General features: G+C 35.1%; 2 long non-coding RNA genes across 2 annotated transcripts; both read left to right on the forward strand.

Moving 5' to 3' along the window:
- Positions 1-1,555: 1,555 nt before the first annotated feature.
- Positions 1,556-12,573, forward strand: LOC136823423 (uncharacterized). Its single transcript, XR_010849028.1, has 5 exons — positions 1,556-5,084; positions 5,408-10,523; positions 10,847-10,969; positions 11,244-11,377; positions 12,335-12,573. It is a non-coding gene; the product is annotated as an uncharacterized lncRNA (long non-coding RNA).
- Positions 12,574-12,951: 378 nt separating this feature from the next.
- On the forward strand, positions 12,952-26,998 carry LOC136823424 (uncharacterized). The gene is made up of 4 exons (XR_010849029.1): positions 12,952-13,077; positions 13,668-13,732; positions 13,922-14,236; positions 25,683-26,998. It is a non-coding gene; the product is annotated as an uncharacterized lncRNA (long non-coding RNA).
- The last annotated feature ends 45,091 nt before the right edge of the window (positions 26,999-72,089 follow it).

The following is a 72,089-nucleotide window of genomic DNA, read 5'->3' on the forward strand; positions in this document are numbered from 1 at the left end:
ATCTACAGTAACTAATTTATGTTGAATTCTTTCTTTACATTTAATATATTAGTACCAGATTACCCCTTTGTCATGCTATGATTTATTTTTTTTGCTTTAGTTTTTAATAGGTGCCAGTGGATCCCACTGGGTTATTTTAACAATCGTTTGCAAAGATTTTGAAGCCTGAAGACTCAACTCAAGCACTACAATCATCAATAAACGAAAATGTAAAAGCTTATGTGGCAGTGATGTCATCCAATACATCAGATTAGCACAATTTCAATGTTGCTTCAACACCATAATGTGAATCAGCAGATTAAAGACATCAAATCGACATCAACATTGCAGCTGTCAAGTCATGAAGTAATACATCGCCTACTACTTACTAATTGGTTTACTCTTAAGACAATCAGATAGAATATGTTCATCTGGCCCACACAAGGACTTCTGTACCAAATAAATCCCTTTTTCGTATGATGTGAATAAAATTAGACATCCTTTTCATCTTATCAAAATAACAGTCAAATGAGGGACAAGTCAAGATTCCCTCGTTTTTAATAATACAAATCCTCTGTACGTTAAAAATGAGCTTGCTAGATTCAAACCCGTTAGTATAGAAATATTAGGCTTAGTCTGGCTTAGTGATTATGTTAGATTTGTTTAAAGCAAATACTTATTTATTTCAGGTTCACACTGGACCACACAGCAGAACGTATTTGCAGTACACTTGTATCAAGAAAACTTTTTTGCAGAATTCCACATTTGGAAGATATCGATGATACAACCATCTCATCCATATTTTTAGCTAAGACAAACGTAATATTTGGTAAGAGGTTTTTATACGCCAACCAGTACTCGTGAAATACATGTCTGTCAATGTTGAGTAGGCTTAAAAATATGTTTGAAATCATCTTAGACAAATTTGCATAGGGTGCAGTGCCTCATGCGAATCAATCTGATGTAATGAAATGGTACTAAAATGTAAATGATTAATTAATCACATCCCCAAACCTGTTCTTTTCTTTCTTCATAGCTTTTGATACCACGCTAAGGTTACCACATAGGGTAATTTTCAATTATTTCATGGTTTTTTGTTTCAAAATAAACTTCTGAAAGAGGTACGAATTAACACCTGAAAGTGCAATCATAGATCGCGTTTGCGGCGAAATTTTTATTTTTATGGTCTTTTCCAAAAATTGCGTAGGAAAGTAAAAAGATTTTATAGCATACATCTAAATAATGAAAACAACTAATAAGATTAAAAAATCGTCCTTGTGTTGAAAAATTATCCATACGTTTAAAACTTTTTTTTTGGAATGTCAAGGTAAGCTCAAGTAATTGAGTGATTTTTGATCAATTTTTTTGGCTTTGTCATGTCTTTAATATGGCCCCACAATAAGAAAGATGCCGATATACAAGTGTGGAGAAAGAATATGCAAAATTGATCAATGCTTGAAAGAAGTTGGTTCGTCAAAAAAAAAATGGTATCAAGATGCTTTAAATAGTTTATATTGTTCTAAGTTGTATATTTATAACCTAGTATTATTTGTTTTATATTAACTAGCAACATGTACACAAAATTGGTTGGATCACTCCCTACAAGCATGTTCGTCTTCACCCAAAATATTTTCAAGCAGTCTGGATTAACAGCACCATGAACACTCGCACAGAGTCAACCTAACGCTGCCCTCATAAACTGAATGAACTGACAGATCGCAGCCAAGTATTCAAACCTTCCATTTTCAACAACAACACCATGCCACCTTTCCACATCATACAACTTATCAATGATTTTCAAAATCCAGATGGCGCATATGTAAGGATAGACCAGAAAAATCGCAGCATGGACAAGTGAAAGGTTAAGCTGAACTTGACTACACAGAATTATAAAAAATGCATATATTTTAATAGTCCTTTCTTTGAAAGTGAAGGAAATGCCTTTGGAGGTTATTCTTTCAAAAAACAAGTGATGCTTTCCTTTCCTCTTATGAAAGTATTAGTCAACAAAAAGTGAACAAACAAATCAAGGGGCAAGATATTAGGATGTGGTTTTCGCCTAAAAAACCACATTAAAAAATCTGGGCCTTAATAAAAGTTACACAATAGACATCCAAAGAACACTTCGTATTATGACAAAAAGATATGTGTTTCACAAAAGTTTCAAAACTTTGATGATGTTAGAAAAATTGAGTAAATCTTTTTTTTCTGATGTCATCGAAAAAGTTTGAAAACTTTATTCAATAGATTTCTGTAATCTCTATTGTCTCTTTATCTTAACATAGATCCTTCTCATTATGCCATCAGCATGTAACTATTCAATTGACACCCAGTTTCCCCAGTTAATTACTGCCATCTTTGCTAAATTCTCGGTTTATCTCTCTCCTCTATAATTTCTGTTCCAAAATATTGCTGGATCTGTCAATTTAAATTGGCCATAGAATTCTCCATGAGTTTTCATCTCTTTTCTCAACTCCTGCATGATTTACCCCACCTCTCCTAAAAAATTCAACCACCAATAAATACCACTTGTTTTATCCAAATTACAAAGATTTAAAGCAAGTCTCTGTCAGTTTCTTAGTGTGCCACAGGCTCACACATGTCTTACATAAATTCATTGTCTAAATACCATTCTCAATGAATCATTACCACTTCTCTCTGCTTCTCTCCACAATCCCATGGCTAGCCAAACCTAGAAAATTTGGGCTTAAAATACCATAAAATTCCACCACTTTCCAATTAATTATTACCACACTCTCCAAAGTTCTCTGTTTGTTACACCTCTCCTCAAAGGTTTCGTTGCCAAAATACCACTTTTCTTCTAAATGAAATATTCCGACTTCTCTCCACTGTTATATGGCTTGCCGCACCTAGAAAATTCACTCTTCAAATACCACTGGATTTTCTCAACTACTTGACTCTCCAAAGTTTCAGTGTGTAAACACGCACCCTCTGGGAAAACTCACTTAAAATACCACCAACTCCAAAGTTTCACAGTTTGAAAATTCAATTCAAAAGAACCTCAGTTCGTTCAGTTATAATAACTACCATACTCGCCAAATTTTATTGGTTTGTTACATTTCGCCTAGAAAATTCAGTCTCAAATACCACTGGATTTTCTTATTAAGTTTCTACCATTATCCCCAAAGTTTCACGGTTTTCAAGGCCTTTCCGTAAAACCCACTTTAAAAATTCCAGCAGTTTCAAGTTAATTACTGCCATACTCTCCAAAATTCTATATTTCTTACACCTCTCCTCGAAGGTTTTGTTGCTAAATACCACTGTATTTCTAAATGAAATATTACCACTTCTCTCCACAGTTAGTTGTATGGCTTGCCAAACCTTGAAAATTCAGACTCAAATACCACTGAATTTGCTCAATGAATAATGACATGTTTCCAAAGTTTCACGGCTTACGAACCTCTCCTAGAATACCTTAATACTCACTACTAAAATACCACAACTTTCTCCAGTTAACAACTACCACGCTTTCCAAAGCTCACTATTTGTTACAAAATTACTGCATTTCTCAATGAATTTTTACCACTTATTAGTTTGCTAGACCTCTCCTCGAAAGATTTACTCGAAACTCATTATCAGTATAGTCAACTTCGCCACACCTCATTTCTGTCTCAAATACCACTATATCTCGCAATGAAATAATACCACATCTCTCAACTGCTGCAGGACCTGCAACACTTCTCCCAAAGTTCATTCTCCACCGGTACTAATACCACCATTTTTCTTTCTTTCTCTTTCTCATTTTCTCTTTCACAGTTTACCACATCTCTCCTCGAGAAATTTTAGTCTGTCGAATTGCTGATACACATAAGGGGTGCCACTCCACTTACGGTTGCAGTTCCTTTTCTCAAAAGGTTTGATCTCCTTGGTTGTGATTCATACGGTGAGTAGAAAGTTGTACAAATCCATGATAACGGCTTATCGATAGAAGCATTTGTTCAAGACACCCTCCCACATTCCAAAAGCAGTGAGTTACATTTCGTCAGGCTCCTAGAACCCTCGACATATCTCTCCAGATCAAGCAGGGCATGCAAGCTACCGCACCACATCAATGTATAACTTTTGATACCAAAGAAAGGTGATCTCAGCAAATGTGGGAACTACCGTGGGATATCGTTGAATACTATTCTTGCAAAACTGGTAAACTGTATGATTCTTAATCGTATCCAACCAGTTCTTGACCCTCATCTCATCAGAATTAAAACAGATTCAGACAAGGTAGATCCACAGCGTCCCAGATCTTTGCATTGAGCCAACCTACTGAAGATGTAAAGTCCAACAATCTACCAGAATTACTACTTTTCCTAGACTTTTGGAAGGCATTTGACAGCATACAACCAGTTAGAATATTCACTATACTGAAAGCATATGGGATACCAAACAAAATTGTGCAAGCAATCAAACTTCTTTACAAAAACACACGAGCAAAAGTTCAATCTCCTGATGGAGAAACAGAAGAATATTCCCCCTTGCCTTGGAATCTTGTGGAAAAACATTAAAGAAAATCACTTCCAAATAAAAAATAAGTTAGTTATCTCAAAGAAAATAATTTGGATTAATTTGTTTGACTCAATAAGTACATCTTTTTTCTAGTTATTTTTCAGAATAATGATGACTGTTCGAAAACAAAAATACCAAAGGAAAGTACAGACAACGCAAAAGACACAAAGATCACCATCTACATATTCTGGTCAAGATGACAATTTTTGTTGGCCTCCAAAAAGGATTAAAGGAAAAGTTGATCTACAGTAACTAATTTATGTTGAATTCTTTCTTTACATTTAATATATTAGTACCAGATCACCCCTTTATCATTGCTATAATTTTTGTATTGCTTTAGTTTTTAATAGGTGCCAGTGGATCCCACTGGGTTATTTTACCAATTGTTTGCAAAGATTTTGAAGCCTGAAGACTCAACTCAAGCACTACAATCATCAATAAACGAAAATGTAAAAGCTTATGTGGCAGTGATTTCATCCAATACACCCGATTAGCACAATTTCAATGTTGCTTCAACACCATAATGTGAATCATCAGAATTAAGAATCAAATCGACATCAACATCACAGCTGTCAAGTCATGAAGTAATACATCACCTACTGCTTACTAATTGGTTTACTCTCATGACAATGAGATAGAGTATGTTCATCTGACCCACACAAGGACTTCTGTACAGAATAAATCCCTTTTTCGTACGATGTGAATAAAATTAGACATCCTTTTCGTCTTATCAAAATAACAGTCAAATGAGAGACAAGTCAAGACTCTCTTGTTTTTAATAATACGAATCCTTTGTACGTTAAAAATGAGCTTGCTAGATTCAAACCCTTTATAATAGAAATATTAGGCTTAGTCTGGCTTAGTGATTATGTTAGATTTGTTTAAAGCAAATACTTATTTATTTCAGGTTCACACTGGATCACACAGCATAACGTATTTGCAGTACACTTGTATCAAGAAAACTTTTTTGCAGTGTTCCACAATTGGAAGATTCTGATGATACAGCCATCTCATCCATATTTTTAGCTAAGACAAACGTAATATTTGGTAAGAGATTTTTATACGTCAACCATTACTCATAAAATACATGTCACTGTTGAGTAGGCTTAAACATATGTCTGAAATCATCTTAGACAAATTTGCATAGGGTGCAGTGCCTCATGCAAATCATTATCTGATGTAATGAAATGGTACTAAAATGTAAATGATTAATTAATCACATCCCCAAACCTGTTCTTTTCTTTCTTCATAGCTTTTGATACCACGCTAAGGTTACCACATAGGGTAATTTTCAATTATTTCATGGTTTTGTTTCAAAGTAAACTTCTGAAAGAGGTATGAACTAACACCTGAAAGCGCAATCATAGATCGCGTTGGCGGCGAAATTTTTTATTTTTAGGGTCTTTTCCAAAAATTGCGTAGGAAAGTAAAAAGATTTTATAGCATACATCTAAATAATGAAAACAACTAATAAGATTAAAAAATCGTCCTTGTGTTGAAAAATTACCCTTACATTTAAAACTCTTTTTTTGGAATGTCAAGGTAAGCTCAAGTAATTGAGTGATTTTTGATCAATTTTTTTGGCTTTGTCATATGTCTTTTATATGACCCCACAATAAGAAAGAAGTTGATATACAAGTGTGGAGAAAGAATATGAAAAATTGACCATGCTTGAAAGAAGTTGGTTCGTCAAAAAAGAAAATGGTATCAAGATTCTTTAAATAGTTTATATTGTTCTAAATTGTATATTTATAACCTAGTATATTTGTTTTATATTAACTAGCAACATGTACACAACATAGTTGGTGTGAACCCTACAAGCATGTTCGTTTTCACCCAAAATACTATCAAACGGTCTGGATTAAAAGCACCATGAACATCCTCGCAGAGTCAACCCAACGCTGCCTTAAAAAACTGGATGAACTGACAGATCGCAGCCAAGTCTTCAAACCTTCCATTTTCAACAACACACCCTGCCACCTTTCCACATCATACCAGATGGAGCATGTAAGGATGGACCAGAAAAATCGCAGCATGGACATAAGGCGAAAGGTTATGCTGAACTTGACAACACAGGATTATAAAAAATGCATATCTAATAGTCCTTTTATTGAAAGTGAAAGAAATGCCTTGGGAGGTCATTCTTTCAAAAAACAAATAATGCTTTCCTTTCCTCTTATGAAAGTATCAGTCAACAACAAGTGAACAAACAAATCATGGGGAAAAGTATTAGGATGTGGTTTTTGCCTAAAAAAATCACATAAAAAATCATGGCTTTGATAAAAGTTACAAAATAGACATACATGTGTTCCACAAAAGTTTCAACATTTTGATGATGTCAGCAAAATTGAGTAAATCTTTTTTTCTGATGTCATCGAAAAATTTTGAAAACTTTATTCAATAGATCTCCATAATCTCTATCGTCTCTTTATCTCATTTGTCCTTCTCATATGCCATCGGCATGTAACTATTCAATTGACACCCGGTTTCTCCGGTTAATTACTGCCATCTCTGCCAAACTCTTGGTTTATCTCTCCTCTATAACTTCTGTTCCAAAATACTGCTGGATTTGTCAATTAAATTGACCATAGAATTCTCCATGAGTTTTCATCTCTTTTCTCAACTCCTGCATGATTTACCCCACCTCTCCTAAAAAATTCAACCACCAATAAATACCACTTATTTTATCCAAATTACAAAGAGTTAAAGCAATTCTCTCGACAGTTTCATAGTGTGCCACAGGCTCACACATGTCTTACATAAATTCATTGTATAAATACCATTCTCAATGAATCATTACCACTTCTCTCCACAGTCCCAGGGCTTACCAAACCTCTTAAAAAATTCAGGCTTAAGATACCATAAAATTCCACCTTTCCAATTAACTACTACCACGCTCTCCACAGTTCTCTGTTTGTTACACCTCTCCTCAAAGATTTCGTTGTAAAATGTTTCCACTTCCCCCCACATTTGCCACACCTAGAAAACTCAGTCTCAAAATACCACTAAAGTTGCTCAACTACCTCACTCTCCAAACGGTTAGCAACACCCCTCCGGGAAAACTAACTTCAAAGATACCACCAGTCATTATCACCATTTCTACAGTTTTATGTTTGCCACATTCAGTCCCAAAATACCAATATATTTCTCTTAACAGGTTCACAGTTTGTAAGACCTTGTAATAATTGTTGTAATTTCATCTCAATAGATAATTACCATGGTTTTCCTAACCTCCTTGAAAAGACTCATCCTCAAAATACGATTACATTTCTCAATGAATTATTACCAATAATCTTTAGTTCCACGGTTTGTCACCTCACCTATAAAATTCAGTCTTAAATAAACCACTGGATTTTCTCAATAAATTTCTACCATTATCTCCAAAGTTTCACGGTTTGCCAATCTCTCCTAGAGAATTCACTTCGGAAATTCCACCAGTTCTCACAGTGAATAATACCATGCTCACCAAAATTTATTGATTTGTTACACCTCTCCTAAAAAATTCAGTCCATGATAAACACTGGATTTCTCAATGAATTTTTACCATTTGATGGTTTGCTAGACCTCTCCTCGAAGAATTCCCTCCAAACTGACCATCAGTCTACAGTAATCAAATTTGTCACACATATCAGTCTCAAAATACCACTGCATCTCTCAATGAAATATTACCACATCTCTCAACAGCTGCAGGACCTGCAACAACTCTCCTCCAAATACCACTGGTACCGGTACCACCATTTTTCCCTCTTTCTAACTTTTTCACACCTCTCCTCAAGAGATTCATTCTTACCACTTATTATCTCAACAAGTTGTAACCATTTTGCCACTCACTTCCTCTCAAAATTTCAGTCTTACAGCTCACGGTCTGTCCACCTCTCCCCGAGAGGTTCATTCCAAATTTACACCAGTATCCTAGTATTTACCATTTCGCCACACCTTGCCTCCAAAAATTTCAGTCTCAATAAATGACTTCAAATCTCAGTGAGTTTCACATATTTAAACTGCTCATGGTCTGTTCACCTCTCCCCGAGAGGTTCATTCCAAATTTCCACCAGTATCCTAGTATTTACCATTTCGCCACACCTTGCCTCCAAAAAGTTCAGTCTCAATAAATCACTGCAAATCTCAGTGAATTTCACATATTTCAACTGCTCATGGTCTGTCCACCTCTCCCCAAATTTCCACCAGTTTTGTCACTGAGTTATTACCACTTCCACTTTTCCACAATCTCAATAAATTTCAATCCTCAATAAATCACTACAAATCTCAGTGAATTTCACATCTTTTAACAGCTCACGGTTTGTCACATCTTTCTTTGAAAAGCTTATCCCAAATTTGCCACTGATTTAGTCAAATAGTTATTATCACTTAACCACACCTCTCCGGTTTGCAACACCTCTCCTCAAAAGTTCATTTTAAAAATTAATACAAAATTTCTTACTGTAATATTCCCACACTCACTCTCAACATACCCCTGGATTTTCCAAAGTTTCACCAATTAAAAACCTGTCAATAAGTTCAGACATAATAACTATAAAAATTCTTCATTCTGTTACCCAAGATTTCAACAGCTTGATAAATTTTTTTTATTTTTTTATTTTCCTTTTTCTATTCAGAATGATTTACTATTATGTCAAAATACACACTAATAATTAGTTCTAACAAGCCCATTAAAACCATGATTAGTTAGATCTCACTCAAACAATCAAAGAGTGGAATAGACGATAGGCAAGAGTGACTGTTAGAATAGACAGGTATGACCTGTGATTTCTGCCTCAAAAAATTTACAGTAGGAAACTGTTCTCACTTACTAAAATAAAAACCAAATTTCGAAACTTGCGCTTTCTCTAAGAAAGTGTGACCAGTAAAAGAATAGCAATATTTGATTAGCTGTGTTTTCAACCGTTATTAGGATCTGGGAAATTCAAACACTCTCAGCCCATACCATGCTATATATTTCGCCATCAGTATATAGAATAAGAAATCATAGCATGGATCTCCAGGCTACTAGTTTGAGTGAAAAAGAAAAAAGAAGTTTATTATTTCGCTTTCTCTCTCTAAAGATATTTCACATAAATAGGTTGGGGGGATGCAATCTCTCTCTTGAGCCATGGTTGGTTGATTCGGTCAAATGCAATTTCCAAACAATATCAATAACGATACCAAAAAATCTGATATATTGTTATGTGTACTGCAGAAAAAGGAAAAAGCATAAAAGTTAGTGGTCATTGTCCCGCAAGGGAATATATAAGCATGGGGTGTACGAGAATTTAGGGTCGCAGAAATAAAAAAATCAGAGATTTTGGAAGATCTATTTCACTTATCTGCAATGAACAGTGTGCGCTATTAATGTACATTTTCTATTTGAAAAAGTCATTTTTCGGTATAATGAATGATATTAGTTATCAACTGAAATCATTCATTATCGAAACTTGGTTAAGAGTTTCGTACCGTACTTCCGCCTTTCTTACAAAGATTTGCTCAACTTTTACATCAGTTTGATTGTTCAAATCTAGAAAACTATGATGTAATTCAGCCGAATCAACCAGTCAGTGCTCAGGATAGCGATTGTTTAGTTGAGCAAACTTTTTGATAGGTGGATATAAAGTACGGTACGCTTGGAAACTTTTTTGCATGTTAAAAATAGATATCTCGTACACCCCTTCTTAGTGACATTCCCTTTTCTATCTTAAGTGAAAATTTAAAAGTTGATCATGATAAAAATGATTCAAGCCGCTAAACCAGTATAATTCATCATCCAACGTTCTTGGAATAGATTCCAACGGTTATCAAGCAAGAAATGGTGAAAAGCAGCCTTCCATTGCTCCACCTTCGATTCAGCAAAGAGTATAACGCCTGGCAAAAGACATGATCAACTGGCTAAGAAAGATGAGAAGTAGCTAAATAAAGACGGATAAAAAGAAACGCTGTTTTGTTGATTACACATCACATCTCTATGTTTGCAAGAAAGAATTGCCCGATGATGAACTATTCTGAAAAAACGTTTAAATAATCAAGCATGGGTAAGCCTCTTGAATTACCACCACTACCACTTGCTCGGCCCTAAGCCGAAAGTGTTTACTGAAAAGCCATCAGTGGTTACTGATGTTTGCTTTATTTATTTTCGTTTCTTGTATACAAGAGCATTATTGACCCAAGGAAACATTTTTCAAGAGTAGCCCTGCATTGCCAAAACAATATTTTAGCTATCTTGCAGGTTATCTTACAATATTTTATTTATACTTCGTTTAAGTTGCTGATATCCGGATAAGTACAAACAAGGGCTTGAAATTTAGACCTGTCATAAAAAAACACTTCTTAATTGATGGCTTCTTTTCTTTAATAGCTTTTTCAGGTGCATGTCTAAATTGACACACAACACCAAAAACTTCGGATTCGAACACACAAAGATAACAATTGAAGTTAACCCCATCAATCTGATGCGACTTTCACGTTCTAACAAAATCAGGTAAATGATGTGGCTAATTCTGTAAAATAATATATTCATCATTAAATCCTGGTTACCCCCTGAGAAGGCATGACAATAATACTTATTTTTAAATTCTGCCTCAGTGTTTTCGGAACACAATGCTTTGTTATTTTTACTTTTGAATTATATCATTTAAGGTTATGACTCTGCGTCTAGAATTTAACCATACACCAAATAAACTGTTCAACCTTGAGCTTTGAAAGGTTTTTTACGAAATCTCATGAATTTATATTTTCTTTCACTGTTCAATCAGGCTATCACAGCGTCATAACTATAATTGGCGCTTCATGTATGATCCCGTTTTGTCCCAGAAAAGTCAAATATCACAATCTGTAAGGCATGATGACCTGTCCGGAGCAATGTGTGACATTTGCATTTGGTACAGAGGTGAGATGAATATTTTACAGTATATATGATATAGAAATTGATCACTGCATTTTATTTTCATATTTTACTTACTTTACTTTGTTTGGGTCAGTCTTTTTCAAAGGTGCTCGTTTTTCGATCAAGCATCGCCTACATATATTGGGCTCTTCCAGAAAATGTCCATACATGGAGGCGGAGAATATAGTGTCAAGGGGTAGTGAAAAATCCACAAATTTTTCCCTGTCCTGGGGGTAAACTTGCTCTGTTTGAGGGAAATTTTGCTCGATTTGAGGGTTATATCCAGGGGGTCAACTGATGCTTGTTCGGGGGGTCAGACCTGCTGTCCAGGGTGCCAAAATTCACAATGTCCAGGGCGTAAATTTCTAAAAAATGATATATCCTCCACCCCTCATATTTAAATTTTTTTCTGGAAAAGCCCATTACATTTTCAAGGGGTGATGTGATAAGCTCTTGAGACCTTGATTTCACAAGAGTACTTAAGAAGATTTTTGGAATTTCTGTTGGGTTAAAAGCTATTCTTAAATCTCCAATGAGTTAAAGACTAACTTTGGTTTATTACTCCCCTCCTACTTTAAGGGTTTTCGTTGCAAATTTTGCCATTTCCCAGGGGATACCCGCATATTTTCATATCTTTCAAATCTTTTGGCTTGAAAAAGTCTGTCCACCGCTTGCATGAATATTGAATACAACACAAAGACGTGCCTTTGCAAATTATATTTGTAGTATGACTTGATTTTCCACCTTTAAAAAGGTTCCTTTAAGATCATGTTAGGTTTTTAAAAGGGACCATTATTATATCAACAGTCTTCCTAATCGGCAACTACGACAGATAGTTGATTTCTTATTCAAAGAATTCTTGAAGTTTAGAAGTTCAATCAAAAGGTCCAATCTTCAGAAAGGACCTCATTTTCAATTATCTACAGTGATTAAGAATTTCTATTTTTGTTTTGTTTTCAGGAAAGCACCTAACTTCAAAGATTGACATCAGTTCGCTTAGAATTTCCAATGGATTTTGTAGAACCTGATCCAATGTTGGTTTTTTTTATGCAAGAATGAAGTGACATTGAATATTTTTCATTAACTTCTACTAAGCAGGCAGGGTACAGATGGTTAAATTCACAAAAATATTTTGAATTATTTTTTGCTTATAAGAATCATTATTTTTCTTCATAAGAAATATAACTTGATCATCAGAACAAAAATTTTCTCTTGTTACTTTAAAGCTTGACCGTTCTTTGCTTCCTTTCATCTTGATGTTTAATTTTTTCTATTTCCGAATCCTTATTTGAAAATATTGCACTCAGAAATATCTTTTGAACGAGTACAAAGTATCAAGCCCTATGATAAGATACAGTCTTTTTCTGTTTTCATTCCTAATCAAACAGACTATCTTTTAACAGTTATCTTTTATCGTTTTTAGTCACTTCACTAAGTCTTCCTAAAGTAATACTGATATTTTGTGCTTAATTGTACTCTATCTTCATCGGTTTGGTGTATTGTTTTATCAAAAAAATTTATTGAATACGCAATATATAATTAGAAACTCAATTTCATGAATTTTACATTTCAGTGAAACAAAGTAAATAAAAGGAGACTGTGCAGAATTTATTGATGATTCTTTTTAAACAAAAATGAAAGAACCCAACAGGAAATGATGCCTTGGTTTTATGGAGGAATGGAGAATGTGATTAATCGTTAAAGTGACAGTTGATTAATGTAAGTCTATTGCTTTATCTCAATGTTCTTCGCCTATTCAACACATTTCATAGTACATTAAGAGAAATCATTAAGAGTTTATCATTTCAATGCTGAAAATTTACTAGGATTTCTTGTCAAGCTTAATTCCTGCATGAACTATGGTTGCTAAACTTTGGAAATAGGTCGATAGAGGGACATTATGTGTTATTTCTGAGCACATTCCTAGAACATTTAAGTCATGTTACATGTTATAAAAAACAAAAGGATTAATTCAAAATCAAGATTTGGGTCTCAGAATATTCAAAACTATGATTGATGGATAAATAAATTGGGATCTGATCAGAACTTTATATCAGATTCCGTTGATTAAAGTTTTAAGACAAATTTTCATTCCTACTTTATACTAATCTGACCCTGCTGCAATTAGAAAATTTGTTTAAACTTTTTGTCAAGTGTGAAATTCGCATTCCTAACTCGAAACTAGAATCTGTGATCTGAAGGGGGGCTGTTGTTGGTTAATCATAATCATTTGAGACATTTGGTTTGGATTTTGTATTTACCATTTTGTAATTGTGCTGCTTTTCAATTTCAGGTCTTGAAGAAGTTTAAAAAACATGCAATAACAACCATACCTTCTTCATAATTTGTTACTACCAGGTATGCAATTCATTGATGGAAAATTAGATGTTCATATTGGAATATTATAAACTCTAATGATTCAAGACTTTTACATCCTTCTTTTTCGTAACTCATGGAGATATTTACGTGAAAATGAAACTTTAATCTTCTCATACATTTTTTGTTTGGTTTCAAAAAATTACATTACGTCATACTTTTCATTCTTAGTTAAAGACGATAAAGCTCTCACCAAGATGACTGTTTGTCTCCATCAACTTTACATCAGATGAAACCAAGGAACCCTCCAGATGACTACCATTCAATCATAATGACGTAACCTCTGTAACTACTGTTGAGCGTTGTAAAAAACAAGACATTGTGCTTGCAGAAGATGAAATGTTTTATCCATATCAGGATGAAACTCTCCATGCCATGGTTAATAGATATGTGGCAATTTTTGAAAATGGACTTAACAATATTAGCGCAGCTGGCTTTTTGGATTGTTTAAAAAGCTTTGGAATGAAAAACAAACTCACTGATTTCGTAAGTCTATTATAGTGTTTGCTTAGTAAGGTTATTTGGTCTAGAGACCCCAGGGCTAAGTCAATTTTTGAAGTTCCTTATTGACAAAAACTGGTTGTATTATCTTATAGAGATTGAAGAGTGAATCTCCAAAATGGGTCATTTGTCACATTTAGTTGAATTCATGATATGCACCATTGCAATGTCTTCACGCGTCACATTGCGTAACATCACGTAATCTGTCCTTGGTGCCATGTTGGGTTGAATAAAAAATCAGCGGGAAAATAATCAGGTAGCAAATTCAATGTGCTTTGTCTCCCAAAATCTTAAAATACACCCAAACCCCTACCTCTCGTTTCTGGGAATTTTGGAATATCTTAAAATTCTGATTTTACAAGTCACGTTGAATAACTTCAACATAAATCATGCAAATTATTGTTTTGAAGGGGATTTGTACCCACAACGTGGATCTACATCTGTATTGACAATCAAACCAAGTGCCATTTAGCCACCAGTCATGCTCACAAAACGAAATTTTTTTTTATAATTATATCGATTTGTAGCCGACACTTAGAAGCGAAACCGAAACAAAAACAAACCAGGGAAATGGTATCAAGTTTAAAACATATTAAACACGAAATGAAAAGTGAAAGTTAGACATTAGTGAAAATAAATGCATAGTTGCCAACCGTCCCGCATTTCAGCTCTTTGTCCCGAGTTCAGCCCGCATACCTTAGATGTCCCGCATTTTTGAGAAAACTCAGAAATTCGTAAAACTCTTGGGGAAAATATAGAAATGCTACTAAAAATATGTTTCCACAAGCACAAATACTCCCTCGTTTTTTCACTTCGCTCCGTAACGGTCCATCCAATTGCGTGCGTGCGTCCGTATTCAAAACATCAGATACGCGTTGGACAGAGATGTAATAGTACTACATGAACCATGTCCAATACATATAATATTTATTGAGGCTAATGCGCGTGATTCGCTGCTAAAGACTGTATTGCTCCACAACAGTGTTTTTTTTTCTTCGATCATTCATTTCTAAAATGGTGACTGAAGCGAAGAAAGCTAAAAGATTGACCAGCTTTAGTATTGTTTTTAGCCATTCCTACCAGCTCAATTTTTCTCGCTCGCTCTTTGTCCCGCTTTTCCATTATCAGAAGTTGGCAACTATGTAAATGGATGAAGAAATTAAAGATTTGTGGGGGTAAATGTTTATCTTACTATCATAAATTGCCAACTGCAGCAAAAAGCAGGTATGATGCCAAGCTTGTTGCAATGCAGCTAGTGTATGGCCCATTTGTAATTGAAAAAATATACTACCAGTTGACTGACCATTTCGAGCAATGGCCAAATTTGAGTTATGCTGATATATACGCATATCTTATTGACCACCCCAGCACATAAAGCCATCAGCAGTTGAAGGCATACAAAGGACTTGATGGGTATAAATATGTAATTGCCAAACTTGTCTATAACGTCCTTGTTAAACCAATGAAACTTGTAGATGGAAACTACCATTTGGTCATGGCCAAGGTTTGTCATGGTCAAAGTATGTTTAGCAAGACACCTCTGGCATGGGTGTATTTGAATCTTGATGGCAAGGTTTGCTATGCTCTGGACTCGGTGAAGCAAAGAGAAAAAGCATAGAGAACGGATGTAACCTAACTCTTGTACGTCACTGAATGCCCATGACTGCCAGATTCTGCTGTCAAAGAAGTTAAGTGTTCACCCATTTCAGAAATTGATTCCAGCCACCCCTTTTTAAGCGTACCAAAGCCTGCAAAAGATGAACAAAATGACTTTAAATTGCTTGTTGGTAACAGTGCCGCACTTTTGTTGAGCTAGACATGACATTATTGCATTAAGTGAACGTTATTTTAACGAAATTTCAGAATAAAAGAGATTGGTTTCATCGAATTCAAAACCAGGCTAAATCAAATTTTTGGTTCAAAATGCAAGCTGGTATCATAACAGCCAGTAATTTTCGTCAAGCCTGTCACACATATTCAAAACCCTTTCTCAAACATTGATTTTAGACATTTGCTCTCCATTTACTATACAATTTACTTCAGCAGCAATTAATTTGAAAAGGATGCACGAAATACATTAAATGTATAATTAAGCTTGCAGCATCAGAATTGTACGTCCAAGCAAATGGTACTCAAAGAAATATACAGACATTCCAGAATTTACGATTGAAAACACTTCCTCCATTGCTGAAAATGATTCCGAAGATTTGTGTTGTAGATGTAATGGGGAAGGGAATGAAGTTTTAATTGTTTGTGGAGATAAATTGTGTGTTCTTAGAGCACTGTATTATTTAAAATGTGTTGGTTTGGATTCTGCGCTGAACTTTTATATTGTAACATATTCTTTATCATAACAATAATTGCATCAAATATTCTATCGCGGTTTCTATATAATGTATGTATATTATAAATAAAATATTTTGTATATTTATCCTAGGAAAATCATTTACATAATTTTTATTCAATTCGTTTAGGTAATTTTTAAGGAGAATCTTATGTGTTTCTAGATCTTTCTATGTATTTTCCAAGGAAAATTGATACATAATATTTTTTGAGTTAAATTTACGTATTGTCAAAGGATAATTAAAAGAATATATTTTTGTGATTGTTTTATGTATTTTCCAAGGAAAAGTATTACAGTATTTTATGTATTAGTAAATTAGATATGTTCACATGTAAGGAAATTAAAATCAACACAATATATTTCATCTCATAAGGAAAATTGAAGTTTAACTGTTGGAAATCGATTACGTATTTTTCAAGAAAAATTGAGTTCAGTCTTTTTCACGTATTTTCTAAGGAAAATCAGCACAATATATTTTAGAGATTAATTTATGTATTTTATAAAGAAAATCAAGGTCTAAGTGTTAGAGATCGATTTCGTATTTGTCAAGAAAAGTTAAGTTTAGTCTTTTATCGTGTATTTTTCAAGGAAAGTCGACACAATTGGCTTTAGAGATTTATTTGTAATTGATAAAGAAAATCGAGGTTTAATTGTTAGAAATCAATTACGTATTTTTCAAGGAAAATTGTGGTTTAACCTTTTTTGCGTATTCTCTAAGGAAAATCAACACAATATATTTTTGAGATTTATTATGTATTTTATAGGGAAAATCAAGGTTTAATTGTTAGAAATCAATTCTGTATTTTTCAAGGAAAATTGTGGTTTAACCTGTTTTGCGTATTCTCTAAGGAAAATCAGCACTATACTTTTGAGATTTATTATGTATTTTATAAGGAAAATCAAGGTTTAATTAATAGAAATCAAATACGTATTTTTCAAGGAAAATTGTGGTTTAACCATTTTTGCGTATTCTGTAAGGAAAATCAACACAATATATTTTTGAGATTTATTATGTATTTTATAGGGAAAATCAAGGTTTAATTGTTAGAAATCAATTCTGTATTTTTCAAGGAAAATTGTGGTTTAACCTGTTTTGCGTATTCTCTAAGGAAAATCAACACTATATTTTTGAGATTTATTATGTATTTTATAAGGAAAATCAAGGTTTAATTAATAGAAATCAAATACGTATTTTTCAAGGAAAATTGTGGTTTAACCATTTTTGCGTATTCTGTAAGGAAAATCAACACAATATATTTTTGAGATTTATTATGTATTTTATAAGGAAAATCAAGGTTTAATTGTTAGAAATAAATTCTGTATTTTTCAAGGAAAATTGTGGTTTAACCTTTTTTGCGTATTCTCTAAGGAAAATCAACACAATATATTTTTGAGATTTATTATGTATTTTATAAGGAAAATCAAGGTTTAATTGTTAGAAATCAATTCTGTATTTTTCAAGGAAAATCAAGGTTTAACCTTTTTTGCGTATTCTCTAAGGAAAATCAACACAATATATTTTTGGGATTTATTATGTATTTTCTAAGGAAAATTGAGGTTAAATTGTTAGAAATCAATTTGTATTGTATTGCTCCCAAAGAATTTTTTTCAAACAGCTCTGTTCAATTTGTGTGTTTTTCGAGGAACAATTATTTATTATTAGAATATATCATAGTTATTAATAGAGTTTGAATGTTTTTGAAAATCCACTTAAAGGTATCACTTGTTACAACTGAAATTAAGATTTATAAAATATATATTAATCGTTAAATTCGCGAAAGTAAATGTCGTGAATTTCGCGGCTTTTCGTCCTCGTGAAAGTTTCTGCTCGCGAAAGTTTGTACGCCTAAAGTATGTTGATGCCCGAGCAAAAAGCTCGGAAGCTTATATATAAATATTTCAAAGCAATCGATGATAACCAAGCACTTTCTAGATGGCTCACGAAAACACGTAGGCATAATTTTGTACAGCTCTTCTCGTTCAGGCCAACGAACCAAAAAGCTCATGCGCCTAGCCAATAGTCTCGATCAAGCGCTTAAAAATCCTACTAACTGTAGATTGGTGTTCTCTAAATATGTAGGCAAGGTCTTGCTCTAAATGACCAAGCCTCGGTCTCATCAGAGTCATGATCATTTGTTGAAACTTGGAGAGCTTCGCTGTTAGGGTCGGTTCGATGTGTGGGTATTGATAGTATCTAGCTCTAGGAGCTGCTGCATTTGGAAGGTCAGTGTAGAAGTTGATTTTGAAGTCACTGTCAAAGAAATTCCAACCCCATTTATAATATTCAACTTCTGCCTGAAGATTTTTAATTTCACTGGATGAAATGGACGAGTCAAGTCATACCCTTAGAGGGGGGTTTTCACTTTTACGGTATGACGGTATTGGGCCTTTTTACCCCCGGTAAATCGGTATTACGAGAAAAAAACGACGGGATTACGGTATTTCATTTTCTACCGGTATCGGTAAATTGCCTGTTTTTTTGTCGGTATTTCGATATTTTTATCAATAAAAAACGGTATTTCGGTATAAAACTATTTACCTTTTAGTTTCTTCATGAGTTTCATGCAGAAAATTTTTTAAGTCTATTCCGCTATTTTAACAAGTAAAATTTTTTTGCTCGCTTCGCTCGCACAATCTTGGATGTCCTATTGAGTTATTGTCATGGTGAGGTTATTCAAAATAAGCAAAACTTTACGATATCTAAACAAATATTTTAGTTATTTTTCTGTGGGCGCATTTTTTAATGACATTTTTTGTGATGCAAATACTGCATCCAACGAATGAGTCTAGATAAAATTTTCTCCATCAGCACTAAATGATATGGTCGTCTCTCCGTATTCACTGATACTGTTACTGCAGTAACTTAGAGACAGTAAAGGCGATATTTACTCCTTCAATAATTAGTAAAACATCTTGCGCAGCATCGAACGATTAAAAAATAATTCACATCATGATGCACATGATGCGTTTTCAGGCAATCTAGGCATTCTAAATTTTAAATTTTTTCTTGGGCGAAACTCTTGGAGCGCCGCACCGGGTACGGCAGGTACGTCGCTCGCCGTACCATATTTTTCTTTTTGCCAACAAATGGTAAGTGTTAAATAAAATCAAAAATTGTGTGACCAAACAAGGCATACTTGGCCAACAATAGCGTATTAAGGCCGTTTTTCAATAACAAAGGAGAGCGAAAATTGTCGAAAAATTTTCGCGCTCGCTTCGCTCGTGTTCTTATTCTCCATTTATTTTCTTTCCTCTGATAGGGGGGGTTAAACTTTGCGTCCTCTAGTTGCACCACAGCACCACCTCTATGAAGCCTGTGTTGAAGTCTTTCGGCTTCTCAGACCATGGTTGGACCAAACCTCGATTTTAAATTAATTCTCAATATAAAAGACATCTTACGGGTCTGCGAGGAAGAAATTATTTGGAGAAAGGCTTAATTTTGCATTTGCTTCCCGTAACAAGCAAGTAATTTTGGCGCGGCAGACCTAAAGTATTGCTTTATGAAAGCTCAAATAGCTGTAAAAGAGGCCTTAAAAAGTCGACGATATTGTGAATAAGGTCACAAAACTAGCAAAAAACTTTATATATTGGCGAAAATGGTTGGTATAAGAATAGGTCAATCTGTTTAAAAGATACCATAAAAAGGTTAAATTTAGCCCAATAAGGTCACAATCGTTTAACCAAAGATGTAAAAGCAAAATTGGTGTGTGAACGTGAAAATGGTTTTTTTTGCGCGTGAATACGTGAATTGGCAAAAATTTGTGCGTGAATACCTGAATTGAGGGTTGACTGGGGGGGGGGGGCTCATAAAGTACAAGACTTGTTTGTACAGTTTCTAATTTGTTACTGCACAATAGATTTGATAACTGAAAATTCATTATTTTCGAAAAAAAACATAAATATAATATCGGTATCGGTATAAGGCTTCCTTAACCGACGGTATTACGGTATTTGACCCAAAATTTTGTCGGTATGACGGTATTTAAGACCCCTGAAACCCCCCCCCCCCCTTAGAGAGACTTTATTACAATTTTTTCTCTGGGAATCAAAAAATTTCCTAAAGATCCTGATTTTCCGACCTTTAGAGAGACTAATTTAAAACTTTCTGATTTTTCCGACCCTTAGAGAGATTTTGAAAGGTGTCAAAAACGAACCTTTTAAGTAAGTGGAAAAATAGAAAAATTGTCATGTATGAAAACAGTCAAAGGTAAAAAGATAAACATAATCAGATCCCCTTGGGACTCGAACCTTTAAGTTCTAAAAGAGTTGTAACACAAGCACAACTTTAAATTCATAAGTTGTATATTTTTTAATACAGTAAAGATGGAAGGTTTACGTCAAATTTAACATCTGACAGAAATCAAAGAGAATAAACTTATATATAATATAATTTATAATATAACTTATATTAAAGGATTTTCATGGGTCATGGGACTCGAACATCTAAAACAGCACCCTCTAATCTTAACCACTCACAGTAGGCCAAAAATCTGAAGCGGAGTGGTTTCAAGTCTGGTTCTTGGAAAGACTATATTCCTTGCACCTCGCAATTATCATTATTCATTTCATCGCTATCCGAGTTATTTTATGCAAGATTCCGTTTTTGGTTAGACAGAGTTTGCATCGCACTCGTACTTTGTAAATTATGAGAAATAGTTGAGTTTATAGACCTTTATACCCGGGGGGGGTACTTAGGCAAATGGAGGGTACGGTATGTGCCGCCCTTAAGGGAACCTTTTTTGGATTTCCAAAGTCGCGCTAAGGGTCGGAAAAATCAGAAAATCAAATTTTAGTCCCACTGAGGGTCGGAAAAATGAAAAAATTTCAACTTTCGACCCCCTGAAAGATCGAAATTTGGTCAAATTTGTCCCGCTAAGGGTCGTAAAGGGTGGGGGGGCGTACGGGGTTTGCGATTTCCAAAATACCGAATAAATTTGCCGAAATTCCGAAATAAATACTTCCGATTCCGATACCGTTTTTTTGGGTATTTTTTCTCGTTTTAACAAATTTTTCATCAAATTTGATTTTTCATGTATGAATTCCGAAAAAAGGGATAAAAACTTTATAATACCGAAATTTCGAAGCAAAAATTCATGGATTTCCGATACCGAAGCAATTTCAGAATTTCGAAATACCGAAGGAATTTTGCCTGATTTCCGAAATTCCAAAGAAAAAAGATCGACCCCCCCCCCACCGTAAAATTCCCAATATTTTCCTTTGTTTTCTCTTTTTTAGTCCCGGTAAGGGTCCAAAGTTTGAAAGTCGTGTGGCTTGGTACCCTAGTACCCCCCCCCCCCCGGGCCTTTATATCCCTAAAATTATTTTTTATGTTTTAAATTGAATATGACGTAATTCTAAGATATTCATTTCCGCTCTCAACAACAACCAAAAAGCAGGTAAAAAGCTAAGTTTTAAAAGACTTTGAAAAATGCTTTATTTTTGCTAAAAAATAACCATTTAAAGTCTATTCACGATAAGTGTGCACTCTTTTTTCATTTACTTATAACTTTTGAAGGAATTCTTCAATCTTTATAAATTTGGTATCATTGGAAAGATATTAGTTAGTGGAACAATTTGAAATAAAAAAATCTTTAAAATAATTCTAAAAATGAAGATGAAAATGAAGAAGAAAAAAATGAAGATCTTGTAGAAAAGTGCTATAACTATCATTTTCACTGAAGTTAAACCTTGATTATCGAACGTCATCACTGTGAAAAAAATTCTCAAAAATAATCATTCAGTCAAAAGATATCAAACAAAGTTATAAGCTAATTGACGTCTAAAAACGCTGTTTTCTGCTGTTTTCTGCTGTTTTTTGGGGTCAATCACTTATTAACTTTGTATCATAACTTTGTATTGAATAAATATTTTAGTGAAATTTCTTCACAGTGATGACCTCCAAAGATCAAAGAATCTCTCCAGTGAAAATGAAAGTTATAGCACTTTTCTACAAGATCTTCATTTTTTTCTTTTTCATTTTCATCTTCATTTTTAGAATTTTTTTGAAGATTTTTTTTATTTCAAATTGTTCCACTCACAAATATCTCTCCAACGATACCAAATTTATAAAGATTGAAGAATTCCTTCAAAAGTTATAGGTAAAAGAAAAAAGAGTGCACACTTATCGTGAATAGACTTTAAGTCTATCCAGATATAATTGGCAGTGGAAACAAGAATGCCTGTAACTTTTGATAGTCAAATATAATTGCGATTATTTTTTTGCGTATTTTATAGAATCAAAAGCGCTATATTTGAATGTATTTATGGCTTCAACCTAAGTTTAAGAAGGTTGTCAAATTTCAAGGCAAACGGAAAAGTCCTTCGGAAGATATGTATGATGGCCCAGAAGGCTCAAAACACGCACTTCTAAGTTTTCACGCACTCCCAGTTCTTATAAAATTTGTGAACTAGAACTCGACTGTCTAGGGTCAATGGCCCAGAAGGCTCAAGTGACATTGTGTACTTCTGACTTTTTGTCACGGTGGGAAATTTCCAAGCAAGCGGCCCGCGCATAATGAAATTTTTTTTGGTCTTTAAAATGAATGTCGAGTTAGGCAAAATGAGTTAAAATTTCCGAGTTGTTCATATCAAGAGTTACAGGTTAAAATTTCAAGATCACTAAAAAAGGGAAAAGTTTAGGAGAGGCGTGATAAATTCGGGTGGAGTAAGCAGTGGTGGAGATGTTTACAGTGTTTTGTTCCAAAACTCTACCGCCACTTTTTTCCCGTAAACCGCCTTGACGCCCTAACTCTCCCCCGCGTTTACTGACTTTTAAACGGACGATAGCATCGTCTACAATAGTAGTACAGTTGACGCTCTCTAATTCGATTTTCAAGGGGAATCGGATTTTCATCGAATACGGGAGCGTATCGAATAGTAGAAAGTCTCCCTAATCCGATAAACACGAGGTAAATATCGAATTATAGAGCTGAGAAAGAAAAATATAAGCGAGACTCCGATTTGGTTTGAACGCGAATCAGGATAAATGTCTAAGTTCTTGCTGAAAACCTAAGTTCTTCGGAAGAAAACTTTCGATATATGCCTGTTTTGAAAAGTTTTGAGGAATCGAATTTCGAAATTATAATTCAAACGCAAAAAAATCGAAAATTTGAATTTCGAACTCCGTCCTAAAGGCCTTTTTACACGCTAGAAATCGAATAAGAGAGCGAAAAACCTTCAAGGGACTTCAAATTTTCATCGAAAACGGAAGCTTATCGAATAATAGAATGTCGAATAGTAGAGCGTAGTTTATGAGAGTTTGTTAAGGAAATTTGACGGTGACTTGACAGTTCTAGTTTAACAAATTTTATACGAACTAGAAGTGCGTGGCGAGTTTTAGGGGCCATTGTAGATATATGACCCGAAATACCCCTTGCTACAATCATAGTTGAAATCTATTGAGAACTAAGCTTATTTCTGCGTTTTTTGAAATTTGGAGTTCGGACGAGAAAGTCGATTTTGGGCCATCTCTCAAATTTAATCGGATATTTAAATTTGGCTCGGTTTTATAGGCCTTTCCAACCTACTTTAGAGCACTTACAAATCGATTGTGGTTTCAAAACTTCCCGGTGGATTTCCCTTTTTTTCTCAAATATTACGACCATGATTGTAGCGCTTTTCTGTGAAACATCAAATCTCCAAATTTTTACTGTGAAACTGTGAACTGTGAAAGAGATAAGCTAGGAAAAGTGAATTCAGTATTGTTTTTTTAATAAACTCGACAGAGAAACTGTACGTAGCCTCATAGCTATTACCCCGATTTTTTTTAGAATTTTTTCTCGGTCGTTTCAGCCATTTCTAGCTATATTATCTCTAAATGAAAGGCGGTCAGAAATATAAGCAGTCATTGAAGGTCATTACACGTGAATTTTTAGAGAAGTTGAGCTCGGTATTAATATGATCCCGATTTGCTAGGGTGGAAGAGGTCAAAAAGGGTGTTTCTAAGTCACTCAGGCGGGCGATATGGGTCGGGCGGTATTAGATAGGTTTTCGGATTATCAACAATAAAAACCTCTAAATAGCGAAAGGTTATCACTCGCAAAACATTAGGGAGGTAAAACTGCGGAGATAAATGTTAGTCTAAGTTTTAACTGCCGCACGCATAAAATTGATAAAGTTGATACAAGACATGGCATCCCAAGGAGACTTTCACATTTTTTCAATTTCTCGAAACTATGTCACTTGACCTACCCTAAATACGCCTCTGATCGACCATACTCCGCCGCTCAACCAGAACAAGTTTGTTTTGATCTAAAAAAAGTATTTCCCGCGGATTTTTTATTCAACACAACATGGCGGTAAGGACAGATTACGTAATGTTACGCAATGTGACGTGTAAAGACATTGCAAGGGTGAATAACGGAATAAGCTTCCAAAATGCAAACTTTATGCTGAAGTCAGCATTTTTAGATGAAAAAAAGTTTCAACAGGTTCTTTTCGCAGCTCAAAATATATGAAGATTTAGCTACGGTAATCCTAAAGTTTACCTCTAATCGACAGAACTCTTCTAAATGCTTCTGTTGAAAATAATTTTTCTTCAAAAATTATCTCGAAAATGCTTATGTCAGCAAAAGAATTTACACGTATCGTCCATTTCTGGTCGACCAAACGAGATTAATAACCCCGTTTTGGAAATGTACTCTTCAAGTTCTATCAGATGGTACGGTCAGTTTTTGTCAATTAAGAACTTCAAAAATTGACTTTCCAAGGCTCTCTAGGCCAAACTGACCTTACCTCCTTCAAGGCCTATATATACTACTTGTCAGGGTTACTCAAAACCGCCACCGGACTAAGTTCATTATATTTAAAAACTTAAAAGCTAAAATGAAATGATGCTATTAAAGCAGCATTCAAATCATGGATGAGTTCACTTTTGATTTTGAATGTTTTACCTTGACTAGCCAGGTACAGCAGCCTTCTTCCGCTTAGAAATGATGTAATCAAATTCTTAATTAAACAGGATATGTCATACCGACTAACTTCAGTTGGTTTGCGATAATGTTCACTTAGAATCGATCCCATCAGTCTGAAAACCACATCACTGGTCTATAGTTAACTGTCGAGTTATTGTTTTCTTTTGCCTTTTAGATTAGCAAGCTTCCAATCTTCATATACATCCCCATTAATCAGCTCCTTGATAGCAGCGTTAACGGTTGTGCTGCGAGAGAAGATTTTGGAAATTCGACTCAGTAACGAGTGATATTCACGCCGGATTTCAGAGGTTGGCTTCAAAGACATCGAAAAACTTGTTTGAAGAAACGCGAAGTGCCAACTGAAAATGTGATGACGCCAAAAAATATGACGCAAATTGTAATCGAAAGATTGAACGAGCTTCAAGTCTGGGGCGATCATTTACATCGAGCTAGCCCAAATCATCAATTCAGTGTATGAGGAATGCATAAAATGGAAAAGAAACTATTTTATGCTGTCTAGCGGAAAAATTTGAAATGAAATAATCGGTGAAATAACCCGCCTCATCGACGAATGGGTTGATGGTTCTCCACTCAAAAAGTCGATGATCATTCCCTGCCTACGGCTACAGAAGCCCAGCCGCAACTCCAAAACGAGAAATAACTCTGACGCCCTTAAACGGAGTTTCAACTATGGAAGAGTGGAGACTTCGACGCTCTTATTCGTGAAGCACGTTATCTTCAATCGCAGCTTTCATTTCGTCCAGGCACCCAATTGTTCGAAGAAAAAGTCAAAAGATTCAATGCTCTAAATCGATCTTCAGGGATACCAAATCAATATCACCAAAGAGGGAAAATGTCACTTAAATGTAGCAATCGGAATCGACGAGTTCAAAGTCGATTATGTATCAAACTATGTAAAAGATTGGATCAACTAACTCAAAGTACTATCTGAGATTGCTAAAGCCTTTCCCCAATCAGCATATTGTGCATTTACCGCTGGCTTTGTGCACATGTTCAGCTTCATTATTCGTACCATCCCAAACATCAAGCCACACCTTCAGCCCTTGTAATGTGTCATCCGTCATCCGTCATCATTTCCGCACTGTGCGAAGGTAGAACCTGTAGCGACCACGAACGCCAATTACTCTCAATACCTGTGAAGCTTGGTGCTTTGGGAATTGTCAATGTTTTGGAGACCTACGAGCTCGAATTTGAACAATCCGTCAAAGTCACGCGAAACCTCTTCGCATGGTGCTTCAGCGTGGTTTTCTTGACGTGAGGGTGTTTTCCCTCTTTGCTAGAAGTTATCGCAGCCAAAATCTTGCTAGTGCGATAAGGCTCATGGAAAAAGAGAAGAAGCGAAAATATATCAATTGCATTTTAAAACAGGAGAACGGTACATTCACCCCACTGCTTTTCTACTCAAATGGTGGCTTGAGCAAAGAGACCAAACTATTTTACGCTCGCCTAAGTGAACTGTTATGTGAAAAATAAATGTGCATTCTCAGATACCTATTTTTATGTATGGAGAAAAATTTCATTTAGTTTGATTCGGTCAGCTGTGGTGTGTTTGAGAGATTCGATGTCCTGGAAGCACCAGAGACACTCTACTTCCAATAACACGACAGCTGATGCTGAAATTACAAATTTGATTTGTAACATCTTACTTTTATTTGATTATTGTTTGCGTTTTTGGGGTATTTTTTTTGGTTTGTCTTTTTTGGCATTTTTCAGGTTTTCTTACTTTCTTTCCATTCACAGCTCTTGGTCTTACCATATTTTCTCATTTTTGAGGTAACTTATGTATTATACATACTAATGTATTCATTTTTATAAAAAAAATCAGTTTCTTCTTCATTAACCTTAAAATGTGTCACACGTACATGAGTACATGACTCTGGCTCTGGCTCTGGCTGGTTTCCTGTATTAGTATTTCGATTATTTCCATGTGGAGTTTTTCCTATAGGTATTGATTCCGTGGCTTTCCATCTTTGAAAATCTAGCTCCATGTCAACTAATTCAATCTCTTAGATCCGATACCCTTGATACTGGTTATAACCTCTTTGACCAATTGTTCACTGAAAGAGACTTACAATATTTGACACGAAGGTGCCATTATCTTTGGAATTTCCTTATTGTATACAGCCTAAAATACCTGAAAGCATCTCCTGAGGTGTAATAGCTTGGTGAGCCTTTCATCCATTAATACCTCTGGGTCTCAGGAAGCCGTGGTCGTTTAACCTTTTAGCTTCTGCCCGGCGAAAGTGAGTTCCAGCAAAAAGGTATAGCCGAGGGCTAGAGTGGAATCTCCTCTACTACTTATTTTCTACATTCTACTATTTTTCTATTTTCTATGAAGTTACATTTCCCGTTAGAATTCAGAAAAAAAATAAAATGCGAAAAGAAAGTGTTAATCTCGTACCCAGACCTTTTCAGGCTTTCTACTTTATCTAATCGGATATTTCGATTTGGGAGGGGTATAACCATTCACAAGCTTTTGAATCCTCAGATCCTGAGTCCTAATTCGCATGCTTAAACTCTGCTTTCCAAACCTAGGCATTTAAAATTACTTGCATTTTGTAGAAGTTCGGGCGAGAACACAGATGTCTGTAAGATTGCTAGATAGGCAACTATAAGCTTTCTACAGCAAAAAAAGTGAAGCAAAATTTTGACCTTTTAAATTTCGTGCCGATGGATAGGATCTAGCGCGAGATCAAAAAAAGTATGGAGGCAAACGCCAATTTCGCATCTCTCAAACCAGTGAAAATGCTTGTTGTCACGTTGTCCTTGATTGGAAATCCTATCAAAACTTGCTTCACTTTCGATAAAGGCCGCGGATCTAGCCCTTCGGGCTTAACAGATCTATGGGCGGGAATGGCATTTCCAGGTGTTCTAATTTATCTAATCAGATATTTCGATTTGAGGCTATAATGGCTTCCAGGCTATACTCTCAGCCTAATCGGACCATTTCTGGACCATTCACAACCATTTAAATCCTTCAGATCCTACCTAAGCTCGTAGGTCTTAACGTTATGTAGCTTGGGGAGGGGGCAAAACACCCCCTTGACAGATTTTGTTTCTATATGACTTTGAGCTATCGTCTTGAAATCACATCAGTGCTATATTCAAAGACTCGGCACTTTCAAAAAATGGCTTGATTTTCATAAAAATTACAAACTTCAATATATTTTTCAGCCAAAAAAAATGATATGACTTTGAAATTTTCACTGTACGTTGACGGCATGGTGATAAAAAAAATTCGAAAGAAAATTTTTTTGTAATGACGTCATTTTTTCATTATAGAGCGCCAATTTCGAAAAAATAGTTTTAATATCTGGTTGGATATTGTCGAAAGAGAATTCTATTGGCTTTCAGTACTTAAAAACAGAATTTAATATTCTTGTTTACACCAATAAGCTACATCCATTTAAAAATATGTCAAATTTTTACTATTTTTTCATAAACATAAATTGCTTATAAAAAACATCAAATTGTGCGGTGGCAAAATTTGCTTAGATTCTCTGCTTTTATCAGTCTTTTGCCTTTCATGCCATATTTTAAGGCTTCACATTTTCTTCCTTGCGAAAGGTATTCGCCACTAGCTTTCGTCTAGAAACTCAAGCAATGTGAACTTAATTAAATGGTGATATTCTTTGCATATTCTTAATTTTTTGACAAATTAAAAATTTGGCACAAAAGGGGAATTCCCTTAAAAACTTTAAAACTGCAAGCACGAGTGATGATTTTTAAGTGCTTTAAAAAGTACGGTTATAAAGTTGAGTTTTAACTCTTGTTTTTAACATTAGACTTAAGACTTAGTAGCTTCGGATCTCATTTTGAAAACTCGGATCTTAATTTTTCTAAAATTCAGTGTAAAGATTATGCAAAAGTCCTTCAATCGTGGTTTCAGTACATTTAAACGATCAAAACACTAGTTTTATGTACCAAAGACTCAAATTTTCTACTAAAAACATATACCTCAATCGTGAAAGTTTTATGCATGCGAAAAAAAATTTTTCGTTAAAATTTGCAAAGCAAATATCGTAAATTCGCAATTTTTCGACCTTGCAAAAAATTCTGCTCGCGAAAGTTAGTACGCCTAATAAAATCTTTTTGAAAACTCGGATATCCTGATTTTTCTTGAGCTATATTTCAAGACTGCACTTATTTTGAACAAAAGAAAAGTTGAAATGTAAATTTTAGAGATTTCTGATGAATTGATTTCCCGTACGGTGATTTGAAACTAAAAACTCTTAAAAACTCATACCCTGATTTATCTTGTGCTACTTCAAGACTGCACTTAATTTGAATGAAAAAAAAATTGAAATAAAAATTTTGAGATTTTAAAGCAATCCATTTCACGTACCGTGATACCCATAATCTAATTTTTTTGAGCTACTTCAAGAATGCACTTAATTTAAACAAGAGGAAAATTGAAGTATAAATTTTTGAGATTTTTGAGTAATTGATTTCCCGTCCGGTGATTTGAAACTGAAACTTTTGAAAATTCGGTTCCTGATTTTGCTTGAGCTACTTCAAGACTGCACTTAATTTGATCGACATTTTGAGATTTTAAAGCAATCCATTTCCCGTACGGTGATTTGAATTTAAATTTTTTTGAAAACCCATACCCTGATTTTGCTTGAGCTACTTCAAGACTGCACTTAATTTGATCGAAAGAAAATTTGAAATGATAATTTTGACATTTTTGAAGCAATCCATTTCCCGTACGGTGATTTGAATTTAATTTTTTTTGAAAACTCATACCCTGATTTTGCTTGAGCTACTTCAAGACTGCACTTAATTTGATCGAAAGAAAATTTGAAATGATAATTTTGACATTTTTGAAGCAATCCATTTCCCGTACGGTGGTTTGAATTTAAATTTTTTTGAAAACTCATACCCTGATTTTGCTTGAGCTACTTCAAGACTGCACTTAATTTGATCGAAAGAAAATTTGAAATGATAATTTTGACATTTTTGAAGCAATCCATTTCCCGTACGGTGATTTGAATTTAAATTTTTTGAAAACTCATACCCTGATTTTGCTTGAGCTACTTCAAGACTGCACTTAATTTGATCGAAAGAAAATTTGAAATGATAATTTTGACATTTTTGAAGCAATCCATTTCCCGTACGGTGCTTTGAATTTAATTTTTTTTGAAAACTCATACCCTGATTTTGCTTGAGCTACTTCAAGACTGCACTTAATTTGATCGAAAGAAAATTTGAAATGATGATTTTGACATTTTCGAAGCAATCCATTTCCCGTACGGTGATTTGAATTTAAATTTTTTTGAAAACTCATACCCTGATTTTGCTTGAGCTACTTCAAGACTGCACTTAATTTGATCGAAAGAAAATTTGAAATGATAATTTTGACATTTTTAAAGCAATCCATTTCCCGTACGGTGATTTGAATTTAATTTTTTTTGGAAAACTCATACCCTGATTTTGCTTGAGCTACTTCAAGACTGCACTTAATTTGATCGAAAGAAAATTTGAAATGATAATTTTGACATTTTTGAAGCAATCCATTTCCCGTACGGTGATTTGAATTTAAATTTTTTTGAAAACTCATACCCTGATTTTGCTTGAGCTACTTCAAGACTACACTTAATTTGATCGAAAGAAAATTTGAAATGATAATTTTGACATTTTCGAAGCAATCCATTTCCCGTACGGTGATTTGAAATTAAAAATCTTTGAAATCCAATACCCTGGTTTTTCTTGAGCTACTTCAAGACTGCACTTAATTTGATCGAAAGAAAATTTGAAATGATAATTTTGACATTTTTGAAGCAATCCATTTCCCGTACGGTGCTTTGAATTTAATTTTTTTTTGAAAACTCATACCCTGATTTTGCTTGAGCTACTTCAAGACTGCACTTAATTTGATCGAAAGAAAATTTGAAATGATAATTTTGACATTTTCGAAGCAATCCATTTCCCGTACGGTGATTTGAAATTAAAAATCTTTGAAATCCAATACCCTGGTTTTTCTTGAGCTACTTCAAGACTGCACTTAATTTGATCGAAAGAAAATTTGAAATGATAATTTTGACATTTTTGAAGCAATCCATTTCCCGTACGGTGGTTTGAATTTAAATTTTTTTGAAAACTCATACCCTGATTTTGCTTGAGCTACTTCAAGACTGCACTTAATTTGATCGAAAGAAATTTGAAATGATAATTTTGACATTTTTGAAGCAATCCATTTCCCGTACGGTGATTTGAATTTAAATTTTTTTGAAAACTCATACCCTGATTTTGCTTGAGCTACTTAAAGATCGCACTTAGTTTGATCGAAAGAAAATTTGAAATGATAATTTTGACATTTTCGAAGCAATCCATTTCCTGTACGGTGATTTGAATTTAAATTTTTTTGAAAACTCATACCCTGATTTTCCTTGAGCTACTTCAAGACTGCACTTAATTTGATCGAAAGAAAATTTGAAATGATAATTTTGACATTTTTGAAGCAATCCATTTCCCGTACGGTGATTTGAATTTTAATTTTTTTGAAAACTCATACCCTGATTTTGCTTGAGCTACTTCAAGACTGCACTTAATTTGATCGAAAGAAAATTTGAAATGATAATTTTGACATTTTTGAAGCAATCCATTTCCCGTACGGTGATTGAAATTAAAAATCTTTGAAATCCAATACCCTGGTTTTTCTTGAGCTACTTCAAGACTGCACTTAATTTGATCGAAAGAAAATTTGAAATGATAATTTTGATATTTTTGAAGCAATCCATTTCCCGTACGGTGATTTGAATTTAAATTTTTTTGAAAACTCATACCCTGATTTTGCTTGAGCTACTTCAAGATTGCACTTAGTTTGATCGAAAGAAAATTTGAAATGATAATTTTGACATTTTTGAAGCAATCCATTTCCCGTACGCTGATTTGAATTTAAATTTTTTTGAAAACTCATACTCTGATTTTGCTTGAGCTACTTCAAGACTGCACTTAATTTGATCGAAAGAAAATTTGAAATGATAATTTTGACATTTTTGAAGCAATCCATTTCCCGTACGGTGGTTTGAATTTAAATTTTTTTGAAAACTCATACCCTGATTTTGCTTGAGCTACTTCAAGACTGCACTTAATTTGATCGAAAGAAAATTTGAAATGATAATTTTGACATTTTTGAAGCAATCCATTTCCCGTACGGTGATTTGAATTTAAATTTTTTTGAAAACTCATACCCTGATTTTGCTTGAGCTACTTAAAGATCGCACTTAGTTTGATCGAAAGAAAATTTGAAATGATAATTTTGACATTTTCGAAGCAATCCATTTCCTGTACGGTGATTTGAATTTAAATTTTTTAGAAAACTCATACCCTGATTTTGCTTGAGCTACTTCAAGACTGCACTTAATTTGATCGAAAGAAAATTTGAAATGATAATTTTGACATTTTTGAAGCAATCCATTTCCCGTACGGTGATTTCAATTTAAATTTTTTTGAAAACTCATACCCTGATTTTGCTTGAGCTACTTCAAGACTGCACTTGATTTGAACTAAAAAAATTTGAAATGATAATTTTGACATTTTTGAAGCAATCCATTTCCCGTACGGTGATTTGAATTTTAATTTTTTTGAAAACTCATACCCTGATTTTGCTTGAGCTACTTCAAGACTGCACTTAATTTGATCGAAAGAAAATTTGAAATGATAATTTTGACATTTTTGAAGCAATCCATTTCCCGTACGGTGATTGAAATTAAAAATCTTTGAAATCCAATACCCTGGTTTTTCTTGAGCTACTTCAAGACTGCACTTAATTTGATCGAAAGAAAATTTGAAATGATAATTTTGATATTTTTGAAGCAATCCATTTCCCGTACGGTGATTTGAATTTAAATTTTTTTGAAAACTCATACCCTGATTTTGCTTGAGCTACTTCAAGATTGCACTTAGTTTGATCGAAAGAAAATTTGAAATGATAATTTTGACATTTTCGAAGCAATCCATTTCCTGTACGGTGATTTGAATTTAAATGTTTTTGAAAACTCATACCCTGATTTTGCTTGAGCTACTTCAAGACTGCACTTAATTTGATCGAAAGAATATTTGAAATGATAATTTTGACATTTTTGAAGCAATCCATTTCCCGTACGGTAATTTGAATTTAAATTTTTTTGAAAACTCATACCCTGATTTTGCTTGAGCTACTTCAAGACTGCACTTAATTTGATCGAAAGAATATTTGAAATGATAATTTTGACATTTTTGAAGCAATCCATTTCCCGTACGGTAATTTGAATTTAAATTTTTTTGAAAACTCATACCCTGATTTTGCTTGAGCTACTTCAAGACTGCACTTAATTTGATCGAAAGAAAATTTGAAATGATAATTTTGACATTTTTGAAGCAATCCATTTCCCGTACGGTAATTTGAATTTTAATTTTTTTGAAAACTCTACTTCAAGACTGCACTTAATTTGATCGAAAGAAAATTTGAAATGATAATTTTGACATTTTTGAAGCAATCCATTTCCCGTACGGTGATTGAAATTAAAAATCTTTGAAATCCAATACCCTGGTTTTTCTTGAGCTACTTCAAGACTGCACTTAATTTGATCGAAAGAAAATTTGAAATTATAATTTTGACATTTTTAAAGCAATCCATTTCCCGTACGGTGATTTGAATTTAAATTTTTTTGAAAACTCATACCCTGATTTTGCTTGAGCTACTTCAAGACTGCACTTAATTTGATCGAAAGAATATTTGAAATGATAATTTTGACATTTTTGAAGCAATCCATTTCCCGTACGGGGATTTGAAATTAAAAATCTTTGAAATCCAATACCATGGTTTTTCTTGAGCTACTTCAAGACTGCACTTAATTTGATCGAAAGAAAATTTGAAATGATAATTTTGACATTTTTGAAGCAATCCATTTCCCGTACGGTGATTGAAATTAAAAATCTTTGAAATCCAATACCCTGGTTTTTCTTGAGCTACTTCAAGACTGCACTTAATTTGATCGAAAGAAAATTTGAAATTATAATTTTGACATTTTTAAAGCAATCCATTTCCCGTACGGTGATTTGAATTTAAATTTTTTTGAAAACTCATACCCTGATTTTGCTTGAGCTACTTCAAGACTGCACTTAATTTGATCGAAAGAATATTTGAAATGATAATTTTGACATTTTTGAAGCAATCCATTTCCCGTACGGTGATTTGAAATTAAAAATCTTTGAAATCCAATACCATGGTTTTTCTTGAGCTACTTCAAGACTGCACTTAATTTGATCGAAAGAAAATTTGAAATGATAATTTTGACATTTTTGAAGCAATCCATTTCCCGTACGGTAATTTGAATTTAAATTTTTTTGAAAACTCATACCCTGATTTTGCTTGAGCTACTTCAAGACTGCACTTGATTTGAACTAAAAAAATTTGAAATGATAATTTTGACATTTTTGAAGCAATCCATTTCCCGTACGCTGATTTGAATTTAAATTTTTTTGAAAACTCATACTCTGATTTTGCTTCAGCTACTTCAAGACTGCACTTAATTTGAACTAAAAAAATTTGAAATGATAATTTTGACATTTTTGAAGCAATCCATTTCCCGTACGCTGATTTGAATTTAAATTTTTTTGAAAACTCATACCCTGATTTTGCTTGAGCTACTTCAAGACTGCACTTGATTTGAACTAAAAAAATTTGAAATGATAATTTTGACATTTTTGAAGCAATCCATTTCCCGTACGGTAATTTGAATTTAAATTTTTTTGAAAACTCATACCCTGATTTTGCTTGAGCTACTTCAAGACTGCACTTGATTTGAACTAAAAAAATTTGAAATGATAATTTTGACATTTTTGAAGCAATCCATTTCCCGTACGGTGATTTGAATTTAAATTTTTTTGAAAACTCTACTTCTACATTTTTGAAGCAATCCATTTCCCGTACGGTGATTGAAATTAAAAATCTTTGAAATCCAATACCCTGGTTTTTCTTGAGCTACTTCAAGACTGCACTTAATTTGATCGAAAGAAAATTTGAAATGATAATTTTGACATTTTTAAAGCAATCCATTTCCCGTACGGTGATTTGAATTTAAATTTTTTTGAAAACTCATACCCTGATTTTGCTTGAGCTACTTCAAGAATGCACTTAATTTGATCGAAAGAAAATTTGAAATGATAATTTTGACATTTTTGAAGCAATCCATTTCCCGTACGGTAATTTGAATTTTAATTTTTTTGAAAACTCATACCCTGATTTTGCTTGAGCTACTTCAAGACTGCACTTGATTTGAACTAAAAAAATTTGAAATGATAATTTTGACATTTTTGAAGCAATCCATTTCCCGTACGCTGATTTGAATTTAAATTTTTTTGAAAACTCATACTCTGATTTTGCTTCAGCTACTTCAAGACTGCACTTAATTTGATCGAAAGAAAATTTGAAATGATAATTTTGACATTTTTGAAGCAATCCATTTCCCGTACGGTAATTTGAATTTAAATTTTTTTGAAAACTCATACCCTGATTTTGCTTGAGCTACTTCAAGACTGCACTTAATTTGATCGAAAGAAAATTTGAAATGATAATTTTGACATTTTTGAAGCAATCCATTTCCCGTACGGTAATTTGAATTTAAATTTTTTTGAAAACTCATACCCTGATTTTGCTTGAGCTACTTCAAGACTGCACTTGATTTGAACTAAAAAAATTTGAAATGACAATTTTGACATTTTTGAAGCAATCCATTTCCCGTACGCTGATTTGAATTTAAATTTTTTTGAAAACTCATACTCTGATTTTGCTTCAGCTACTTCAAGACTGCACTTAATTTGAACTAAAAAAATTTGAAATGATAATTTTGACATTTTTGAAGCAATCCATTTCCCGTACGGTGATTTGAATTTAAATTTTTTTGAAAACTCATACCCTGATTTTGCTTGAGCTACTTAAAGACTGCACTTAATTTGATAGAAAGAAAATTTGAAATGATAATTTTGACATTTTTGAAGCAATCCATTTCCCGTACGGTGATTTGAATTTAAATTTTTTGGAAAACTCATACCCTGATTTTGCTTGAGCTACTTCAAGACTGCACTTAATTTGATCGAAAGAAAATTTGAAATGATAATTTTGACATTTTTGAAGCAATCGATTTCCCGTACGGTGATTTTAATTTAAATTTTTTTGAAAACTCATACCCTGATTTTGCTTGAGCTACTTCAAGACTGCACTTAATTTGATCGAAAGAAAATTTGAAATGATAATTTTGACATTTTTGAAGCAATCCATTTCCCGTACGGTGCTTTGAATTTAATTTTTTTTGAAAACTCATACCCTGATTTTGCTTGAGCTACTTCAAGACTGCACTTAATTTGATCGAAAGAAAATTTGAAATGATAATTTTGACATTTTCGAAGCAATCCATTTCCCGTACGGTGATTTGAATTTAAATTTTTTTGAAAACTCATACCCTGATTTTGCTTGAGCTACTTAAAGATCGCACTTAGTTTGATCGAAAGAAAATTTGAAATGATAATTTTGACATTTTCGAAGCAATCCATTTCCTGTACGGTGATTTGAATTTAAATTTTTTTGAAAACTCATACCCTGATTTTGCTTGAGCTACTTCAAGACTGCACTTAATTTGATCGAAAGAAAATTTGAAATGATAATTTTGACATTTTTGAAGCAATCCATTTCCCGTACGGTGCTTTGAATTTAATTTTTTTTGAAAACTCATACCCTGATTTTGCTTGAGCTACTTCAAGACTGCACTTAATTTGATCGAAAGAAAATTTGAAATGATAATTTTGACATTTTCGAAGCAATCCATTTCCCGTACGGTGATTTGAATTTAAATTTTTTTGAAAACTCATACCCTGATTTTGCTTGAGCTACTTAAAGATCGCACTTAGTTTGATCGAAAGAAAATTTGAAATGATAATTTTGACATTTTCGAAGCAATCCATTTCCTGTACGGTGATTTGAATTTAAATGTTTTTGAAAACTCATACCCTGATTTTGCTTGAGCTACTTCAAGACTGCACTTGATTTGAACTAAAAAAATTTGAAATGATAATTTTGACATTTTTGAAGCAATCCATTTCCCGTACGGTGATTTGAATTTAAATTTTTTTGAAAACTCTACTTCAAGACTGCACTTAATTTGATCGAAAGAAAATTTGAAATGATAATTTTGACATTTTTGAAGCAATCCATTTCCCGTACGGTGATTGAAATTAAAAATCTTTGAAATCCAATACCCTGGTTTTTCTTGAGCTACTTCAAGACTGCACTTAATTTGATCGAAAGAAAATTTGAAATGATAATTTTGACATTTTCGAAGCAATCCATTTCCCGTACGGTGATTTGAATTTAAATTTTTTTGAAAACTCATACCCTGATTTTGCTTGAGCTACTTCAAGACTGCACTTGATTTGAACTAAAAAAATTTGAAATGATAATTTTGACATTTTTGAAGCAATCCATTTCCCGTACGGTGATTTGAATTTTAATTTTTTTGAAAACTCATACCCTGATTTTGCTTGAGCTACTTCAAGACTGCACTTAATTTGATCGAAAGAAAATTTGAAATGATAATTTTGACATTTTTGAAGCAATCCATTTCCCGTACGGTGATTTGAATTTAAATTTTTTTGAAAACTCATACCCTGATTTTGCTTGAGCTACTTCAAGACTGCACTTGATTTGAACTAAAAAAATTTGAAATGATAATTTTGACATTTTTGAAGCAATTAATTTCCCGTACGGTGATTTGAATTTAAATTTTTTTGAAAACTCTACTTCAAGACTGCACTTAATTTGATCGAAAGAAAATTTGAAATGATAATTTTGACATTTTTGAAGCAATCCATTTCCCGTACGGTGATTGAAATTAAAAATCTTTGAAATCCAATACCCTGGTTTTTCTTGAGCTACTTCAAGACTGCACTTAATTTGATCGAAAGAAAATTTGAAATGATAATTTTGACATTTTTAAAGCAATCCATTTCCCGTACGGTGATTTGAATTTAAATTTTTTTGAAAACTCATACCCTGATTTTGCTTGAGCTACTTCAAGACTGCACTTAATTTGATCGAAAGAAAATTTGAAATGATAATTTTGACATTTTTGAAGCAATCCATTTCCCGTACGGTGATTTGAAATTAAAAATCTTTGAAATCCAATACCCAGGTTTTTCTTGAGCTACTTCAAGACTGCACTTAATTTGATCGAAAGAAAATTTGAAATGATAATTTTGACATTTTTGAAGCAATCCATTTCCCGTACGGTGATTGAAATTAAAAATCTTTGAAATCCAATACCCTGGTTTTTCTTGAGCTACTTCAAGACTGCACTTAATTTGATCGAAAGAAAATTTGAAATGATAATTTTGACATTTTTGAAGCAATCCATTTCCCGTACGGTGATTTGAATTTAAATTTTTTTGAAAACTCATACCCTGATTTTGCTTGAGCTACTTCAAGATTGCACTTAGTTTGATCGAAAGAAAATTTGAAATGATAATTTTGACATTTTTGAAGCAATCCATTTCCCGTACGGTAATTTGAATTTAAATTTTTTTGAAAACTCATACCCTGATTTTGCTTGAGCTACTTCAAGACTGCACTTAATTTGATCGAAAGAAAATTTGAAATGATAATTTTGACATTTTTGAAGCAATCCATTTCCCGTACGGTAATTTGAATTTAAATTTTTTTGAAAACTCATACCCTGATTTTGCTTGAGCTACTTCAAGACTGCACTTGATTTGAACTAAAAAAATTTGAAATGATAATTTTGACATTTTTGAAGCAATCCATTTCCCGTACGCTGATTTGAATTTAAATTTTTTTGAAAACTCATACTCTGATTTTGCTTCAGCTACTTCAAGACTGCACTTAATTTGATCGAAAGAAAATTTGAAATGATAATTTTGACATTTTTGAAGCAATCCATTTCCCGTACGGTAATTTGAATTTAAATTTTTTTGAAAACTCATACCCTGATTTTGCTTGAGCTACTTCAAGACTGCACTTAATTTGATCGAAAGAAAATTTGAAATGATAATTTTGACATTTTTGAAGCAATCCATTTCCCGTACGGTAATTTGAATTTAATTTTTTTTGAAAACTCATACCCTGATTTTGCTTGAGCTACTTCAAGACTGCACTTGATTTGAATTAAAAAAATTTGAAATGATAATTTTGACATTTTTGAAGCAATCCATTTCCCGTACGGTGATTTGAATTTAAATTTTTTTGAAAACTCTACTTCAAGACTGCACTTAATTTGATCGAAAGAAAATTTGAAATGATAATTTTGACATTTTTGAAGCAACCGTTTCCCGTGTAACGCGTAAGGTGGTTTGAAACTAAAACTTTTGACAGACGGACAACTATTTCGCCGGCCGAGGAACTATTTCGACAGCCGAATTTCCGGCGAATTCTGACCCAAGTGACCCTGACCACTCAGAAAGATCTGAAAGGGGCGCCAAAAGAGTTTTTCGAGGGGGCGCCAAAATTTTGTTCATGTTTAATTGGGCAATTTGGCGCCCTTCGACAGTTTTATAGCGCCTTTTATAAGTGCAATGTTGATTTTTTTCGCCTGCGGCGCTTCATTTATTTTACACTCTTGCATCCTTTCTCTTGAATCTTTTCAAAACTATCAACATTGAATCGTGAAAAGTCAAAGCAAGAGAAGTGTTGTGTATACACCAGGGGTTAAAGAGGATGCTGACAAAATGAGAGATTCCCAAAAAGATCAAAACTTGTTGATGCTCACTGTGGTTTTTGTGGTCTTATGTTGACTAACTTTTTCCTTTTTAGAAGATCTTTTGACGTTTCTTACACCCTTATTCCTGTTAACTTCCGAATTTTGGGGGCCTCTTTCAGCCATTGATCTTTAATGGGGAGTAAAGTAAGACCAGCAGCGCAAAAGTTTAAAGATTATCAGGTAACTTTTCTGATAAAGTTTTAGAAAACAAAAATATAAACGCAAATCGACTTGGTATGGCATTTCCATTTCAAGTATCAACAGCTCATGTTTTTTATTTGAGGAGCTTTATTTTTGGTGCTGAATCGGGATAAATTGGGGCATTTTTAGACATTTTAAAAGTTTAAAATTGAAAAATTTCCCTTGTTCAGAAAAATGAAATTTCAAATTATAACAAGGAGGAAGGAAATAGATATCAAGTTATCATTACCACCACATTCGTATAAATAAAAGTTTTTTAACTCAAAGATTCCGGGCGTTACTTTCAACCAGTCACCTGTTCTTACAGTTTAATATTTTCACTTAATGATGGAGGGCGCAAGTAAGGACAAAAATACCAGGGGCGCCAATTTCATAGTTTGTACCACCAAGAAAATTAAGCCAGGCCGCTACTGCCTGACCCCCCTGATATGGATGGAATGTTGGAATCGTTTACCGGCCTTAATGTTAATGGGCTTCCGCTGTACGGCATGAAGGTAATAAAGATAGATGGAGAGTCAATGCTTTTTTTTCTATTCTGATTTATCATCGGAAGCAAACAGCTGTTTGGTTGCTTTGGGAATAAGATGATTAATTTTTAGTATACTCGTGGGAATATTTATGATGAATGAAAAGACATTACATTTTTAACAATTATATTGAAATATAAGGTGATAATAACCTTGTCATGAAATATTGAAAAAAACTTAATAAGCACAATACTCCAAAATTCTAGGGTAAGCTGCCCATAAACCTATCGATAGATTTAAAAAAGAATTACGTGTTACGATTAGGAACCTCGTATCGATCATTTTGTCAGAGTATGGAAACTGCTGCCCACTTAGACGTGAAGATTTTAAGAAGAGAAACTTTCAATGATAATATGATGCGACTCTCAATGTTCACAAAATGCTAGCCCAAAAATATATCCTTATGAAATTAATATATTCTTTTATCCTTAAATCAGTTGAAACTATTTCGAATCGCATTTTAACTAAGATTTCTTCGCAAAATTAAGTTTTTCAAAATCAACGGACCAGCCTCTCTTCTTTCTGTTCTTATGAAGTGATAAATTGATGTTTTTTTGCTTCCAATGATGGTACGTCAAAGAAAAGCCGCTTTGAAAAGATTTATAAAAGATTTCAACGACCATTTACAATCAAGGTCATAATATTTGAGAAAAAAGGAAAATACACCGGGAAGTTTTTGAACCACAATCGATTTGTAAGTGCTCTAAAGTAGGTTGGAAGGGTAGAGTTTTAACTCTGAGTTTTAACATGAGACTTAAGACTTCTGAGGATCTGAGGATCGAAAGGCTCAAAAATAGTCCAATAAGGCCCAGAATATAGCCTGTAAGTCTGTCAACCCCTTCCAAATTGAAATATTCGATTAAATTTAAAGAGATAGCCCAAAATCGACTTTCTCGCCGGAACTTTAAATCTTAAAAAAACGTTAAAATAACCAAAATTATCAAAATATTATGACCTTTATTGTAGGTCATTACTAAGACGTTTTCTCTCCATCTGTAACTTTACCTTCATGCGCGTACGGTACATTAGCTGGGAGACCCGACTTCTCTGTCTATGTGGTTTCAAAAAAATATCAAAGTATAGACAGTAGTAGCCGGGAATTATACAAGATGCAAGAATTAATCGCAGAATTTGATTGGCTAATATCTTATTGTTATGATTTGATAAACAAAAGTATGACGTCAAACAGCTCTATTGTTTCAATCAAGAAGAAGTGGCGCGAGCTTTTGAATTGTTTTGAAAAAATAACGGTTTTTTCTTTTGTGATTTGAAGTGATTTGAATCGAGTTAATAATTCCATACTCTGTATTTCAGTGAAGTTGTTGGGATTTTAACAGGATAGAAATATTTTTGTAACAGAGTATGGTCTCCAGACTAACGGTACATTGGCATTATATTTTACGCGTGTGTGTGCGGTGGCTTTTTTCAGCCCGGGAAAAAAACTGAAAAAAGCTGATGCAGCAAAATAAAAATAAGCTTCTTCATAATGGTAGACAAAATGCGGAAGCTGGCCCACGTGTGTGTGTCTGTGTTGATCTGTTGGTCTGGTTTGTTCAGCCGTTTTTGCAGTCACAGACGCTATCAATTTAGGGAACATTGAAGGTATTCTTTTATCTTTTACTTCCATAAGGTTAATAAAATACTTCTAGAATAGACCTTTTCACCATTTTTTCACTTAATGCTCAGAGCTCGATGAGCGAATTTTTTTCCTCAATAATTTTTCCCAGGGCCAGCGCCACGATTTTGAAAGTGAGGGGGCCAACAAAAATATAGTGAATAAGGAGGCGCAACCATGGTTTGCGCCGACGGGCTGGAAAATTTTCGATTTTGACCTGTCTTATTTGGCTTAAACAGCTTCCTTTTTGTTCTGATTTTCTGAAAGAAAACTGTTAAGTTTGTTTGTTTAAAACAAAATAGTATAACTGATCATGTTAAAAAATAGTGTGACATTTAGTGAACTCAAAAATATAGTATTTCTTGAATAACTTGAAAAATATTTCAAATATAACGTTGAAATTTTATATGATGATCGGTATTTACACAAAGAACATATTTTGATGAAAAAAATGGTAAAATGAGTAAAATGTGTGGTGCCAGGTCCAAATATGTCCAAATATGTATTTTGTCAGCCACCTCAAAGGAGGAAATGGTTTGTTTGAAAATGACACTTGAATCGGTAACTAGAGGTATCATATTATCTCAAAACAGATAAAAGTGCAACATTTTGAAACTGGTTGGTTTCAAAAAGCCACCAGTGTTGTCAGCCACATAAACGACTCATAGCTTATCTTGAAATATCTTGTAACCTAGTAAGCCACTTAATTTCGCTCCAAAACAATTGGAAAGGTTAATCATTCTACTTATCCTTGGTGAAAAAATAAACGGTTAGCCACCAAAAATACTCATTTTATTAACATAATTGTCAGCCAACTTTGAAAATGTCACAAAACAGGCCTTTATTTTTGAACACGATCAACTAGACTTATTTAAGTGTCCATCTGTCCCCTTTTAGAAAGGTTCTAATGTTTTTATTGGCACGCGCACAGAAAAGAAAAAAATAATTAGGTTAGGAGAATTTTTTTATTTTGCTTTGCAAAAAAGTGGGGGGGGGGGCCATGGCCCCCCGGCCCCCCTGGTGGCGCGGGCCCTGTTTCCTATCTGTCATTCAGTGATTCAGGGGGGGATATTAGATAATTAACAGTTAGGGGGGGTTTCAGGGGGTACCCGATTCCGCAATTCTGCCAATTTTTTCTCCAATTTCCGTCAAACCGTCTTTATAAATTGAACCAAAATTCCGTCACCGAAAATTCCTTTGAAATTCAATATTTTTGTCGAAAATACCGCAAATCTTGAATATCTTTTACCAATTCCGAAATACCGCAAATTTTTTTGCTAAATTCCGTTTTTCCACACTAAAATTGTCTAATTTTCCGTCTCCGTCAGAGAACCCAATTTCCGTAATTCCGTCTAAATTTTCGCCAAATTCCGCCACTCCGTCCAAAAAAAGGGCCGATTCTGCTCCTCCGCCAACCATGAAACCCCCCCCAGTTAGGGTCAGGGTTAGGGTTGGAGCACAAGGCAGTTAGTTGAAGTACGAAGTAAGTGTCTTTAAGTCACATACCATGAGATCGGGTATCTTGCATCAGTGGAGTGGAGGCAAACATGCATAGCCTTCAAATGAATGACCTGTCTGGGCCGTTCGTAAAAAATTGTTTGGTTCCCGTCACCCGACCGACCGTGATTTCTACTGAAAAATTGGAGTCGGAGAGTCGGAAACCATAGACCTTTTCGCCTTTCCATCCGCCATATTGAATTGTATGCAAAAATTATGGTGGCCGAATTGCCGTGGTGAAATTTCCTTAGAAAGTATGCAAAACATATGCAAAAAGAAAGTATTAATATAAAACTTACATGCATAATTGGCATTATATTAAAGTGTAATCTTGTAGAAGAAAGATTAGATTTGCTTCTTTTGAAAACTAGAAATAATCAAATTCGCCCATCCCTTAGAACAAGCACTTCAAAAAACCATAACATTAGACATAAACTCAAACTCCAAAATCACCTGCGATGGTAAAAAATAATCCTTATTCGGCTGACGGTAAATTATTCTCCTGGGAATAGAACCACCAAACGATCAAATCAAAACATCGATCTGAACCCGCTGAATGTGTGACGTCATAATTACTGCTTTCAGTTTGCGTGTTTTGAAAGTTGGTGTGTGTACTCCGTCTTCGTGGCATTTTTTAATGGCATGAAAACAGAATACGCAATGTCTTTAAGAACAAATTCCTAAAAGGCTTTTGTTGTTCGGTAAATATTTCTTTTTGGATTAAAAAATTCCATTTTTTATTGTTCTAATGATTATAAAATTTATTTATAAGGTGCTTTGTTGTCTTTTTAATCTTTGTGTAAACTTGCATATGTTTTGCATATTTTCCAACTAGATCCAACCACGGCTTTTTCGTTCCTATATTTTTGCATACAATTCAAGATGGCGGATGGAAAGGCGAAAAGGTCTATTTTTCCGGACAGCTAAAACTCCACCATCACCCTCCATGTTTTCTTTTTTGAGAGAAAGAGCAAACGCTAATCTCGCCCAAAAAACAATTTTAAACCCGTTAATTCCGTTTTTTCCCGATTTTCAAGTCTGATTTTTCATTGCAGACCATTATGGAAGCATCAAAACAAACCAGTAGCGGAGCTTTTGTGAAGTGAAAAAGAGGCTTAGGGCAATCAAACGTTTGTTTACCACCCTTTTCTACGGCGATGGGAATTTGATGTTCTGTTTACCGTCGACCGCCCGCATAAAAGTTCATTATCTCTTAAAAACTCATTATTTTCTTCTTTTCCTGTGCCAAGCTATCCAAAACACTCAAAGCGGTTAGTGTAAAACACAGGTCACAGGACGCAGGTCACAGGTCACAGGTCGCAGGTCACAGGTCAACAAAGTGCAGACCGGAAACAAAATAAGATCATAACATATACATAACATAACATCAATACATAGCGCATTAAATTACAAAAAAGTAATACATGCTATTTAGATATTATAAAATGACAATTGAATAGAAAAACAACCTATTTTGACATGGTGACACTTACTTACAAAAATAATGACAAAATCATAAAATATGATGCCTAGCAAGACAAATGCACGAAAAATATTTATTATACAAAATGTGATATGGATGGTGTGAATGGATATAAAATGGCACCAAACAGAAGCTTGCAAGGACCCTAAAAGAGAGTGGTTTTAGAAGGATGGAACTAATTAATTATTCAGTTATTATTTTAATGTCTTAATGACAATTTTTGACAAAAATATTAACAGAATCATAAAATATGATGCAAGAACAGACAAAAAAACGAAAAATATTTATAATACAGAATGTGATGTAGATAGTGTGAATGGATATAAAACGGCACCAATCAGAAGCTTGTGGAGGTCCCTAAGAGAGTGGTTTTAGAAGGATGAAACTAATTAATTATTTTAATTGTCATTTTAATGACTTAATGACAATTTTTGACAAAAATATTGACAGAATTACAAAATATCATGTCTTACAAGAGAAAAACACCAAAAATATTCAGCATGCCGAATGTGATGATAACAATATGGCTGGATATAAAATTACACCAATTCCAATCAGAAGCCTGTGAGTTCTCTGAGAAGGTAGTTTTAGAGCGATTTGTTTTATTATATGTAACCATCATATAACATTACAATATGTAATATACCTGTTATACGTATAATATGGTTTCAAATATTTTCTGGTCTGCGTTATACACGGCGCAAACCGCGAAAGATCGATAAAAGTACATGGTTAAATTTTGATGTTTGAAACGGTTTTATATGGATGAAATTGCTTGAGAACTATGTGTTTGATAATTCTTTGTGTTTTCCAAACATTTTCCTCTGCAATGACATTGATTAGAGTTAACCCGTCATCACTGACCTGTGACCTGTGACCTGCGTTTTACACTAACCGCACTCAAAGTGAATAAAAAATAACATCTCCGCTAACAAAATGTGCGCCTCAAGTAAAAAACATGGTTCCAATCACGTCCGCAAATGGGGCGGGCATTTTTTTAAGCAGTGGGCGGCATCAAGGGCGTTTTAAAAATTCGCGTTTTAGACGCGTCTCGAAGGCGTTTGAATTTTCGCGCATGTCATTTTGATTCCGAAAGTGAAAGCATGCCTCAGGTGAGTTAAGGAAAGTCCAAAACCTATTTCCTGATTTTTCCACCGCTTCGTATTGTTCCTTAACTCTCGTATATAGCTCAAAAGAAGCGTATTAATGGGAGGATTTCGGAAAGTACTGGGCCGAAAATTTAAATTAAGCCAATCTCAAGATATCGACCAAAAACTCATTTCAACGTTATGAAATACATCGAAAAAACACGTCATAAGTAAGATTTAAATGGCGTCATTATTGAAAAAAGCGATAACTTCAAGTCTATTAATGCAATCAACACCAAATTTTGACTGGGCCGACCGACCCACTTTTCGATGGTTGGAATGACGAGAACCAAGGGATTTTTTACGAACGGCCCTGGTCATTGTACATTAAAATAAAAAGTTAAATCAAAACAGAAATAGTAGTTAAGATCTGCAAGTGGAGCTATGTAGTTCATTTCTTTTGAAATTTTGCTGCTTTGATTGGTCAGTCATTTGGTGGCTATGCAAGTTTCCCTCCACTGGTGTTACAGAGCACGATTTTCTGCGATTGGTCTACACCAGATTGGTCTGCAGAATTCGCAATTTGTAACAAATTAAACAAGACTGACAAATCTCTATATATATGTGAAGCTTCCAAACACTGTGCCAGAAGTTTACTGCGGAATCTTTCGGTGTTCCGGAGCACCAAAAAAACAGCACTTTTTTTTTTAAATCAGACACACAGAGTGACTTCACCCATAGAGTACCGTCAACTGCCCCAACTTGGGACAAGTGTACGCAACATGGGACTCATATCTGGCCTGTATTTTCACTTACTGTTAAAGGGACATTACAGTAGTAAAATGTAAACATTGTGCAAACCATGTGTCATTAAAGAGAACAATGAAAATCACGTGTCCAAAACAAACTTGTAAAACAATTGAACAATAAAAACTAGCCATATTTGGTTTGATTTTTTATTTTGACATGTGACATTTGTTTTGATTTTGTATCCGCTGCATACAGTTTGTTTACAAATTTCGCAAGTACTGTTATGTCCCTTTAAATCTCTTTGACAACAAATTTGTTTTGATAACTCCACCAAGTTTATCAATCCTAATATCTGTCATAGTATGTCACGATAACTTTCACTGATAGTGAGCCCTTTTTAACTTTTGTTTTCATTTAAAATGACTGGAGGCCGAATGGAGAATTAGAGAACGTGCCCGCCGCCTAACCGCCTACGGCCCGATGAGATTAGCAAATAGCAAGTGTGTAACTTGCAGGGCGAGTGACGTCAAACGCTCACATTCGCGTGTGTTCCACTACGGATTTTTCAAATTTATTTCGATTTAAAAGCCTACTCAGTGCGAAAGAGAAATCGTGTATTTTTTAATACGCAGTTCATTAAACTCAAATCAAATGACTTGGTTCGGAGGAGGTTCGGTGAAATGGTGGTGGAATGGCCGTCCCATGTTGTGTAAGATAGTCCCAAGTTGGAGCAGTTGACAATACTATTTTCATAATAAAAAGCCTATAAGGAAAAATTACATACTTCATTACAGTAAAATAATTAGTGACAATTAAAAGGACAGCCAATGTAAAACCCCCAGTAGGGCAATATTGCCAATCAATTACTTTCTTTGTGACAGCATCGCGCATGTGATGAAACTTTATGTCAATGTCTTTGGTTCGAGATTGGTGAGTTGGGTAGCACCTTGATTTTCTTCAAACATTTTTGTTGGATCAGTTTGTACGAAATCCATACCTTTGAATAAAGTTTGTTGCCAAATAGCCTCTTGTGTTGCTTGAGATAAGGCTATATATTCAGCTTCTGTTGTCGAGAGTGCTTAATGATCGATTGGCGCTTGGATTTCCACGATACTGTTGAATTTCCGACTTTAATACGTAACCAGAGGTGTATTTACGTTTATAAATTTCTCCAGCCCAATCAGCATCTGCAAAACTGTGAAGCAGAATATCTCCTGACTCAGATCCTTTGTGGATCAAGCCATAATCAAGTGTTTCTTTCAAATAACGCAGCACTCTCTTTACGCCAATCCAATGTTGTTTGGCAGGCTTTCACATATGTTGGCTCAAAACTCCCACTGCTGCCGATATGTCTGGGCGGGTACCGATTATGCGTAGGTCAATCATCCAATCGCTGATTGGTAATCCTTTAACTTTACAATCTCCTCATCGACTTTTCAAACTTCATACTTGGTTCCAGAGCTGTGGCGACTGATTTGTATTCATTCATATCAAAACGATTAAGCACGATTCGCAAGATGGCAGCAGTGCGATCAGACATATGCTTGCTGTTGGATTTTATTCCGTTATTTCTTGTTTTGGTTTGCAATTCCTGTACAAAGACTATCAGGAAGAATCAAGCTTCAGACGTTTGTGTTACTTGTTTAAATGTTTTTCATCTGAAATGAATAAATGACAGATTTGTTGAAAACAAAGAGAGATATTTTTGTTTGGATTGCTCTCCAGCTGAGCCAAAGTTTGTCATGCTCTGGATCCTACAGTATCAGGATTTTTGAACAAGAGAAGTTTCAAAATTCTACATCAAAAAATGTCAATGGTATTTTTTAAAAACTTCAATCCATCAAAGATTTTCTCTCTGACTTGAAAAATAGAAACACATACAAACAGCAATATCAAAAACATTAAGTTAAAACTCTGGGGGTATACACTTCGCAGGAAAGATCCTGTTGGTGAGACTCATGGAGGTGTTTCTATCTATATTGAAAAAGAAACTCTCTAAATCTATGAAGACAGTAGGTCAATCTGAAGCATGTCAGAAAACACGCTGCTTGATATGTCCTTCTATTACTAAAACAAAATCTTTTAGGAGCTCAATAACATCGAAGGAGTACAAAATCAGGTGTCATTTGAACAATGATGGAAATGCAGTTCAGGTGAAACAGCGCCTCAAATGTCATTTCACTCTCATTTTTGTCAGAAGGGTCATAATGGTATGGAGGACTGGGATTTAATTGATAAATCCCAGAATGAACTCTTCGGGTACGCGAAGATTTCTGATTAACAAACTCCAGACCTTTGAGCCTCAGGGCTTGAATGAGAGGGAAGTGATGATTGATTATGGCTAGGTTTTTACCCTTTCTTTGTTCAATTCTTTTTGTTTTCTTATCAGGCGAAAATTTAACTTTTGAGAAAAAACTGCTCTACTTTATCATATTACCCTATTTATTCTCCCGAGCTTAATTTATTTTCGTTAATTACAATTGTACATTACACTGTCATTTTAACGCCTTTTTAACTTTTATTCTTAGATGAACTTTTTAATTGCCAATAGACCTATAATTTTTTCCCTTGTGTATATAGAATTAGTATATTATAAACCTTGTCAAATAAATCCTGATAAATCCATTTTTATGTTGAAAAAGGCCAGTTGGCCGAAATATTCATAGAAAGATGGTGTGTTTTTCTTGACTATGTTATATTCTATACACTCTCGCATAGACGGAGAAAATTGGTTTTACTGTGACAAGATATTCGAAAAGATGTGGAGTTTATCAGACTTCAAGAACTCGAAATCGAGGACGTGAATTTATTTGGATTGAAATTCTTGTACCAAAATCGAAATCATTTCTTGTATGTTCAGCTTATCGACCCCCTGACAACTCAAAGTATATCAATAAAAACTTCTGTCAAAAGTTTGATAACATGATGAACAAACAGTATTTCTAGAGGGAAAAAAGAAACAATTATGTTAGGTGACTTTAATTGCAGCTATAAAGTCCCTGGAGATAATGTTGACTTGAAGGCTCTCACCAAAACATACGGCTACAGTCAATTAATAAAAGGATATACACCCAAATAACAAAAGACAGTCGAACATACATTGATCTTTGTTTCACCACAAATAAAATGAATGTTGCTGACACATTGAACTACAAAAATTCGCTCAGTGATCACAATTTAATTGGTATAATCCGAAAAATGAGCTTTAAACGGTATCTTTCACAAACCATCAATGCTTGCGATTACTCAAAGTACAATAAGGAGCACCTGAAAAACGAACTTCGTAATTTATCTTGGGAGAAATTCTTAATAACGACCGATTTTCACCAAGGTTGGAATCTATACTGTATCTCATCAACTCTTAACAAAAACTGCCCAATTAAAGAGAAACGTATTCGTGGAAAACCTAACCCATGGCTTACCCAAGAAATCCGTCAACTTCAGGATGCTCGTGATTACCATAAAAACAACACAAATAATAAAATCCACTCTGTAAAAGCTAATCATATCAGATCTGTCTTTAGAGAAACTTGCAACCAACTTAAAGACCGTTGGACCCAAATCAAAAAATGCCACCCTACCAAGGATAATGGAAGTATACAAAAATCTTTTAAGATCGATGGTAAGCTTATGTCTGACACAACATCGATAGCGATACATTTTGTTCTTTCTTTGTTAAAGTTGGATCCAGTCTCATGACATCTCCAATAATAAACTTTACTTGGAAAGTGTTTAACCAACGTAAATACCTGGATAATGTGAACAATGCAAACTCAGCTTTTACATTCAGCCCAGTTTACACGCACGATACGTTAAAAATTCTCCTTGCAACCAAGGCATCAAAGGCAACTGGTCCTGACCAGATACCTGCAAGGATAATTAGAGACACTGCACATGAAATAGTGACACCACTTCCATTCCTGGTTAACCAAAGCCTCCAAACGGGAATTTTTCCAACCGCCAAGAAAATTGCAAAAATCAATCCTGTGTAATGTTAATGTATATATTCTTTAAAGTCGAAAAAAAGTGTACAAATCTGTACTAGCTTTAAAGCTAATAATAGAGTTTGACTGCCTATTTACAAAATGAATCATTCATCATCATCTGTAGACTATTTATAGTCTACATCCTCTGTTGATGCCCAACCGCTGACGATTTCTTCTGTAAAATATTTTGGTTTATAATTTGAAGATATTTTTGTTTTGTTTTGTAATTTTTAACAATGCATAGTTTTGTTCTTGGGCTTCCTCTTACGCGCCAGTTGAAATCTTTATTTTTTTTGTCTTTGTTAAGTTTTTTGCTTGTTCGTGCATCTCCTTTATCTTTTTCTGTTCGTTGATTGTGAAATCTTCTGTGATACTTACCTGAAAGAAACAAGTTTCTTTCAGCATGTGTAAATTCTTCATGATAAGATCTTTGTCATGCTGACTTTGGAGGTTGACTTTAAGAGGACGGCCATTCTTTGTTTTTCTGTTTCCTAATCTGTGGTGAATAACATTTATTTCTGGAACATTGATTGGACTCCAGGAGTTCTCGGAACCGAATTTTGTCATATTTTACTCCATTTTCTTCTTCTTCCTTATCTGGGCCTGAATATTCGGGAAACCCGTGAACGATGATATTCAGTTTTCTTGAGTCTACGCCTCTCTTTTCACTTTCTTCCTTCCATTTTTGTTCTTCAGCATATCATAAGTCTCGCTGTGCTTTTTAGTAATTTCGGCGTATGTTTTCTTCAATGTCTCCGTCATTATTTCTGTTGTGTGCTTTATTTCCTCCTTTATCATGCTTCTTGTCTTTTCCTCCATTTCTTGTAGTTTTCCTGCCAGAAAAGTTTTGAAGTCATTTTTGATGGAATCACTGGTTTCAGTGTTGGTGTTGACCTCGTTGTTCAGTTTTTGTATGGCGTCGTCTTTCTTTTCAAGTTTATTATGCATCATATGTTGAGTGTTTTTTCCCACTTTATTTCTTAGGTTCTTCGTTATTTGGACGCAGTTTGAACATAAGTAATGATCGTTAATAGGATGTCAGGAATATTTGTAGTTGATACAAAGGTAGCTGTGTGCACTCAATGAACTGATCTTTTACATTTTTTGTATGTTAAGCGATCCAGGTCTTCGTCATTGGTACATCTTAATGGCGTGCAAGCTTGAAGTGGCGAGGCTGCTTCGAAAGGCTGATCTTTATTTATTTTGATGTTATTTTCATGAGTTTTGATGTTTTGATTTGTTTCCAGCCATTTTTTCAAAGAGCGTTGCAAAAGCGTTTTATCTAATTGACGTCAAATAAACAACTGACAAAAGTGGGGAACACTCTGACGTAGATAACTATAGACTGATTTCAGTGTTGAACATTCTTTCAAAAGTTGTCGAGCGTATTGCGTATAACCAACTAACAAACTACCTTGAAACGAACAACTTCTTAGATGAGAATCAATTTGGATTTCGCTGTAAACGATCTACACGTCATGCCACGTCATGTCCTACATTCTCGGGTCAGGTGCTGTATATCAACAAGGGTATGTTAAAGCGGAGCTGGATGAAGGACGAGAATTCCTTAGCGGATTGCTTCTTTGTCTTTTCTATTGTAAACTGTTGATAATAGAAATCCATCTCTGCCCCTTGAGTGTTCTGTTTTTATAAGAAAAATGAAGCAAACAAAGTATTTATGCAATACGTTTGCACATATTTTGCTATGATGTCCCCGCTTTTCATCAAAATAATATTTGTAGAAGATACCCCAAAAGCTTCCTTGTAAATGAAATCTATTTTTATCAGCGTGTGTTAGGAATTTGAGAAGCTTTCATGATTTCTCTTTAAAAATTTCGGATGTAAATATTTTGACAAAATATTGTTTCAATTGACTTGAATTTTTGGACCTACCCCGGTGGGGTGGAGGTCCTATAAATTAACCTTTGTCCGTTCGTCCGTTCGTTCGTTATTAGCTTTCCTCGTGATTGGCTCATTAGTTTTTTCTGATTTTTTGCACAAAGATGTGTAACTATAAACCCTCGAATGTGACGGAGCCCGATTTTCGAAAAAAAAGTTTTTTGGGCAAATTTGGGCCAAAAAACGGCTAAAAAACGGGTTTTTTGGACTTTGTGAAAAATTGGATCATTAACTTTTTCTGATTTTTTGCATGAAAGTAGGCTACCATCATAGGTAAAAGATGGCTCAAGCAGATTTTTTCAAAAAAATTTTGTTGGCTCAAAAAACGCATGTTTATCTATAAGAATCACTATTAATAAGCATACATCAATGTTCTTAGTTAAATTACTCAATTTTTTTATGAGATAGATGTGTTTTTTTGCTCACGAGTGTTTAGACAGGAAATTTTGGCCAAATTCGATATTTTTTTGGGGTATATTTCAGCTAAAAAAACGGTCATAAAAGGGTTTTTCGGACTTAGTGAAATATTGGACCATTGTTTTTTTCTGATTTTTTGTATGAAAGTAGATAAAAGATGGCTCAAGCAGACTTTTGTAAAAAATGAATTTTTCAGCTCAAGAAAAGCATCTTTATCAGTAAGAATCACTATTAATAAACATACATCAATGTTCTTAGCCAAATTACTCAATTTTTTGGAGATGTTTTTTTGCTCACGAAGTCTTGAATATGAAAGAACATTTCAAGAGCATGAAATTTTTATAAGAAACAAACGACTAATTTTAATAGATCGTCACTATTTGTGTTTTGAATGATTGTTTAATGGTCACGTCACGTAGATATCAATTATAAACGTGTTAAATGCATAATCCAGGTAGGTCCATCAAAGTATCACTTGTTTGACTTGCTTTGCAATGTGTTCTTCAAATGCAAGTTCTGAGTCAATGAGGATTCCAAGATCTTTTTCTTCAAAGACTTGTTCCAATTGGCGTCCATCTAGGGAATATGGATAAGCATGTTTGACGTTTCCAAACTTTCCTAGCGTCAGAACGTGACACTTTTCAGGATGGAATGGTAATAGCCAGTCTTTCGACCATTCTACAAGTGTGTCTATATCATTCTGAAGGGAAACAGAGTCTTCGATGCAGTTGACTTCTTTGAAGATTTTGGTATCATCAGCAAATAGTAGGATCAATGAGATGACCTTTTCAGGAAGATCATTTGATGTATAGCACGAACAGTATTGGTCCCAGTACACTACCCTGTGGAATACCACTCACTACAGGGTCTGTAGTCGAGAAGGACTGGTTCACTTTTACTGATTGAAGCGTTGATGCCATATGCTGATAGTTTCTTGCATAGTCGACGGTGGGGTACAGTGTCGAAAGCCTTAGCAAAATTGAAGTAGATACTATCAACAACGTTTCCTTTCGAGATGCTCTCATAACATTTATCCAGATAGTACAAAGGCTGTGTCACGGTTGAACGGTTGTTAATGAAGCCATATTGTTTGTTCGATAAAAGATTATGATCAGAAAGGTGCTTCATGATGTGTTTCCTCAGTATTGATTCCATTAATTTGCACACTACCGATGTCAAACTAACAGGTCGATAATCGACTGCCAAATTCTGAGGTCCCTTGTTTTTGTAGATAGGTGTGACATGTGCCATCTTCCAAGCTTATGGTAATGAGCTTTCAACTAAAGATTTGTTCATGATTACAGCCAAGGGTAGAAACAGATAGTCAGATGATTCTGCTAGCATCCTAGGGTGTATTTCGTCTGGACCGAATGACTTATTATGGTTGAGCTCTTTCAATTGATTCTGTACCATCTCCTCAGAGATATGAATATCTCCGATGGATGAATCAGTTCTCTTTTCAAATGCAGGAAGCTCACCTACTACTTCTTTTATGAATACACTGCAGAACTGTCGTTGAAGTATATTGGCTTTTTCGTGATCTTCATGCTTTAACGATGTTTTGATATTTTGTGATTCAAGTAGTGATGAAACTGTACTAGAAGATTTTATCTTGTTACGCACATGTGACCAGAAGATCTTCGGTTTGGTCTTTGCGTTATCACAAATTCTTTGTTCGTAGTTCCTGCGAGCTTGTCTCATCAATTTGTTCACTCTGTTTCTTACAGGGGTGTATTTTGCTCGATTGTATTCTTTTTCTTCGGGCGATGATTTCATCCATTTCCGGTGGAGGTGTCTCTTCTCTGCTATTTCTTTCCGAAGTTGAACTCCAATAGGTATTTTACCTTTCTTCTTTCAGTTTTGACCACCGATGATCTTTATGGGTACAAAACGGTTTCGTATATCCAAAATCTTCTTTTGGAAAAGCTGCCAAAGCTCCTCGGTTGACTTAGAATTAGTCATCTTGGGGAATTGCTTGTACCAATCATCAGAGTTGAGATCTTGTTTCATTGCTTCAAAGTCTGCATCCTCGTACTTGTATCTTTCTGATTTAGGTTTCAATACAGCATCACATTTGATACTGAAGGTCAAGCAACTATGATCGCTTAAACACAAAGGACTGAGACACTCTAGACATAAAGCTTGGTTAGCTTCACCTGTTAGAATGAGATCGACTAAAGATGGGTCGTCAGTCCCACGGCATCTGGTTGGTTCGTCTACACTTTGGTGGAGAAAGGAGTCGCGAAGGGCTTCAAGAAATTTTTCTTCTTTACTTTCCTCGAGATGTGGCGTCGTCCAATTTTTCCAACAAAGCATTTATGAGAGTATTTGTTGTTTGATGCGATATCTTTGATTAGTTAGATGATTCAACTTGTTGTTATTTTCAGCTGACGTGTCATTGTTTGTAGGGGAGCGATAGATACAGGAGAAGACCAGGAGATCGTTTCCGAATGGACGAATTTTGATTGTGGATACTCCATTGAAATTGATTGGTTGACATCGGTGACCAAATGTTTGATCGATGAATGAGCAAGAATAATTATCCCGCGACCGATGCCAGTAGTCATGTTCGTATGACTGACACATTTATAATGTTTAAGCTCGTGTTCGTGTATAGCTCTAGCAGTCCACCGTGCTTTGGTTTCACCTCACATATCGCAATGATGTGGGGATGATGTTTCTTTACATCAAGCACAAGTTGTCGCTTCTTCTCGGGTGTTAGCGTGTCGGCGTTGCAATAAAAGATCATGATTTCGTTGATCTTTATTTCAACATCATCTACTTGATTTACGTTACGGTTTTCTTGAATTATTGTTCTCCGATTGTTTTCGTTTGAGTAAGATTCTTGGCAAATACTACATTCTTCGTGTCTGTCTTCTTTGTTTGAGATCTGATTTTGACCTTGATGATGTCGAATCCGTTTTTTGAGTCCCCTCGAACTCTCCATTTATAAATATCAGAGTTATCATTCTCATTTCTAGTTTTAGCTTTGAACGATAGTTCCCTTACGTTCTTTCTTTCGACTGGTGTTAGATCTTCAGTTATACTCGTTGTCTTGTATTTTTGGATGCCCTTGAGAGAAAGAAGGTATCCGAGAAGTGAAAATTTTTCCTTTTCGCTAGATACTAGTAGACAGATTAATAAAGGGCGCTTCTTTTCCTGAGATGGTTTTCCAAGGCGACTGACACGTTTGATAGTAGCGCGTGTGTGAGTGTCTTTAAAGGGATAATCAGATGGTCTGAGATTTTAAGGGTACCTGTTCTTATACATGAGAAAACGTGATTCCCCAAGTAGTTTTGTCAACTGACAAGTCAATGTCAGGATATTCCACTTTAAAATTTCGAAATCTGAGCTCTTTCTAACGTGAAAGGTCCGCGAGAGGTCCCACTGTTTTTTTTTGAAGTTCCTGAGAAGTCCTTCTGACTTTTCGAAGGTGAGATATATTTCAGGGGCTCTTGTAGAATTTTCTCAAAATGTATATAAATGCATATGTTGGACATTCTTGACTCAAAATAGGAATCTTCATGGTTTTATGTTAACATGATAAAAGGGAAGCAAAATAAAGTATAAAAGTGTTACCCAATAAAAGAAATAATTTACAAAATGCTTTACAGGACTTTACACTCTAAACCCCCTGACAGAATCGTTTTCTTCGGAACCGTTTAAACGGCAATAATACTAAGAATTTGCTCCTCAACGGTCCGCATAAACAAATAAACGAAAGTGAAAGCAAATGTCTCTCGGAATTTTGTGAGTTTGTGAGCCAACTCTGTTTACAATAACAAACTGGAAAGCGAGATGCAAGGATCCATAAAAAACATGGCGACTGCTTTTTGAGATCTTTTAAAAACCAAGAATTTGAGTTGGAGATTAAGAAACACTATTAAAGTTTTGGGTAAGAAAAAAAGCAGTCCCTGTATGTTCAGAAGTGAAATATCCTAATCTTGGCAACCATCTGATTATCCCTTTAACAAGACCTTTGGCCCATGAATTGTCATCTTCTTGTTCTTGTTCTGCTAAGCCATGGATGACGACGTTGCGAGATATTTTGATTTTGTCATTTTCTTTTGCTTCTTCTAAACGCCATGCATCCCTAAAGGCTGGTCTCTACTTGCGCGCGCATCAATCGCACTTTTTGGCTTCAATCCTTTTTGCTTGGAAAAAAGATTACGTCGTAAAAATGTAGCGCGCGCTCGAAAGAAAAGTTGAACACTTTTCAACTTTTTTCAACCGTTAAGGCCGGTCTCCACTTGCATGCGCTGCGATCGCAACTTTGGCTTCGATCATTTTTGCTTGGAGAAAAGATTACGTCATAAAAACGCAGCGCGCGCTTGGAAAAAAAGTTGAATGTATTTCAACTTTTTTTTCAAGCGCGTGATCGTTACGTCATATCGCACCAATGGAGTTGCTTCATTTTTCTTTTGACCAATAGCGTGGAAGCTTTGCTCGAAGAAGAGCGATCGCAGCGCACGCAAGTGGAGACCGGCCTTTACGTCAGATCGCGCCAATGGAGTTGCTTCTTTTTTCTTTTGGCCATTAGCGTGGAAGCTTTGCTCGAAAAAGTGCGATTGAAGCGAGAGCTTTTTACTCTTTACGCATGCGTATCCACCGGTCAAGGTTCATTCTCAGGAAAGATTTCAGCTTTTGATTTGGGGAAGTATATGCACCAATATTCTTGGTCATAGTCACGCAGTTCACGCAAATGAATTTTATTCCTTTCGTCTTTCCAACAATCAGCTGGATGTAGTATGAAGGATATTCAGAACACGAATAGTGAACACTTCTCTCGCACTCGGTGCATTTGAGTCGATCTTTTTTCCTATCGGTGATACATCGTGATGGTGTACAAGTCTCCAGATCTTGTGAGCTTGCACTCAATTCTTCCAATGATGATGGTGATTGCAATGGTGAAGGTGTGACTGCTCGACTGCTCCGAAGAATTCTCTTCATTATGATAAATATGAATGAGATTTCCGTTTAAAATAGTCAAAATGTTGTTTTTTGAGAACTTTTGAGATTTTTCTTTCTTTTATCTTTTGTTTTATTATTGTAGTTCTAATGATCCACTGATTAAAGATTGTTTTGAATTCAAGGTACTGAGCAGAACTGAATGAATAGCTCAACACTCTTTTTTTGACAATTTTTTCAGAGGAGAGGTGTCATAGGTTTTAGCCAGGAGACTCCTTTATCTCGACTATTTCTTGCGCATGAAAAATTTCTTATTTGGAGAGGGATTTTCTTATGCTTTTCATGAAAAGAATTCCAGATTTCTCAGATTTTCAAGTTTTTCCTTGTTTTTCAACAAGATTTTGAATATAAGGAAAATCTGGCTCAACAGAAATATTTTTGACTCCCATATTTGGTTAGGAGAGGTGGAAAGTTATGCTCTTTTGTTAATTGTCCATCATTTTCCACTTAAAAAGGTACCAAGTCAAAGGCTTTGGAGGAAAACAGAAACAGCGAAGTCGAATGGATAGCTCCACACAGCGTCTTCACAAGCACGAGTATGAGGTGGATGAACGAATAGAAAACAAAGGTAAAAACAATAGGCAATTATTGCAAGCCACGCCACGTGGGAGTTTGGCTTCTAGGTATTTATTCTTGTTTTTTTTACAAATTTAGTCACGATAGGAATTTTCTTACTATTTTGGTCATCTGAGTCTGATGTTCTTATATAGTTCATTCTTATAAAAAAACGTGTGTGCATTAATCATTTTTAGTAAAGCTAAATTTTTTTGACTAAACGCATCTCGTTAGCACTACGGGGAATAGGGAACCATAAAATTTAAGAAATTAAATTTAACAATTAAAAGCAATACCTATGTATGCTTGAACCAAGGAATATACCCAGCTGGCACACAATGTTTTTCGACGTTTATCTAACGTTCAGAACGTCCATATAACGTTAGATGAACGTTGAAACAACGTCGTGTGCCAGCTGGGTAAAAATTATTTAAAAAAAAAGAAAAAAAAAATAACACAGAAGCGACTTTATGAATTCTCAGATCCAAACGGGAACACTTATGTACAAGTAAAATCTTTAAGAAATTACTTCTCAGTTAAAACGGAAGATGTTTTGATACCCATATTGTATCAGATCACTTTCTTTTATTTTGAAGAATTTTCACTGACTTCGTTTTCGTTATCATTACTCAACAATGATGAGATTGGCGGTACAACGCATGTAGTAATTACATGGGTGAAAATCAAAATTAACGTAATTGTAATCGTTGCAGATGACGTTAGGCCACTCAAAACCGTTAATCAGGTCATAGTTAGTTATAAGTAAAACATTTCCATCCATGAGGTGTTGATACTTTCACCTTCTTTAAAATCGTTATCCTCGTCGCCACTATAAAATGTGTAATTGATGTTCATCTTTTGCAATGCCTTTTTAGGCCGCTGAAAGTAATTATCAGAACACCACTATCAGTTACTTGACGCAGCATTTCCACCCTTGCGTCATTTATCTTTTTGACGCGAAGTGGGAGACGTGCGTTTGGAAAGTTTGACGGTGGAAAATTCAAACTTTTTTCATACTCAGAAGAATGCTCTTTGTCTAACTTTATTGCTTCTTCTACAATAGCTTTGTGGTTGCGTAGGTTGGTTGAAAGCTCGAACTTCGCGAAATCGTTATACGTTGAAAGATCTTCATCACCTGATAAAATGCTTGAGTGACCGTTTGAATTAGATGCGATCCAAATTATGTCAACTCCATTTTCCAGTTTGTTAATCCTTTCTTTTGAAAAGTTTATGTTGCATTCATCAAAGAATAGGGCTTTTATATTTTTCCTTATGATGAAATTTGGCAATTCTTTCAAGTCCTGTTAAATGAATTTTAATTGAACCGACGTTAAAAAAGTAGCATCTTGTAAGTCAGCCAGCCGAACGGTGTTTACAGAAGGCACTCAAAATTATGCACGGAGAACAAGTACTTATGTTAGGAAATAACAAACTATACATATCCCAAAATGAAAAAAAAGAAAGAAAAAGAATGAAATAAACTTACGTCATTTATGTATGTGAGGAATACATACATACATATATAACTTCATTCCTCTCAGCGAGAGGGTGAAGCTACGACAAATTTTCTCCAAGCTTCTCTCTCTTTCATGATATTAATCGCTTCTTTCTTTGTTAATCCAGTATCCTCAAGTATGATACTTTTCAAGGTAGTGAAAGGTCTTCCAGCCTTTAATAGCTGTGAGGCGGGCTCTTCTCGACGTGCTACGTGACCGGCGAGAACAAGTGGACGTTTTCGTATTGTTACAGAGATTGGAGGAATGTTTCCATAAAGGACTTTGTTAGACATACGTGTCGTTGGAGGTACGTTGCAGACAACTCTCAGCAACACTCATGTATTTTCCGTCAAGGGATTTTGCAAGGGTCTTTGCCATGGTCCAAGAATCAGATCCATAGAGCAATATTGATTCGGCTGTTTGTCTGAAAACTTTTATTTTTGTTTTCTTTTTAACTGGAGGCTTCCATACTTTAGTCAGGGCATTTACTGCGCCCAAGCTTTTCCAATCCGTACATTCGTGTCGTTAACACCACCCAGGTAGGTAAAATCATCGACTTTTTCAATGATACTATGATACTTTTAAAGGGGTAGAATCATTTGAGTTCACAAGCATATACCTTATCGGTAGAAAATTCGTCGGCAAAAAGTGACGAAAAAATCGCTTGGTGACGAAATTTTTTACCGACGAATATTTATGACCGGCGAATTTTTTGACCGACGAATATTTTTGACCGACAAAATTGTCAAAATTAAAAAGTGCTTTTTTTGTAAAATCGTCCGTTTTACCTTTGGAAGTTTTGAATAGAACATAATATTTCATTTTAGAGCTCTTTAGCACAGAAAAATGTTGTACAGCAGGGGGAATTTAGAACAATAAAGGAAAAGATATTCGTCTGCAAAAAGTGACGAAATTATTGCCAAGTGACGAAATTTTTTACCGACGATAATTTTTGACCGACGAATTTCTACCGATAAGGTACTTTGTTGGACCTACCCCGGTGGAGGTCCTATAAATTAACCTATGTTTGTTCGTCCGTTCGTCCGTCCGTTCGTCTGTTACCAACTTTTCTCAGGATTGAATCATAGGAATCTTTTGATTTTTGGTATAAAGGTGCAAAATGGTGGTGGCCAAAATGTGACGGAGCCCGATTTTCGAAAAAAAAATTTTGGGGGCAAATTTGGGCCAAAAAACGGCTAAAAAACGGGGTTTTTTGTACTTTGTGAAAAATTTGATCATTAATTTTTTCTGAATTTTTGCATGAAAGTAGGGTACCATCATAGGTAAAAGATGGCTCAAGCAGATTTTTGCAAAAAAAATTTGTTGGCTCAAAAAACGCATGTTTATCTATAAGAATCACTATTAATAAGCATACATCAATGTTCTTATTTAAATTACTCAATTTTTTTATGAGATAGATGTTTTTTTTGCTCACGAGGGCTTACTTTTGAAAAATATGTGTGTTTAAACATGCAATTTTGGTTGCTTGGGGTGTTTTTATAGAAAAACTGGCCGAATTCGATATTTTTTATAAGCACATTATCAATTACTTAGGTATTAGCTTTTCTCGAGATTAGCTCTTTCATTCTTTATGATTTTTTGCACAAAGATGCATAACTATAAACCCTTGAATGTGTCGAAACTCGATTTTCGGGAAAAAAAATTTTGGTCAAATTTGAGCCAAAAAACGGCTAAAAAACGGGTTTTTTGGACTTAGTGAAAAATTCGATCATTAATTTTTTCCAATTTTTTGCATGAAAGTAGGGTACCATCATAGGTAAAAGATGGTTCAAGCAGATTTTTGCAAAAATATTTTGTTGGCTCAAAAAACGCATGTTTATCTATAAGAATCACTATTAATAAGCATACATCAATGTTCTGAGTCAAATTACTCAATTTTTTTATGAGATATATGTTTTTTTTGCTCATGAGGGCTGAATATGTGTGTTTAGAGACAAAATTTTGGTTGCTTGGCGTGTTTTTATAGAAAAACTGGCTAAATTCGATATTTTTTTATAAGCACATTATCAATTACTTAGGTATTAACTTTTCTCGAGATTGGCTCTTTCATTCTTTATGATTTTTGCACAAAGATGCATAATTATAAACCCTCATGTGACGAACCCTGATATTTGAAAAAAAATGTTTTTGGGCAAATTTGGCCAAAAAACGGCTAAAAAGGGTTTTTGGACTTATTAATAAGGATACATCAATGTTCTTAGCCAAAGCAAATTACTCAATTTTTTGATGAGATTGATGTATTTCTTGCTCACGAAGTCTTGAATATGAAAGAATATTTTAAGAGCATGAAATTTTGGTTTCTAAACGTTTTTTTTATAAGAAACAAACGACTAATTTTGATAGATCGTCACTATTTGTGTTTTGAATGATTGTTTAACGGTCATATGCTCACGTAGATGGACCATCTCAAGTCAAAACCCCCAAAAATCGCCTAACTTTTTCAAAAGAACTTTTTTGACTTTTTTTTTAACAAAGGATAAATAAATGAGGTTAACTTGTTTTTATTTGCTACTTCACATGCTAACTCAAAATTTATTCCGGTTCACAATGATATATACATTATAGAGGTTAAGTGTTGAATTTAAAGAGATATTCTTGGTCAAAGTAGGGTTAAAAATATGAGGTTAACTTGCACTAAGGTTAATCTAATGGTCCTTAAAGATGGACCAAAATTGGTATGAAATGTGAGGTTAAAGCAAAAATAAATGATTGGGTTTTACTATTTAATGATTGGACAACAAGTAGGCTAGAAAAATGAGGTTAATATTTCAAGTAGGGTGTAAAATTTGAGGTTATTTCACAAAAAAACCCTAATTGTGAGGTTTTAACAATGATATTTCAGTCTAGTTTTGGATATCAGACAAACAGTAGCCTATTATCAAAAACAACTAAACATGAAAAATTATATTTTGGTATAAAAAGTCAGGTTAACTGGTATATTAACCTGAGAGACACAAGTACCTGAGAAACACAAGTACCTGAGAAAGGGGTTGATTTTAAGCTCTTAGATATCCTGCATAGAAAGGCAAAGTTTTGTAATAGAAATAGTGGGATCCATTATTCAATGGTTGAGGAACAAGGTTAGATAGAAAAAAATGAGGTTAATATCTTAGTTTGGGTACCAAAAGTGAGGTTTTTTGTGAATTGGGCTTATAGAGTTTTTTAATTCTTTGTTGTATACTTTAATGACTTATAAATCTGTTTTTGATATCAATACTGCGCTTAAAAGTAAAGATTAAGTCTTAATTAAGTCTGAAGTAAAAATGTTCGAGGTTAACTTTTTATCGTAATATCCCTTAAACGTTTTTCGTTCAGTTGTTTTTTGACAAAAACAATTAAGTTTGAAGGTATAAGCTAAAACATCCTACTTTTTCAGGTTGTTTAATCTCATTTTAAGAACCTTTTTGTTCTATTTCACATTTTTTTAGCTTAGTTACTTTATGAAAACTTTTAAAAAGTAATTTTGTTCCTGTAGCTTTAATAGAACTATTTAGATCAATTAGAAAAGCAAATTTCTCACATTCCTTAACATAGAGTTTTAATTTTAACCTCGATTTTTAACCCTACGTTAGAGCAAAGATTGTCTATTTCATAAAAACTATATCGAGCTAAGCTTCTAGTATCATTTTACTTTTGTCCCATAACTTAATACACTGGCTAGCAGAAGATATGGTTAAGAATGTGAGGTTACTTGTTACCAATTTTTTAACCTCATGAATTGCACCTTTCTTGTGGGAAATCGCTAACCTTTTTTAGTCAAGCTTGATATTTGAAGCCTTTTTGATGACTCCCTAATCATTTTTTCCCTGATAATTCAATAGGCGTCTCTATATTTTGAGGTTAACAAAAGTCTATAAATTGTCATATTAACCTCAAATAACAAACTTTTTTCAAGTTTTTTTTTCATTTTTGGGTATAAGCCATCAATTATGACCAACCTGCAAAATTTCAACCTTTTTAGATAAAAAATGAAGATTATATGGCCGATTATGTAAATTTTCCACTTTTTCCTCAAAAATATTAACTTTTTCTTAGGCGACATTGAAAATAGTCAGAACTTTTAACGCGAATTAGTTACGTTATAAGTTCCCGTAAATTACAACCTTTTAACTAAATTTGTCATTACTGTGCTTCTGCTGCAGAACCACCGAGTTCCAACAATGAGAAATACCAACCATCACCAAAAGATCCTGTTCGCAGAGGGGTATGTCCATGTATTTTTTGGACCTACCTGAAGGTCCTTTAATTTGACCGTTGTCCTTTCGTCTGTTACAAGCTTTTCTCGGGGTCGATTCGTTAGTTTTTGGACCTACCCCGGTGGGGTGGAGGTCCTATAAATTAACCTGTGTTCGTTCGTTCGTCCGTCCGTTCGTCTGTTACCAAATTTTCTCAGGATTGAATCATAGGAATCTGTGCAAAATGGTGGTAGCCAAAATGTGACGAAGAATTAAAAAATGGGTTTTTTGGAATTGGTGAAAAATTGTATAATTAATTTTTTCTGATTTTTTGCATGAAAGTAGGATATCATTATAGGTTAAAGATGGCTCAAGCAGATTTTTGCAAAAAAAATTTGTTGGCTCAAAAAACCCATGTTTATCTATAAAAATCACTATCAATAAGCATACATCAATGTGCTTAGTCAAATTACTAAATCTTTTTATGAGATAGATGTTTTTTTTTTGCTCACGAGGGCTTACTTTTGAAGAATATGTGTGTTTAGACATGAAATTGGTTGCTTGGCGTGTTTTTATAGAAAAACTGGCCAAATTCGATATTTTTTATAAGCACATTATCAATTACTTAGGTATTAGCTTTTCTCGAGATTGGCTCTTTCATTCTTTTTGATTTTTTGCACAAAGATGCATAACTATGTACAGAGGCGATTCTATAGCCTCTGTACTACGCCCAGAAACCACCTTCCACGCCCGTAACGCCCTCGTTACGGTTGAATAAACTTGAAAGTGTTTTACTCTGCTCAGATCGCCTGATCTGGGAGTCTAGTTTCGGACCTGAAATGGAGTGGTGGGTTTCTGTGGCGTGTGTATAAGGTAAGACTTTTATGTAAATGTAAGATATAGCCAGTACAGAAATACGTATAGTCTCCCCTTCTCTGTTTGATGTCTGGACTAGTCCTCCACCCGTTAATAATGTGGTGTCGACTTAGGCCAGGGCCGGCATCGCATTATTACAAATGGCGCCCAACGTAATTAAAGATCCCGGAGCTTATTTAGAAATTTTTTTTACAGGGTTTTATTTTTGAAAGACGTAATTTTTCGGCTCCTTAATAAAACAGAAAAAATAATAATAAAACCGACTTCCTTAAGCACTAATGGAAGGGGTTTTTGTTTGGTTTCATCGATCTTCTGGGTCTGTATCTACATAACGTAGCGATATAGTATCTGGAGCGCACTATATCGGTGTCATCCGACTTTTTTTATCCTCAAAGAATTTGAAAAAAATTAGTAAGAAAAAAACACTTTTAATGTGCGCACGGGTTATAGACTACTCCAACAAGGTCGAGGCAATGACGGGCGTCTTGTATATAAGGAGAACTACCCAAGGGACACACTGCCCGTTCCAGTGTAACTATAACATGTTGATTGAATAGGAGGTTAGATGGTTGTGTGAGAGAGTAGAGAGAGTTATTTAGGTGTTACATGTACAATTATAAATTAACGATTATTTTTTTCTTTCAACAGACAGTGGGGCAGTCTAGAAAGTTGTGTGAATGTGAGAAGCGCGCGCTATATAAGTTTAAAGCTCAGAATGATGTCTCGAGGCAATGAGAGTTATGACGAGTGTGGGGGATTATTGAGTTATTTGGAAATATTGAATTGAGTTATGAATTACAGAGTTATATAGAAGATTATTTGAGTTATGAATAGAGTATTGCGATTTTTTGGACCACGTGTGACCATAGCTTAGCGCCCGAGCGTGGAACAGTCACGTTGGTGGATAATAGAAATTTAATGAGATATATAGGAATCATGATGGAGGTTTAGTAGATATACGTATTTAGGTTTTCGAGAAATTTCGGAGAAAATCGAATTGCAAATTTGCAGAGAAAATTAGTTGTACAGAATATGCGCAGTTCTGTACATGAAAATAGAAACACTGTTTGGTATGATAAACAAGCTAAAAATAGAATTGATGAAAGATGAACAAGATTAGCTCATGACCAAACAAAGTAACAGAAGATTGTTGAGATTGTTTCGCAGCGATCCCTTTAATTTTTGTTTATACACAAGCAAAGTTACTGAGTTTGTTGGGCCAACCATGAAGTTTTTTGTGCAACAAGCGAATGATTGATTGTGAGTGAACAAAAATTAAAGTGAATGCTGAATAAGAGTATTTGAAATTAGTGGAGTAGAATGACCTGAATCGACCTTCTTTGCGAAGTAGATTTCTTCTGGATAGGATTCAACTGAAATTTTCGTTGTTTTTTATTGGTTATTTCGTTGAAATTTTTTTTGAAAAAATTTTTTTACCTGGAGTTATTAGTTGTTGTTTTTTTGGTGTTGACGAAATCTGATTGGTGGAATCGATACCAGCCTGTCAATCGGACACAGGGACTACACGGAAAAGAACAACCAGGACGTCAAGGTACCACTTATAGTGTGTTGTTGATAGCGATTATAGTAGGTTTACGTTGTTGAGATTAGGGCCAAAAGTGATTCACAAAAGCAACCGCTTCCTCGTAATAAAAAAAAGTGAGACAGGGGTGCCTGCCACGCATCTTATAAAAAAGATTAAGAAACTGTTTTGTTACAGCGTCCCATGAACGACGATCTTAGCTTTTCTCCCTTGCTAGGTTTTGAACGGTCCAACTCCCCCAACAGCTTAGAAGAGGACCACTATATAATGGCGAATACTGAAGGGATTGCGCCCCGCGAAGACGCTACACCTGAACTCCCAAACGATGAGGTTCTTAGGAGCCTTACTAACGCGTTAAAATATGTTTCAAAAAGTAAACGGCCAGCGGCCCCTAAGTTTAGCGTTGCTATTTTTTCGGGAAACGATAACGAGGACCCAGTGGCTTTTGTGAAACGGTTTAGGCTTCTAGCTAAGGCTCAGATATGGGACGATAATGAGTCCCTTGAATATCTCTCGGTATACGTGGCGGGAAGGGCCGCGCGTTGGCTCGAGGACCTTCCGGCTACGGATAAAACAAGCTTGGAGAACGTTTTGAAGCTTTTCCTCGAAAAGTTCAAAACCGTTTTTACCCTTTCGAGCCTAGAAAGGATAAAGATGTTAGAGAAAGAGTCGGTAGGGGACTACGCCGACAGATTCTGGACTCAGTTCTCCAATGGGGATTCACACGATGGCACGTTTCTCATGGATCTTTTCATATCAGGACTGACTGAAAAGATGAGGAACATGGTTGTGTGTGGATCGCCGAAGACGGCCAGGGAAGCAGAGGATCTCGCGAGAAGGTGCTATCTGACGGCTTACAAGCCCTCAGATGCTGCTACTGCGAGATCGGATGTAACGATGGACACGCTGAAAGACATTGTTACAAAACTTTCGGAGGCTCAGATCAGGGCTGAAGATCGACGAAATAGCGGCCATAGCAAGTTTCGACCAAGTGGTCGGCAGTTTAGAAGTTACGGGAGAGGAGGCGGCCATGACCGTCAGTGGAATGGACAAGGGCCAACTAACGGTGGGAGAATGAATGAGAGGCGAGGAGAGTCGAATGGGAGAAGTGTGGAGTGCTACAATTGCCATAAATTGGGCCACTTTTCAAGGGAATGTCCAGAACCTAGGAGAGAAAGGGGTTCACTCCGAACATTGACGACCAATGACGAGACAACTCCGCTGGAGGCTGATCGAGGAATTCAGTCCTTTAACAAAAACCAACTTAGAATAAGTATTCCATTCATTGCAAATGAAAAACTTTCTGTCCTGAACCTAAACGTCAATTTCGGGGGAGCCTCTGTCTCAGCTCTGGTGGACACGGGAGCCACAGCCTCCTGTATTAGTGAAGACTTTGGTAAGACATTACCCAAGGAAAACAAATTTATTACGGACGTCCCCACACACTTGAGTCTCGCGACTGACAAAAGTGTCAGCACAAACCTCAAAGCGATTTTTGAATTAGGATTAGGGCCAGGAGATCATTCCACAAAGATGGAATTTCTAATCGTCAAAGGACTCTCTTGTCCCATAATTTTGGGGAATGATTTTTTACGCCGATATGGCGCTATAATAAATTACGATTTGAACAGTTTGGAGATCTCGAAACATGCGAAAAACGATGACGAACAGGAACTTAAGATTAGTAAAATAACTTTTGAGTCAAATCCGGCCATGACACCGAAAAAACCAAAAACTGTGAATCATGAAGATTACGTTGAAGATCAAGTGAAGAATGTTAATGTCCCAGAGGACATGAAAAATAATTTCCGAAGATTTTTATTTAAATACTCGTCAGTTTTTTGTCATGACCCGGATAGCCTAACACCAGCCAATGTAGAGCCGTTTGAGATAAAACTTAAGGACAAATCTCCTATCCAGTTGCGAGCGTATAAGGCTTCACCAAAAGTGAAACGAGTGATCGAGGATCACATTGACAACCTTTTGAGAACCGGGGTCATCGAACCCTCCCGGTCAGATTTCAGTTCTCCAGTAGTTATTACTCCAAAAAAGGGTGGCACCTTTCGCTTTTGCGTGGACTATAGAAAATTGAATAAACAGATAGTAACGGAGGCCTACCCCCTGCCATTGATCGAAGACAATTTAGCCGATTTTAACGGTTCCCTGTTTTTTACGATAATTGACATGAGATCGGGTTACCATCAAGTCCCTTTGGAGAAAAACTCACGAGCATGCACGGCTTTCATTTGCCATATCGGGTCGTTTCAGTTTAGAACGACCCCTTTTGGTCTCGTGCACGCTCCTGCAGGTTTTCAGAGAAGAATTATGAAAGCTTTTGGCCAACCCCTACCCGAGTTTGTGAAGATTTACTTGGACGACATCGTCGTCAAATCGAAATCCGCCCATGAACACCTAACCCACCTTGAACTTGTTTTTAATGTCCTAGCTCATAAGAACCTCCAAATTAAACCAACCAAGTGTGAATTTTTCCAGACCTCCATTACATATTTAGGCCACGTAGTCTCACGAAAAGGTATTGAGACTGATCCTGATAAGGTCAAAGCGATTCGCGATTTTCCAACACCTACTTCAACAAAGCAGGTAAGGAGTTTTGTTGGTCTAGCCACATATTATAAGAAATTTATAGCTAACTTTTCGACTTTAACCCGGCCGTTACATGCCCTTACTGGTGCGAATGTGCGTTTCGTATGGAATGAAGCAGCTGAAACAAGTTTTAAAATCTTAAAGGAGAAGTTGACTAGTACCCCTGTTCTAGCGCATCCTGACTTTTCGCTTCCTTTTATCATCCATACAGATGCCTCTGACACAGCAGTGGGAGCAACCCTATCTCAGGAGATAGATGGTGTCGAAAGACCTATCTCGTTTCAAGGGAGAGCACTTACAGGTGCAGAAACGAGATATAGCGTAACTGAAAAAGAGTTCCTAGGCATAATCTTCGCTTTAAAGAAATATCGTCCGTTCGTATTTGGATCAAAATTTACGGTGGTCACCGACCACCAGCCAATCGTAGCACTTGTCAGATCACCGAACCCAAGCAATAGGGTCGCGCGGTGGATCATGACTCTCCAAGAGTTCGAATTATCATTAGTTTACCGCCCGGGTAAACTAAACGCAAACGCAGATGCTCTCAGCAGAAGAGAGTATCACACATTGAATATGCTTACAACGGTGTCTCAGAATGAGATCGCACAGTTGCAGAGACAGGACATACAACTGGCCGATCTCATTAGATATATAGAATGTAAGACGATCCCCGAGGATGAAAAGTCGGCGAAGAGTGTTATATTACTTTCCGACCAATTCTTTCTCAGCGGGGAAGGGGTCTTATTTAAAATGGGTATCCCAAGGGTGGACAAATCAAAACTTGTAGTCCCCTCTCAGATGAAAGAGGAAGTTCTGATTTGGTCCCATGATACCTCACATTTTGGGGTCAATAAAACGTTTGATCGAATCCGATCGAAATATTATTGGCAAGGATTCTATAAAGAAATTCAGAATTGGGTCTTGAGCTGTGAGGGTTGCAACAGAAAAAAGAATCCCAAGAAGAGTAACCTTCAACTCATGACCATCCCCTGTTCGGAACCACTGTCGGCGTGGGCCATCGATGTTTTGGGTCCCTTCAAGCGCACAGTCAGGGAAAACAGATATATAGTAGTATTCACAGAAACGTATACAAAGTGGCCAGAGGCCGTCGCGACTAGTCACACCAGAGCTCCTCTAATAGCGGAAATAATATTAGAGCGCATCGTTTATAGGTTTGGCGCCCCGAGGCAGCTTCTTTCGGATCGCGGAAAGAATTTCCTGGCAAGGCTCGTTGCCGAACTCAGCACTGCTTTGCGAATTAAGAGGGTTCATACCACAGCATATCACCCAGCGACAAACGGACTCGTAGAGCGGTATAATGGAACTTTAGCACGTACACTCGCCCAGTTCACTGACGCATTTCAGGACGACTGGGATACCCACATTAACTCTGCCCTATTTGCTTATAGAGTTACCCCCCATTCCACGACCAGAGAAACTCCCTTTTTCTTACTCCACGGCCGCGACCCCAGAATGCCTTTAGACGTAGCACTTATACCACCAACCGAATTAGAGGGAGAGTTAGCCGAACAGAAGGAACAGCTGATAACCTCCCTTCGTTTGGCCCAAGAGACCGCGAAAGAAAATATGCAACGATCCCAGCAAGCGAACGAAGAAAGAAAAACACCAGTGGACGCGCCTTTTCTTGTAGGAGACTTGGTATGGCTACACGTGCCGGACTCTATAAAGGGCCTTTCTAATAAACTAAGATTCCGTTGGCATGGACCATATCGTATTGTTGAGCAAATATCGCCTGTCAATTTTAAACTCGAGATAGAGGGGAGGAGAGTCCCAGTAAATGTCCATGCCTCCAGAATAAAGAAGTACACCCCCAGGGAAAGACCAGACAATGAGGTCGAAGGAGAGGACGAATTTTGTGACGTCCCGTTAGATTGCATCCCCTTAGATTCTATGCCGCACGTCCCAGATCCGACAGTGGAAATCGAACAGGAAGACCTGGCTTATAGGGTGGAAAGAATTCTGAAATCCAGAAAACGATCTGGAATCACGAGTTATCTTGTGAAGTGGCAAGGATATCCCTTGTCGCAGGCTACTTGGGAGCCTAGTGAAAATATTTTAGACCCAAACCTCATTGTAGACTTCAATCGCA

The sequence above is a fragment of the Clytia hemisphaerica genome, unplaced genomic scaffold, assembly GCF_902728285.1.
Source record: "Clytia hemisphaerica strain Z4C2 unplaced genomic scaffold, Clytia hemisphaerica genome assembly, whole genome shotgun sequence".
Lineage (NCBI taxonomy): Eukaryota > Metazoa > Cnidaria > Hydrozoa > Leptothecata > Clytiidae > Clytia > Clytia hemisphaerica.